This window comes from Nesoenas mayeri (genome assembly GCF_963082525.1).
Source record: "Nesoenas mayeri genome assembly, chromosome: 7".
NCBI lineage: Eukaryota > Metazoa > Chordata > Aves > Columbiformes > Columbidae > Nesoenas > Nesoenas mayeri.
The window spans coordinates 3,691,172-3,763,260 of record NC_137551.1 but is presented as its reverse complement, the minus strand read 5'-3'; positions in this window follow the sequence as shown (position 1 = coordinate 3,763,260).

Below are 72,089 nucleotides of genomic sequence, written 5' to 3'. Positions count from 1 at the left end.
CTTTGGCTTTGTTTTGCCTGTTTGTTTTGATTTGCTTTTTCCTATGGTAGTGTGATAATTAAACAATTTTTCATAGGTGTTTTTTTTTTTAATATGTACAATGCACAGAACGACTGCATTGTTCTCAAATGCACTGCTTCAATAGGTAAGAGGTGAGACAAGGTTTTTCCCATCCATTCTCAGGAGACAGATTGCTGTACTTTTCTATGCCAAAAATAGCTTCCTCTATGCAAAGCTTCATCCAGCATGGGAGAAAGTACTAGAGCACAAGGTCTAAAATACTCCTTGATACTTCCAGATGTCACAGGGCTGTCCCCTGCAGAATAAAAAAAGCCTTTGCCTTGGTTGTCCTTGCTGTAAATTCAGTGGAGTCTTGGTGTTGCATTTGTTACCAGCTCAGGAAGGCCTTTGTATCATCACAGCCACCACCGAATGCATCCTCCCCATGATCAGAACCCGCTTCTGCAGCACAGTCCCTCCGTCCCAGCACAGCATGCGGTCTGCTCACCCGGTTGGGGTGGAAATAGCCTTGTGTTTGTGTTGGGAGCTGTAAGCTGTCCGGTTTCTGTTCATTCTGGTCTGGAAGTCAGCGTAGCTCCCTTGGCAATCAGCTGAGAAGGACAGAGACTGACAGCCCCGTGATTGCCCACAGCCCAGGAGGCGACAAGGGCGGGAGCGGGCAAATCACTGCAGCTCTGGCAGAGTTTTCTGGAGGAAACTGCTAATTCGGGACTTCCAATACTTTTGCTATTGATTTTTGCCTTTGTTTTGTTTGTTTAAAATAAACCATCTTTTCACTTCTCATTAAAAAAGAAAAACCCTGAGCTTAAATTAGGCACACTTCCTTCTGTAAAAGTGCAATAATGATACTGTTAAAGCCAATCAAGAGAGAGGCTGTATTAAAATCAGAGCTATTCAAGTATGGTTGCCAGGTACTTACATGTGTTCTTTTGCAGATATTCCTATACTATTTGCTCTTGGCTGACAAGTAAGAGTTTGCTTATTGCTGCTTGCCTCTACTCCTTCCTGGTATTAGGAAGAGCAGCTTTGGAGTTACTCCTGACATATGTATCTCTCTTTGTTCAGTACTTATCCTACTTTACATGAGGTATGAGAGGCATGTGTTTAAGGACTGTGTTTTGCTCTGTAGCAGGGTAAGGTAGAACCAAATGGCAGGTTTGATATGAAGTGAGTTTGATTCCTGGCTTACTGTGGTTGTTGTGCCCTGGGTAGTAGGAGGGAAGGAGACCAGGCTGAGCCTAAGCCTTTACAGAAGGTGGAGCTGGACCTGGCCTTTTCTGCTGTGGGCTCCTGTCAAACTGCAAAGCAAGATTATTCTCTCTATTTTGCTTCTTTGAAAAGGAATTTGAAGATGTTTCTCTCCTTGTGTGAGCAATAAGGTGTGGAACAAGAAACAAAAGGGAGTTGACCAGCTTATTGTGCCTGTTCTTTCCAGTCTAGAGGGTATTGAAGATCAACTCAAATTTATACGTGAGACTTTCCTATATATATGTTTATGCATGCACTGTTTCAGTAATGAAGAAAGCCTCTGATAACTTTGATTTTAAAATGTATGATGATAACTTTTGAAATTAAATTGAAAGTAGCTATTGGAAGAAATTATTAATTTATAATCTTAATACCTAATCATTAAAGGGTTTCTTTGAACTGATCAGAGTCTTTTTGTCACCTTAATGCCATCAGTAGAGTTGAAATAGAAACAGTGAAACTTGACAAACTCACAAGAAATAAAACCAAGATCATAAGAATCTTACTTTTAATAATACTCAGCCCTACATGTAGTGCATCTATGGACCTCAAGCTAATGCTCACTTGGTTAGTAGCCTGATTTTTCAGGTATATATTTAAACACAGCAAAGATTCAGTCATCCTTGTAATTTGCCGCCTTTGGTGTTTAAGAGCTAGCAAAGAAGGGATTGTCATTATCATCAGCAAAACAGTAATTCTCTTATATGAAGGTTGTGAACTCTTTTTGAAGGTTGACTGTCTGCCATGTGCTTTAAAATACCTGTGCTCATGCAGATTGCTTCCCATTGAATGCGTCTTGTGCTGTGTTGAACAGTTAGTCAGTTTGGAGGGTCATTAGAAACAGGGGTTTTTCTTCCTTTTTATAGTCCAGTTGGAAAGGATACTAAGGAAGTTGTTTCTATTAAAGAAAGAACATCCTATCATTTTTCTCACTGTAAGGCTCCAGTGCTTCACCTCTATTCGGTCCTGTTGCTGTCTGCAAAAATGTGCTGTTGGCAAAGTGGGCATTAGATGAATGTTTGTTTTTCCTGTCGATGAATACGTAGCAAAAGGCTTTGCTGCAGAGAAGATCCCAGAGGTCTCGTGCTGCTCCAAACGAGGCTGGAAACTGTACAAATTTTCCTTGGAGAGTGAAACTCTCTTCTCTGCCTAAGCAGAGCTGACATAAGGAGCTTTGCTGGTGGGAATCTGGCATTGCCACTTCTGTTTTGGAATAGGAGGTTGTCATGGGCTTCATTCAAATAAAAGCTTTGTTTGTAAAACAAAGTTACCATGTTTATCCCAGATGTAAAAAGGAGGCATTCAGCTCAAGTTCTGCTGGAAAGATTGGGACAGTTTCTCTCCCGCTGTTCAGCAGTCCTGTGCGTGGCAGCATTGCCGAGGTGCCAGAAAAGCGATTATGAAACATAACCAACTCTGAGTGAGTTTGCCGTCAAAAACACAGGAAGAATTATCTCAGTCCCATGAGAGCTCCAGAAAACAGATTCTGTTCTATGGAGAACAGCTTCCTTTTTGTGTGACAGATTTCTGTTGCTTTTTTTCTGTAACAGCCTTACCCTGATTTCGTTCTCAGCATGTTCTCCTTCAGTAGATTAGTGTGTGTATGGTCACAAGATAAACGCCTCAAATCCCCTGCTGTTCTTAGGAAACAGAAGTTGCATCCTCCAATCTGATTATTTATTGAACTAGCCGTGCTGGAGCTGACGCTTTGCAAGAATTGTTTTCAGGCCTCTTTGGTTTTCCTGGCTGTTACCATGTTGAACGACAAACAGAATGTTTTCCATGGGAACCAACATTCTGCAGGTACCACTGGGTAACGCTTTTCCTCTTGTGACAGATGAATACTGGGTGCAGCCGCCTGGGACCTGCATCCGCGGCCTAAAAAGGACCAGACACGGCTCCTGTATTCCTGATGAATGCCTGTGAGTTTACAGAGAGAATCGTTTTGATTGAAGAGGTAAATATTTTATCAAGAAACAGTAGATACTCCAGCCGGTGAAGAAGGATAACGTTACCTCTGAAGCAGTCATCTCCTGCACCAAATTAACCCCAAGGAGAAGAGTTAAAATAGATGTATTGCTTCTGTAAAACAGAGAGCTGGGATTTACAGGTATTGGTGAAAATGTCCATAAATTTTAGAAACAACCGATCAAGCCAGAAGCACTCAGTGGCTAATAGTAAGAGAAGCCTTACAGCACAAAATCCTGTGCATCTGTGTACACAGCTGTTGGAAATGTGTAGGAACACATGGAACAAAGGGCAGTGCCCATGGGGTCACTGCAGGGGGCTGAACAGGCTGGCACCCACATTTCAGGAGTGCTTGGTTTACACTCAACACCCTACCCCTGTTTGTAGAATCTGTTTTAACAAATTAAAGATCCAGCACATATGTCAACAACAATACTGGAAGGCAGATATCCTGAACTGATCTGCCATCACACCAGACTGTCATAATTTGGAGGTTTATTAGGAAATAGGAGAAATGGAAGCATACTTGAGTAGATGAGAAGTTCTGAGCATCGCAGCATAAGGCAGCTCAGAGCCTGCTCAGTTTCTTGTTGTTGAAAAAAGCAAAAGCAAATAACATGCAGATACAATTTTTCATCATTTGTACAAGCACTAGACAGTCAGATCTGATTTCTTCTAGAAAAGACAAGAAAGAATGTCTCTTGTACCTATTCCACCTTCTTCAATAATTGAATTATAATCATCCACATTGCTCTGGTGGAGGAAAGCAGATGGCAAAATGTTACTGCAGAATGTTTTGGGGAACACAGAATTCTGCTCAAAGGTTACTCTTACTTCTACGTAAGTGCTCTATAGGATACTTAATGCTAATCTTGAAATAATAGGGAAGGGATTATATTGTCGCATTTGGATTGCAAATCGGTAAAAGAGGTTAAGGCCATTTAAGCTGTCACTGGCTTACTAAAAAGTTCTTTGGTTCACCTTTTCAGGGCAATGTAGCTCACAATGGAGTGCTTGTGAATTAAGGCTCGTCACAATAAGTGGATCTATTTTGTGGGAGATTTACTAAAAAGTTAATAGTGAGTTTAGTCTTCTCATAATCAAACTAGTAAATTTTAGCTTTTTTTTGAAAAAGATTTTTCCAGGTACACCAATGGAAAAATGCATGCTGAATAGAAAAATCTATGGAATGGTTGTTACTTGTTAGAGGAATATATTCAAAATGATAAAAGAGCTGGCGAAAGAGCAACTTGAAAGGTGATTTTACATTTTCGTGTTTATGCACAGAAAGCAGCGATAGTGCCCACATGGCTGACAAACACACAGAACGATTCAGTTGCTGAAATTGCAAATGAAGACAAATTCCGTGTTGAAGGAAGCAGTGATATGCTACAGTGAGGACGATGACAGACTGAATTTCCAGAGGTGGTGATCTTATTACCATTTGGGCCTTTAAAACAAGGTTAATTATCGTTATAAACCCCGTTTTTGTGCTCCAGATTTAAAGGCTTTCTGCAGTCCTGCTTTTGGGGGTGTCCCTGGGGTTCCAGCTGGGCCTGGAGCTTTGCAGGTAAAGCAGGTTCCAATTGTTTGCTGTGCTCTTATGGGATTCGCCACAGACTTTTTTCCTCTTTGTGCCTAATTACCAAAGTGCTTCTGGCTTAGGGAGATGTTTGTTTGGTTTTCTTAACTGACAGGTTTTGTATATTTTAATTTCATTGAAGCATTTTCTTGAGCTGGTAAAAAAACAGTATTTGGTGGACTGGGAAATGGAGGTGATCCAGAAAATCTTCAGTAGTTGGCAGAGAGGTACTGAAAAGAGCTACAATAATACTTTGAAAGTGTAGGGACAGTCTGAAGAAGCATAAAATAATCTGGTGAGTCTAGTTGTTAACAGGGCTCCTAGTAACAAGTAATAAATTGAGGGCTGAAGAGCAAAACAAAACTTTTGTTCTCACCTCTCACTCATAGAGTTTACATTTAATCTTACACGTTGACTGAGATTTCCACAAACTAAACATTAAAATATAGCAAGACTTTTTTTTTTTTTTTCTTGATTTTGTATCAAAACAGCAGAAATTTTGTTTCTGTCAAATTGGAGGATTTGAACAGAGATTGCCTCTGGCATAACACACTTGTAAGGAACCTTGTCTGTCTGAGTGGTGTATTCCCAAACAGGATAAGTAGCACTTGCCAGGTTTCACAATGCGATTTCACAGAATTCCATGGCTTTTCGAAGAAAAGTTGAAGAATTTGCTCTGTTGTTGGCTACAGGTGGCTGTGGTTCTTCCTCCCTGCTCTGCTAAATTAATGAACTAATGCCAGAGAAAATATATATCAGAATGTTCTCCCTGGCCTTTCTGTTCACAGCTCCGATATGAAAAGTCCTTCTGGGGCTCCCTGGGAGGCAGCGAACAATCGAGGATGCAGAATTCAGACACCTGAGCATCCCCTTTGGTTACTTACAGCCAAATAAGTTGTTTGCATGGGCCAGATTAAGGAAATTCTAAATTAGGTTTCCTGCATCTGATACTTCTTGTGAGGTGAAAGTGATATTAGGTTATCTAGAACATTCATTTGTCCTTAATAGCAGAAGAAATAATAAGTTATAGAAGGGAGTCCAAGTATCTAGAATAGTACTTGGGTTGATGCTTGTGTGCCTGAAAACAGGCACAATTTTGTACTTTCTGGATTATAAGGAAAAAAACCTATCCTTGAGTAATTTGCATTAATCCAGAACTTGTCATCTCTGGTTAGAGGGCAGATGGCTTTGAGAACACATTTAGAATTGTTCTCAGCATACAGAAATGCTATAACTTTCCTTTCTGGGTAATACTTTGGTGACTAATGACTGTAACTTATGCAAGATCTGGTTAATAAATTCAAAGTAATCATATTAATTAGTGCTTTGACAGTTTGCTCATGGTCAGTATCAATACGATTCTACAATACTAGAAAGGAAACAGTCTTTTAGGAACTAATCATTCATGCATTTTATTTCTACAAAATTGAGATTTGGAAGAACATTCATTAAGTGTGAGTCATGGCATCATGGAATCATGCCAGAGTCTGTGAAATCCCTAAAAAGTTATTGAGCAAAATTGCTAAAGTAACTAATGTGCAACTGCAAATTTGAGATGAATATAGTGTCAGCTGCTATTGAATCTATTTCCATAAATTAGATACCACTTCTTTTCACTTGTCTTTTAAAAAATATTTAAGTAAAAATATGGTTCTATACCACATAATATTTACCAAATGCTTGCCATTTCTATCTGTATAATTCACATGAGTAAATAGAATTTCCTTTTTCCATGGTTTTATAAAATATAGAATAGAAATAATTTACTTGGTAAATGCTATGCTTGAGCAGGAAAATAAGGGTGAAATTTTAAATTTGTATAGCCTATAAAAAATAGAGGGAATGTGTATTTTCAGCATGTCAAAAACCAAAACAAAAAACAAACCACAAAACACACACAAACCCAAACAACCTGAACAAACCAACAAAACCACCACCAAGTGCAAAGGAAGATTCAGTGCTGCTGCTTCAATTCAATCTAAAGATAGTGACATTGCAGCAAAAAAGCTACAGCAGGGTGAGAAGAACATTTATCATGCTACTGATGGATGGTGATGTGTAAAATGAAATTTGAGATGACAGAGGAATATCAGAAATCAAAGAAGGCTCTTAAAGTGGCCCAAACAATGCTTGGCAGTTAAAATAATGGTTATCTGGCTAAAGATGACAAGTTACGAAGCTACTAAGAAATGATCTGCCCAGTGGCTGGTCCCTGGTGTGCATGATGTTTTTGTGAACTTGAACAGAAAATGATACCACATTTGTAATAAAGGTAAAAGGAGGAGGTGGGGGAGAAGTATTGCAGAATAGTTTTCTCTGGAGTGGCACAAGTTTGATGAAGTTCTTGTTTATAAAGCCCAGTATCCCAGTTAAAGCATTATCTGCAGGAATTAAGGCATTCAAGGCCTGATCTGATGCCCTTTCAAGTCAACAGAGCTATGTTTAATGACTTCAGTGCACTCTGGAGGAGATTCCCACAACATTTGGCCTCACTTACATTGTCCTGCTGAGGTCAGGTTACCTCATTTTGCTAGAAACAGTCAGGGTTGTGAAGGATGAAGAGTGATGGATATTGGGAATCATTCACAAACACTCAGCTGGGGGATTGAGGCTTTGAGGTGCTGTGAAAGCCAGCTGCTGACAGAGACACAAAATGGTATTTGTTTCCCTAGCACATGCCAAACAAGTGCCAAAATGAGCGATTCACTGGCCTCAATTTTAAATTAGCAGAATCCAGGCATTTTGGAAAACAGCTTGTCAAGCCTACAGTTTTGTGACAGAAGATTCTACAGTGTCCTCCAGGCTTTTGGGATCTGGTAAATACTGATGATAAAACTAGAGAATTAAAAACATAACTATAAAACATAGATTTCTTCTTCTGTTCAAGGCTGGCTTTCCAGTTTTCAGTGCAGTGCAGTTGTCGGTGTGCAGGTGTGTGCCGCTGTCAGCCTCACAGCACATCTCAGCATTGGCACCTGTCCTGGCCATATCTCGTTGCTTTTCTAACAAAAAGGGTGTTTTTTTTTTGTTTTCCCTGCTCAATCTTGCAGAGCATCTATAGTTCTCAGGTTTTAATATTGATTATTCTTTTGGCTGGTCCACATGGGAGCTTTCTCCTGTTCCTGGGCGGGGTGTAACTGTGGCTTTGGAAGATCAGTTTGCCAATTTCTGCACTAGCCATTATGGGTACCAGAGAAATTGTACTTGAGCAAAACACCACTGGGTGTTTTTGGGAAGGAGAAAAAGGAAAAAAGCTCCTTTGGAAAGGAGTTTGGCTTGTCTGTTGCTTCATTTGCCTGCTCGGTACTAGTACACTAGTACAACTCCCTTGGTCCCTGTGGAGAGACCTTTGTGCTTCAACACTGAACTCTCAGCCTGGCTCTGCTCGTAACCCGCTGCATTTGTACAGGTCCTACCAAGCTCCAAAAAATTACTTCAAGCTTATGGTGGATGCTTCCATCTGCCCATCATCACCAAGTGTATTTTGAATAAGATGCCAGCTCAGTATTTCTCTTAGTATGAATCAGACCTCGGAAGAGGAATATCATTATTGTAGATGGGAACAAAGAATGTGATGGAAATCAGGGCTAAAAGATTCTGTTTGCTGTTTATCTTAAAATTTAAAAATTATCTTTGGACGTCTTTAAAGAACTGGAGCTGCTAGAGATCATGTCTAATACTAACCCTGCATTGTAGAAAAGACTAATTTTTAGTTGACAGTCCTTTAATTCTGTCTATGTCCGTAATTTCTTGTGGTTGATCTTGACAAAGCATTGCTAAGAAGAAAAGCAGCTTAGAAAGTTGTTTGGGTTAGTTTCTTACTAGCTTCTAAAGTGAAGCGTTTGGCAGTGTTTTAGGAAAGGACTGGATAACCCAGATGCTTTGGTGAGTGCTGTGTAACAGTTTTTACTAAAGACAGCTGAGCGGTGCTTTCCAAAGGTCTTGTAAAATGTTGGCTGGATCATCCTTCCACTCGTAACCAGAATACTTTTGGTAAAATACTGGTGCCAGTGGTGGGGGAAAAACAATCTTGTAGTGTAGAGCGAGATAAGGACCAAGCAAAACAAGTCGATTCAATGTGAATCACGCTAAGCCATTTATTACAGAAACAAGTCTCCTTATATACATAACTATATTCTAATCACGCGTCCACGCTCCAAGCATGGATTCGTTAAATGAGTATCGTGGGCTGTCCATGCTCTGGAGTCTCACTGATGATACGTCCGATGATTCACGCCACGCCAGGAGCCCGGTGATTGAGGAACGCCCCTCTTTCTCATAGCAGAGTCTGTTCTCAAAGTGGCCTTGAGATACCTTTGAGCCTGACTAATTCAGCAACAGATCTTTATCTATCAAGACCCATCCACATTGTAGTTGTAACAGACGCCTCCATCAATGCACATCTTTTGGCTGAGTGAGGATCAGTTCTTCATATTCCGGTTTGGGGAGGTGTTGTAAAAGAATAAATGATATAAAGAAAAAACTTGGAAAAAGTACATTTCATCTAGGGACTTTGTTCTTCAAGTCATTTCCCTGTGATAGAGTTTATATTCTACTTGGGGTTTGCCATATTATGTAAAGGAGCTTAGAAAACACGGGTCACGTTTTTGTCAATGTCATTTGCACACCGTTTTCTGAAGTGCTGAGAAATAGGTCACTTCCCCGGAATTCAGCAGTTAGTTTTCATGTGAAGTGGAGCTGAAGATTAGGAAAAATTTCAAAGCCTCTTTTGTTTTTCTTTTTTAAGCCATTATTCAACCTTGAAATGAAAACTCAGTCACTAAACTATGCTAAATAGCTCGTTTCCCTAGTTTGCTGATTGAGCTAAATGGCCTTTGGACATATTTATGAAAAAGACTTACCTTTCTCTTATATACAATAGTCATGCTTCCTCAGCCATGTAATGGAAAAAAGAAAAACTCAGGCCTAAGATTTTCGTTCTCTGAAATGGTTTAGCTATTTTTGAAATAAATGTAGAGTTTTAATCCGAGACCTGAATTTTAGACTGAATCTGAAGATACTGTTTTATCCTAAAAAATTTGAGCTGTAAAACCAAGATACATATTGGGGAAAGCTGGATTCCTCCAAACACGGATGTTTCAGCTGTATGACATTAGCCTGACCTCTGTCACTGTGGACATGTGGACAGGGCAGAGCAGCTTTTCATGGGGGGTCCACCGAGCCGGGCAAAGGTGATGTGGTCAAAGCCTCTGCACTTCCAAAAGGAACATTCAAACAAACTTCCCTATATGGGGAGACAACGGCTTTCTTCTACACACAGCAAAATCTGACAATTCCCATATTAAGGTCCGTACCCCTTCTAGAATTGGCTATGGCTGGAGAGGCTGGAAGTGAATGGGAAGGAACACTGAGCTGTGTTCTGCAGCAGAGGGAGCTCCTGCTCCGCCACTGGGACACCAGCTGATGGGACACGGGTCTGATGGGACATGGGCCTGGTAGGACAGTTGGGGGACAGAGCCAGACCAGCCAGCGCTCCTGGAACTGGGCTCTCTTCCTTAGGAGACAGGCCCCCTAACAAAGTTCAGTCCTACCTCTTGCTTTTCAAAATCCCTCTCTGAGGATCACATTAAAGACGCCTTCAAATGTGCAACAGGGAGCTGGGTGTTAGAAAGGAAACCCATCAAGGCTTCCCAAAGATGGGCTTTGTTCCTCACTGTGCTCATCTGCACGGGCTTCAACTCCATCCACAGCTTGGGCGGCTGTCACATTCACAGCTGTAAGACAGATGCATCACTTAGCGAAAGCTTAACATTTTGATACAATCCCTACAGAAAATAAGAGGGGGAAATGGCTTTTGCACATTACTGTCCTGCTTGGGTTTTGGTGTTGTGGGTTGGTTGGTTGGTTGGTTGGTTTGGCCAGGGAAGGGCAGGGGGGGGGTTGGTTTGTTTTTTCCTTTTTTTTTTTTTGGCTGCAGAAAATCACTTCCAGATTCTTCCTGTGTGCACAAATTTCCTTTCAGTCATGTAGAAAGCCTTAGGAAACCTTTCTTTAGTTTTGAGATAATGCATTAACCCATTTAATTTAATTGCCTAAAACCAGAAACATTTCTAATCCTGTCCAGAACTTGGACATATTTTATTCAAAGGTAAGATTCAGCAATAACACTATTTGCATTTTGTTTTATTTACAAATGCAAATATAGAATAAGTAAACATACTGAAGCCCATTTGAAAATTGAAGGTTTTCTAAGGCACTGCAAAATACGCGTTAAACTTTTATGTTCAAATACACAGAAAGCGACTTGCTGTTTTCAGAAGTCTCTTGGAAAATGGTTTGCAACCTGTTAGTCATAAAGAAAGTTTGCATCTGATATGTACATGATATGTATGTAATTATTTAAATTCTAATGTCTCTTCAGCTGTGGGAGAATACAAAATTATTTCACTGAAACCTATATGCGTCTTTCACAGAATCCCAGAATGTCAGGGGTTGGAAGGGACCTCAAAAGCTCATCCAGTGCAGTCCCCCCACTGGAGCAGGAACACCCAGATGAGGTTACACAGGAAGGTCTCCAGGCAGGTTGGAATGTCTGCAGAGAAGGAGATTCCACAACCTCCCTGGGCAGCCTGGGCCAGGCTCTGGCACCCTCACTGAGAAGAAGTTTCTTCTCATATTTAAGTGGAACCTCTTGTGTTCCAGTTTGAACCCATTACCCCCTGTTCTATCTTTGGTTGTCACTGAGAAGAGCCTGGCTCCATCCTCCTGACACTCACCCTTTCCATATTGATCACCATGAATGAGGTCACCCCTCAGTGTCCTCTTCCCCAGCTCCAGAGCCCCAGCTCCCTCAGCCTTTCCTCACACAGGAGATGCTCCACTTCCTTCAGCATCTTGGTGGCTGCGCTGGACTCTCTCCAGCAGTTCCCTGTCCTGCTGGAACTGAGGGGCCACAACTGGACACAATATTCCAGGTGTGGTCTCCCCAGGGCAGAGTAGAGGGACAGGAGAACCTCTCTGACCTACTGACCACCTCCTTCTAATCCACCCCAAGTACCATTGGCTTCCTGGCCACAATGGCCCAGTGCTGGCTCATGCTAATCCTGCTCTCCCCAGGACCCCCAGGTCCCTTTCTCCTACACTGCTCTCCAAGAGGTCATTCCCCAGATGCAAGACTCTACACTTTCCCTTGTTCTATTTCATTAAATTTTTCCCCTCCCAACTCTCCAGTCTGTCCAGGTCTCTGATGGCAGCACAGCTTCCAGTGTCAGCCACTCCTCCCAGTCTGGTGTCATCGGCAAACTTGCCAACAGTCACTCTATTCTCTCGTCCAAATAATTGATGAATATATTGAATAATTCTGGTCCCAGTACTGACCCTTGAGGCACTGCACTAGATACAGGCCTCCAACTTTCCTGCTGGTGTTAGTAGGCACTTGGTAAAGATGATGATAATCTTGTGGAAGTATAGGTCTCTTCATTATTCTCCTAAACCAGCTCCTCCCTATCTTTGTAGCGGTGTTAACAAGAGGGAAAAAAAAGTAAAAACACGTCTCAAGAAAACTAATAAAAAGTAGCCTTAAGCAGAAATTCAAAGGAGAACATCTTCATTGGAGGCGTCAAGTGAATTTGGCAAGAGCAGCTCTGTGTCGCAGATGGGGAAGGATCCAGGAGAACTCCCGTTGCAGTCCTCAGGAAACCAAATGAGCCTGACAAATGTCTGGCTGCACACTCAGAACAAAACTCATGAATGTTCTAGCAACATCTGCTGTTACTTATGTGAATGTGACAGGAGAAAATTGAACATAACATGTGCCAGTGAGCCAGCAAATGTGACTTTGATCTTTCTCCCTTATTCAGGACAAAAGGAGACAATGATGACAAGATGGAAAACAATTTCTAAAATACAATTTTAAAATCCATATGATGACTAAAAAGACATAAAGTGTTCTTTTCAAATCATGCTCCCAGTATGCAGCAGGTCATTTTTTCTGGGAGCTGCCGTTGTTCAGAACAGTTGGCCATTCAGTGAGGAACAGGAGCTGATCTTCTAAGCTGACATATTGCAATTAAAGAAAAGAGTGTACTCCAGATATCAGAGACTTTACAGTCATTTCAATGAACCAGAGAGAGACAAATCCTAACATCAAATGTAGTCATGAAAGCTACTTCTTAGCAAGAATAATAAATAATTAAAGGCACATTTTCATGATTTCAGGGGAAAAATATGCATCATATAAATTCTTCCTAATGACTTACTCTGATCGAGAAAGTACAGTCCTGCATCCTTTAAAGGAAAAAAAATGTGCTTTGAACCTGTAATGTTTGTTAAAGAATATCTTTGAGAATTCTTTACTTAGGTTAAGGCTACTGAGGCTGCCACGCCATCACATTTACACACGGCCTGGCAGATGGTCACGTCCTTATATTCATGTTTGACATAATTCTTTCCTACGTGTGGAATGATCATCGACTCCATATTTGAGAGCACTGTGCAGCCGCATCCTCATCCCGGCCGTGGATGTGCCAGCCCTTGCACACCAAGCTCCCTATTGTTTACAGTCTGTTTTATTCTCTGCTAATGGTACCAATTATGGGTAAAAGCATTTTAATCATGATGAAGTGGCAAGAGCAAGCATTTGGAATATTTATTCGAGCTCTCCTCTTAAGTTACTGTTAATTTAGGTTTTAAATATGTCCCAGAGGAACTGAAGGAACAGTTGGACTGCTGACCTGTTGGGCCCCATGAATTCCCACCCATGGATGCAGAACACACATGGGTGTAGCTACCAGGTACCACACTGAGGAACAGAATCCCATGCCCGTAATGCTATAAGCAATGCAGATGTACAGAAAGGTCTTGTCAGACAAGATTAACTTGATCCTCTGTGGTCTGGCTCTTTACAGAGCACTCACATCACTGTCTCACGTCCCTCCTCCCATACATGACCGTACAGCACTTCTCAGATCCTCCTGCTTTCTGAGGGGAGAAGAATTGGTGTGTGTGCAGTTCCCAGGTTTTCCCATGAAACTGATGGAAAGCACAGGGAATTCTGATGTTAAGTTCAAGAATCAAATAATCTCTTGTATGCCAATAATGACAGGTCAGTTTAAGAAGACTGAGTGAGAAAAGTATCATTTGTAGCCTCAGCTGTTCATATAGACTTCTGTAACGTTCTAGTTTGAGTTTGCCAAAGTCTGGACTATGCTTTGGGTATGAAGAGCAATGAAGAACAAGCCTCTTTACTCCCCTTCATACATCATTATAATTATCGACAGATGAGTTTTGAATCCAGTATCTTTAGTAAGATATTAAGGTGCTGATTGGTATTAGTTCCATTTCAGGGACTGGGTTGAGCTCGCTGTTTTCTAAGATGAACCATCTTGTTTTGATTTGCTCATTGAACAGGTCAGATACAGAAGTTTGAAAGAAAGATGGCTGTGAACAGGATAATGATGCGTTTCTGTGGAATAATGTCCTGGCCCATAGCCATACTAACATACAATGTTAGTATTTACAGTGTGGCTTCCCAGGATGACTGTCGCTGGGTGTATTGTTGCCTTGAGCATGCAGGTTTCTTTCCTGACAGGCTCTCCACCCCACAGTTTGGCAGATGGATCACTGAAGTGTTTGTGCTTTGCTGCTGAGTGTGGGTTAAGTCTGCACCATCTTCAGCTCTGCGATAGCCAGGAGGAGGCAGGGGCTCTGGATACGTCCTGATTGCCACCCATGCCCGCAGGAGGAGCGACACCACGCAATCAGAGACATTCTTCATTAAAATTTCTGGTGTTTTCTTCAGCCTTCTTTCCTCTGGTGGCTCCAGCATGATTTTTACATTTGGTGATGATCTTTGTGATACTCAAGCATTGCTCCATGCAGGGGTAGGTGCTGTGCTCTAAGGCTGAGTTGAGGAAAATGGTGGATTGGAGGATAGTCCTAGCATGACAGAGATTTCTGTGAAAGACCGGTTAATATGTTATTTCTGATATTAGAAAAAGTTAGGAAATAATAAAGTTACCTATAAATGTTTTTACTTTTTTAAAGACTTTTAGAAGGCAACTTACAACTTTATACTTGGGAAAATTGCCTCTTAAGGGAGAACATTTTTGCATAATTTCCAATACCCTCTTCCACATGGGCTGCAGTACACAAGGGCCAGAGTCTCCAAGGTAATTAGGTGTTTCAGTGCTGAGTGATGTCCAGCTGTGCCGCTGAATTAGGCAACACATGCATTGAAGGGAAGGGGATGTCTGTACCCAAAAGAAGGTAAAATGTCTTCAGAGCCCCAGACACAGACTGCAGGCTGTGTGTGCGGTGTGCTAGAAACAGAGTGGCAGAAAGTCTAGACGAGGCCAAATATAAAGTATTATATAAATGAAGAAAGCCAGAGGGATGTTAATAGACCTACGTAGATCTTTTGGAAGGCTTTAAGATACATTGGAAATACTCTGCTTTGTCAGCATGGTCTTTCACTTAAATAGGCCAAAAAGAAATATTAAAGGAAAAATGAAAGGAAGCGATCACAGCCAGTAGGTGGGAACTGACCACCAGGTAAAAGATAAGGGTGGCTGGTGTAACTGAAATGGGACTGGGGGTGTGTTGGTGTGAGGGCTGAGCTGTACAGCCCCCAGGCAGCTCTGGGCAGCTCGGGGATGCTGCTTGAAGGAGCTTGTGCTTGTGGGGGAAATAATGGAGTTTACTTTTTGAACATACTGACTCTGCATTTAAGCTCTATTTAAGAGTCGATCAAGCACAGAACCACCTGAAGATCTGAAAGGTTCTTACTGCAGAGAAATGACGGTGGAATGAATTTTCTAATTTGGTCCTGATCAGAAAGGCTTTTATTTCATGAGTATGAGGTTTTCTAGTGATAGAGAGATAATTATGAACTCATGGTCTTCTTTAATACATCTCTGTAGTGCTCTACCAACTGAATAACACAGTACTGATCTGTCTGTACACCCACTGTGGATGTATATACAGTACTCCTAACCCATACACTGGATTTGAATACCCATCTCAGCACCCACTGCCCTCCAGAATATTGTTTAAAAGAAAGCAAGCTGTGGAAATGTGGGTGAATAAAATCTTTTCTGGAAAATATAACAAAAGGAGGAAAAATCTAAATGACAGGCCTGGTATGTGCCTTTGTCAGACATTTCTATCTAGGTGAATCAAGGTTGGAGGGGGTTGTGGTTAGTTAGGGTTGTTGTTGTTGTTGTTGTGGGTGTCAGGGTTTTTTTTGTGGTGTTGTTTGTTTGTTTGTTTGTTACGGCTACCATTGAGGTTGGCTATTTTGCTTTTTTCCCAGCCAGCGGTGTTGTTCCTCAGAATTTGCTGCTGTTGTCTTGCTAGGCTCTTTAAGCCCTCTCAACTTGGAAATGTGTGATTTGGGCTGGCAGTCTGCAGAGTGCTAATATTCTCAGGAGGAGAGCATTGAGGGAAAACAGGTATTCATCTTGATATTGCCAGCTGAATAAAAATTACTAATAGAACAAATTGTTGAATCTGAAGATACGTCCCCTGACTGCAATTCATTCTTTCTTGCAGCTTCGCAGCGTCTTGGTTGTGGCCTCTTTTTCAGCTGAGAATTACTGTTTTTCTGAATGATATATGAACAAGTTATACAGTTAGCATGCATGAGAGAGCTTATCAATAGAAATGCTTTCTTGTTTCAAGATGAGCAAAATCCAACACCTTCTGCCTTTCCATTTGTTTCCAAGTTGGGCTTAGCTCTTGCTGGGCTCTCGGTGGAGAGAGGAGGAGCTCCATGAGGTGACCCATCCCAGCTGTTAATGCAAACCAAGACTCATTTGCTGGACGTCCTTGCCCTGCCTTGGGATTTTGGGTCATCTCTTCTTCTCCTCTGTCCAGCAGTGGGCTCTATAGAGACCCCAGGAGTGTTGGGCAGATTGTGGAATCAAACAGGGGTGTTAGAAATTTGTGATTTGTTTTCGTGTGGTTTCAAGGGATTTTAGTGATCTTACAGCTGGTGGGAGAAGTAACGCTAGCTATTAATATTCTCATTTAATGTAAGCATGTTGTTGCAGACTGATTGGCAAGGGAAAAAAGGCAGCAGTGAAATAATCAAACAGGAGCAGAAAAGTTTCCGTTTGACATAATATCACTAGTACTTGTTTATTTCAAAGAGGAAAATAGTAAATGCGGTATGTGGTAAGATTTTCCATCTCAATTTCTGGAGCTCCTTTTTTTTTTTTTTTTAACTGATGTTTCTGATGGGGCAGTTGAATTTCTTTGTATCAAAAGAAAACTAAGCACAGCAAGTGAAACCTGTGGACAATAGGTACAACTTTGTGTTGGTATATTTTCCCCATCAGTCCTTGATCTACCAGCTCTTACTGTTGCAATTATTGCTGTGCTGTCAGCATGATTACTGCTCTTATGTCACTTTAGCTCATGCACTTTCTCATGCCTTAGCAACAACTGTCTTAGCAGAACTGAGCCAAGGTTGTAATGTCCCTAACAAAATAAATTGACATGGGGAGGAGAAAAGCGGGCTTTTGGAAGACAAGAACTTCAAGCCTTATTGGCTTGAAACAAATATTGTGCACATGCAAGACATAAGAAAAAAGATTTCATTATAGTCAGGTTGTGCTGTGCACTATGGGTTTGTAAGGAAGGGCAGCGTTCAGTTAGTGAGGACACAGGGAGCAGGAGGCCCAGAGAGGTGAACATTACATATACCCAGCTGATCACCAACGCGTTTCGTCTTTGGAAAATACACGCAGGTAGCATTATTCCCTGAAAAATTGTTTTTGTGGGGAAAAGATGCAGATTTATGGCTTGTCAGCATTTAGTATTATTTTTTAGTTGTTGTATTTGCTGAATTGCTCATACCAGAAGAATAAGAGCCTGGAAACTATAATGCTACATTTTAATACGGTGAATTGAAATACCTTTTGAGCTATTTTTTCATTTAAAATGTTCTTAGCTTTCATTTTATGAAAGCATAAACAAAAAAAAAATTAAATGCTCAATATTCAGGTATTTTTTCAATTTCTGACTGCTGCCAGCAACTTGAAAGCCAAGCTCGTGCATGGGATCCCCGCCGCCTTCTGCACCACGCCTCCTCAGGAACGGAACTCGGAGCACACGCTGTTCCTTGCTGGAAGGAAGCCCTTGCCTCTCTGCACTATTGTGTGTATAGAAACAGCTTTTTTCTCTATATCCCAATACATGGACACACACAACTGGAAACCAGAATGCTTTCAATACATCTGTTCCAGTAGCATCACAAGGATTTTGCTGTTGTGGTTCACAGCACCAAGAAGGCTGTTTTTTTTCCTCTTTTCCAATATTTTCCATTGGGTTTGGAGATCTGTGGGGTTGTCCTTCTCTCCTCCTAATGAAAGCTCTGGGCAGCTGGATCATCAACAGATGTCCATAGAATTAGAGATGCTTTGATTGTTTATAGCTAGAGCTACTATCAAGCAACCAGTAAACCAGCAATATGAAATCAGCACATCTTGGCCTTTCCAAGTGAATGGTGGCATTTGCAGTGAATCTCTAAGATGTCAGTTCAGGAAGGGTTTGGATCAGAGCAAGAGCTAAGCTAGCAACTGAAGACAAATACTTCAGTAGTTTGATAGCAGATAAAGAAAAATATATGGAACAGCCTACCCTGAAAGTAAAAGTTTGAAAAATATCTGTAGTTCTTTTAAATTGTTTGGAGTGGTTCTGTAGGTGACTTTATGCTAAGGGGTATCTTGTAGCTAATAACAGCCTTTGTCAGCCTCCAGCCCAGGCGGAACATGGAGGAGTTCTGAGGAGAGTTCCAGACATTCCATATATCCTGGTCATTAATTTCTTTTGGAATTAAGCTCTCATTACTTTTTTTTTTTCTTTTTAATATATTATCATATGCATCATTGTACAATATATCAGGTGAATATCAAATACGCCTATCTTCTTAATTTTCTTTTAATTTAACAACTGGAATTTACTGAGACTATTCCATAGTTTCGTTACACTGGGAATAGTTTTGAGGCTTTTCTTTCTGTCTTCTTTACACTAGTTTAAAATGAATCATCCTGTGCCGCAATAGCGTATTACAGCTGTAAGGAATCACAGATCTTGCTCTAAGCCAGAATTTAGGGTTTTTTTAAAAAACAAACCAAATGAAAGCAACAGTGTTATTTCAAGAGCTTCTTTTCTTGTCCTTTCTTTTCTTGTTCTTTCTTTTCTGTACCCCTATAAATCTTCTGCCCTAACCTGGTTCTGCCAATTCTGCGCTTGACAAGGCTTATTTAAAATGGAGATATTTGGGCCTATAAACAGGAATTATTTGGGTTTAGTTGTGCGATTGTCACATAACTCTGTTGAAGTTGCTTCTGTACCCCAAGCTACGTGCAGACGTTAAGGTAAAATGCACAGACAACCCCATTTCATGTAGTGACACCCCAGCAGACACCGTGGAGAGGCTCGTGTTGCACAAAAAAATGTGTGTTAGCTGCAGAGGAGCTACAGAACTTCAGTATTAGATGATCAAGGTCATTGGAGAAGACAGATATCTGAGCTACTTTTTAAAGTGTCTCAGATATATATTCTGAAGTGTGTTTGCTATTATATACTATCACCTGTCCAAAATAAAACACAGAAGGTACATAGTATGGAGTAATTCTAAAGTTGAATTCTCCTGGCTTTTTACCTTTGTGTCTAAAAGCCTCACTTCTTAATATGTGGAAATGGTTGGTTGTAAATTCCCCAAATGCTATTCTGCTCACAGAAAGCCGAATCTTTGACCTTTGTTTACCTCAATTTGCAAGTTTCAAAAAATGTGATCCCTCTTGAGGGGTAGATGGAAAGAAGAAATAATTATAGATTCTTGAGGGATAGTGACTTGGAGAATTTTCACAAGAACTTCAAGCCCTATTGGCTTGAAACAAGTACTGTCCAACATGCAATTCTGTTAGCTCTACTTAGTATAAATTCGTAATTAGATAAGAGTATATGTCAAAAGCAATGAAAGAAATTTCTACTGAACAATAAAAGGGAAGGAATCATTAGTGCCCTTCACCATCGCACATGCATTTCAGGATTCTGGTGAATGCTCTTCGTCAGCCCAGCTGGTGTCACCAGCAATTACAGTTTTCAATGATTTGGGGAAAGAGAAAGCAATGTTTCCAGGGTTGTGGTTCCAGCATCGCACAGCACAGGGGTGGCTGTGCCTTTCAAACATGCCACAGCTCCTCCTGGTTACTCACCATCCCTGGAAGGTGGAGTCTGCTCTTTGGGGAGAACGTCCCTCCCGAGTGTCACCACTTCTTCGCCAGCTCTTCTTTGCAAAGCAGACTGAGAAAACATCCCAACCCAAGACAAAAATCCACATCTGTTTAAAAAAAGGCGTGTCTTCGGTACCCCAAAATATCAAGAATTGCTCCTAGTCAAAGGAAGTGCAGCTTCTGGGCATCAGGGTGGGAAACTTCTGTTGTTGCTGTTTCTACTTGTTTGACTGTTTGCTCTTCATCAGCACTTCAAAGAAGAAATTGATTTACAAAACAAATTCAGATGAGGTAATTAAACAAAAAGCAAAAATATGAATAAACAAAAAAAATGGCTCCTTTAAAGCACCAGCAGGATGAATGGAAAAATAAGAGAATACAGCTAACAAAAGTACTCATTAGAGAAATGTTTGACTCAGTTTAGGATTAAAGAATATCTGAGGGGGCTGCATTGAAGTTAAAATATATTGACCTGTTTCTGTGGGATTACTATACTAAGGCAAAACGGTTGAACAGTAATGTTCATGAGTGAAACTTAATTTCATTGTGTTCAAGCATTGATATATCTTTCTGTAATGATATGTATACTTCAGATACATGACACAAACTGATATTGTTACCTTCAAATGGGGTCAGGTCTTCAGCCACTTCTTTAATGGAGATGAAGTGATTCTGGAGTTTTTAGGAGGCACTTGAAACACTGTAAAATAGTTTAGGATGTTTTTTCCTGTAAAGGAAAAAAAAACTTTCTGTGAAATGTATTTTTATTCATGACATTGATCTATCAAAACTATAGGTGGCTGGGAAATTCAACAAGTCTTTAGTACTTTGTAAAATAATTCTTTGTAAAGATTACAAAAATGTTTTACAACTTATTAACTGATTAGAACTCATTCATGAAAATCAAAAAAAGTTATTTGAACTATTGACAAATGCTTAGTTGGTACTAATACAGCATATTTCTTCTTGGAGGTATAGTGCTGTTAACTTGCACATGAACATTTCAATGAGCCGGTAAACACATGTGCACTCACACAAATTGGCTGCTATGCTGAGCTTCGTAGTCTATATAGAGCAGGTACTAGATGGTTTATTTTTCAGTGTACATTTCCAGCTCCACCCCCTCCCCCCCAAAAAAAAAAAAGAAAAGTCTCTACTGTTCTCTACTTGCTTAAATCTGTAATTTTTTAAAGTATTCTTGTACTGGGTCAGATGAAATTTGTTCTTCAGAGCACCCACAGGGGAAAGGCAATGTCAGTGTTCTTGCTGAACCTCGAGCTGTTCTCTGAGGACTGTGCATGTTGGTGTCCATCTTAAAGACCCATTTCTGTCATGCTGCCTACAGTGAATTGAATTAACTTACATCCTGCTTCTGTTCTCCTTCCCTTCACCGACAGCTCATTCTCTAGTGCCTTCAGATTTTTGAGCATCTTGAAATAGGGACTGTCTTTGAGGTCTGTGGAAGGCGTATGGGACAGAGTCGTGTGCACAGGAATTAAATGAAGGAGCCTGTGTTTGACCAATTCCTAAGCAGATGTCAAGGTTATTTACTAAAGTGAGGAGCTCTGTTCAGTGTAACAAATACATTTCTCGCTGTCTCTTGAGGCACATAGTGTCTGTTCCTTCACTTCTACCATAGCGTGGGTTGTCACAAACAAGAAAGAAAACCATGGCAAGCACTCCTTATAATTCTTATCTGCTATATTATCTTTCATAGTTTAGTTCTGGTTTGGAGGGCATGAGGTTGGATTGGTTTTTGTGGTTTTTGTTTTTTCTAGCTGGATATAAGGAAAAACTTTATCCTGGTCAAATCTTTCAATCAGTGGCACAGGTTGCTAAGGGAGGCGGTGCAGCCTCCATCCTTGGGGGCCAGTGTTCAACTCCATGCAGCTGACCCTGCCATGAGGATGAGAGTGGGCTAGAAACCTCCCCACATCCTTTCTGAGCTGAGTTATCCTTTGCTTCTATGGCTCTTACTGAGCTTATCAGCTGAGAGGGATTTTTTTTCTTCCCTGTGATGATACAGGAAAAAAGACACACTCTCCCCAAATACATAGAAACGTGCTATTACAGTAGAATATATGTTCTGTTTACCAAATTCATGCTGTGTCTTCAGTGCAAGACAAATTTCAGTATATTCAACATCAAAGAGGGGCATTTGTAATGAAATTATTGCTGTGAAGTGCTTATGAAGAGAAAGCACAGAACTGGAGATGTTCACCTGTCCCTACAAGCTTCATCTCATGCTGGTTTAAATCTCTCTGTCCTTTGCCAGCATTATGTTTGAACTTCCTTCACCTTCCCACTGTGTATATTGAACACATTTGTATTTCTTTGCAGCTGGCATTTTGCTGGGCTAAACAAGAACTTCTTGCCATCTTTTTTATCTGTTCTTGGGGGAGAGCAGGGCAGCAGCATTGCAGCTGTGTTCTGGAGAAGGTCTCACCACTGTGCTCTGTTTGCTTGGAATTTCCAGCTGCTGAACTCCCAGCATTTCACGAGAGTTCCTGCCATTAGTCAATAAACACCTGACTTTGCATTTTATGCTATTCTCTCTTTTCCCCTTTTTCCTATTGGCCAGTTCCTTATGTGTTTTACAGATTTATCTAATCTCCTTATTATTGGGTTTAGGTGTTTTTTCACAGTGATATTGATGGAAGTCTACATTGATCAGGTCTGTTGTGTTTGCTTTGCCTTAGCTGCAAGCCAGAGTACTACAGAGTGGCTGTACCACAGCAAGCTGCCTGTTCGGTTTGGGGCAACCTGGCACGGGGAATCTTGCTGCTCTCTTGATCTCATTGTTCCTACAGAATGTGTTAAAGAGCCTGGAGCGCCATCAAGATAAAGCTAATGGGTCTGCTGTTGCCTGGCTCACCTTTTGCCCTCCCTCTGAAGTATAAGTAAGATTTCAGCTCCCATTTGCTCAGATAGTGCTTCCCCTCTATTAGATAGAGGCCGGTCCTGTTTCACTTGCACCTCATCTCTGTATGCTTTCATGTGTTCTGCAATTGATAGTATCTGGTCCTTCCACTGTAAACACATTAAATCCTTTGATCTGTGTTTCCTTTTTGACAGTTGCAACCTCCATTGCAGTATGTTATTCCCATTAGTGTGTTTTTTCATAGATGCATAGAATGGCTTTGGTTGGAGGGAACCTTAAAGATTGTCTAGTTCCACACCCTGCCATGGGCAGGGCCACCTTCCACAAGCCCCGGGTGCCCAGAGCCCCAGCCAGCCTGGCCTGGGACACTTGAGGAATGGAGCATCCACAGCTGCTCTGAGCAACTGTCCCAGGGCCTCACCTCCCTTGTGGGGAAGAATTTCTTCCTTAGATCTAATCTAATCTTTAATTTAATCTGGTTTGCAGTAAGACCTTACAGGGGCGATAGCTGCTCCTTCCCCTGAGCAATATGTCTGCAATGAGCTGTATAATCCACTTGGTAAAACAAGGGGCCCAGCACAGCAGCAGGGCATGGTTCTTTTGAGACTTTACACTGTTGGTTTTGGAATGTGTCTCCTGAGTAACACAGTGACCTCTGCCTATATCCGTGGGATTTATAGCAGGCTTCTAGGAGAGTGTCTCTTACCAGCCACTGGTGTTCTGTCTGGTTTTGTATTTATTTCTTCACAGTTTACCCATTTAAATGCTACACCCCATCACCACCTCTATTTTTACTCTTTCCTCCTTTTCTGTTCTTGCATCCCTGTCACAATAGCCATTAACTTTCTGTTATCTGTTTTCCATCCCATACATTATTTCTAGTTCCTTGTCCAATGCATTAACTAAATTTTGTCTACACCCTAGAGTAATCCCATTGTCCATCCCTCTTTTACTTAGATCTCTATTAATGCTTTCTCTCTCTTTTCCCTTTTCCTTTGGTGTTCATATTCTGTATATTCTTGCATCACCCGAGTTTCTTCTTCCTGTAAAAAGAATAAAATGAATCACTCATCAAATTTATGGATGAATGCTCTTCTTTTCCACTCCTCCAGCTTTGTTTCTGGTGCGAGAGTGGCTGTGGTGCCGCCTGCCGGCCAGAGTCCTCTTCCTGGCCCTGTCGATCTGTCATAGCTCCAGGCCAGGTTTGTCCCTCACGAGGAACCAGAATCATTTCACTGAAAACCATCCGAATCCTTTCTCTGTCCATGAGATCATATTTGCCTTCCACTATTTCTTAGTCAAAAGGTGTTTCTAATTCTTTAATTTCCTTCTATGTTCTTTTATATCTGTTGTATTTTGAATACATCTTTTGCCTCCAGCTGCATCCAAACTCCTCTGATCCTTTCTTCTGGGGGCATCATCAGGTCACATTTCTCACAGTAATATATATCCACCTCTCCTGAAATTTTATAAAAAGACAATGTGACTGAGCGATATTTATTAGCCTATGTATTTATTTCTACATTTATTTGTATTGTTCTATAAAATCCAGCATTTGTGAGACCGTTGAAGGAATGAGAAGCTGGAGAACACTCAAAAAAGAAATCAACCCTGCAGCAACAACTTGTAGCTGTAGTTTGGCTATTTATAAGTGTTGGGTTTTTATAGCTGGGAAGATGATACTTCAGCAAAGTGCTGAAGTCGGGTTTTACAGGAGAAGTGTTTCTGTACCCTCTGACTTAGTTTGCTTGTTTTATTAGGTTATTCCATTTTAGGTGGCAATTCAGCAAAATCTTTGATATTCTACCCTGAACTGTGTTTAAATACTTTGTTGGATTGAGTGCTTGAGGGAGAATTTTCTACTTAACCAAGGCCTCAAAACGTATTCCTGTAGAGGAAATTATCAGTATATTACTGTGGAGGAAATTATCAGTATTGAGCACATTTTGGCATCCCAACTAGAAACAGAAATGAAATTGGAAGATACAAACCATTGAAAGGACATTGTAGCAAGGAGGGTGCTGGTGGCTTCTCCCCAGTAGAATGAGAGGAAACGGCCTCAAGTTGCATCAGGAGAGGCTGAGGTTGGGTCTGGGGAACAATTTCTTCCCCAAAGGGCTGTGGGGCATTGGAACAGGCTGCCCAGGGCAGTGGTGGAGTCACCATCCCTGGAGGGTTGGACAGACGGAGATGGGACATGGGGTAGAGGTGAACTTGGCAGTGTTGGGTTAACAGTTGGACTTCATGACCTTAAGGGTGTTTTCCATCCACAATGATTCTATGATTCTGTGTCATTTCCTTTCCTCTGATTACAATAGCTAATGTACTTTTCTCATTACAAAAATGCTGTGTATGCAGGGACAGCGCCAAAGACAGAAATGGACCTGCAGGTGAGGCATTCCCAGGCCAGGACATTCCCCTGCGCTCAGTGCTCTCTGTTCTTCCCTACTCTGCATTCTGGCTGCACCGTACCTATTTCACACTGATTTCTTCCCTGCCATCGTGTCGCCTCCAGTTTGAGATAACAGAGGAACCACACAGTAGATCAGTTGGAGAGTTTATTTGAGAATTTTGCATGCAAGGATAACTGCGCAGCATCTTGTTTTCCCCACCGAGAACAGACTGTGTTATTCCATCTGAAGTTCGCATTAAAACACCCTTAATGCTCTGCAGCAGAGTTTCTTATACTGCCTCCCTTACTGCAGACTCATGTCCCTGCCAGTCCTGTATTAAGCAGCATGACAAACATCTATCACATCTTGGCTCTTTTATCTTCTCCGCAGGAGGAGTGTTTGCAAAGGAGCAGTTTATTTTGGATTTATCTCGATCTGTACCTACACATATCTGCACAGACACAGGCATGCGTGGCTTGCTAAGCATTTGTTGCAGGACATGGAATCAACTTAAAGGTGTCTGCTGTTTAGGCTGGAAGTGGTAATGTTTGATATGCTGTGTAGTTTCTGTGGCAGCTCACTGTGTAGTGTTACTTCACAAGGAAGTTATGGCAAGAATGAGCAAAAATGAAACAAACACCTTTATGCTCTGTCTGCTGGATGAGACAGTAGTCAAGCTCACTACTTTAACCTCTTAACAATTCTGTATTTTTGGTTTTTGGCCATTTCATCACTTTTTCATCAGTGCTGAGAATAGAAAAGTGAGAATAAGCAGGACTATTCAGTAAAAGTATAGAACATTGAAAAGGTCAAGGGAATATTGTTTACTGTTATCTTTCAGAGAATATATGAGGCTATAAAATTGCAATGCCTCATTCTTGTGACAAAGATTGTAACAAGGGCAGAAAGACCTGCATAAATCCAGTCTTGACAGTGACTAAGGAGTAGGAAATAGTAGAATTTAATCCATTGTTGTTACAACTTTGAGATTGTAATCAGGATTATAATCAGTTGGTTAACACCCAGGAAGTTTTAGATGACTTTTAGTTTCCTTCAAGTGACCCGATAGTTGTTTTGTGACTATGCTGAGGCAAGTTGCAAGTGAGAAAATGTAATGTTTTATTTATTTTACCCCTAGTCAGTAGTCCAGTGAATTTATTAAGTTGAAACCACAGGAGATCTGAACTTGCCCAGTTCAGTTATTTGCTCTTCACTCGCAGCAGGCGCATTTCCCATACTTCAGTTCCTATCCCACCCGCAGCAGTGACACAGCACAATTATTCCAGAGCCGTCAAGCTCAGGCAATTTGTTTTTATGGCCTTGTCCACAGCCGTCTCTGGATTCTTCACAGGCTGTGCCAGGAGAGCTTTTGGTTGTTGTTGGGGATGAGCTTTAGGCTGTGGGATTGGAAAAGGGGTATTTGGAGCAGCATTGCGTTCTGTCCCCAGCTGGGGAATGGACATTTGGTCTGACTGGTAAGGGTGCTCTTCAGTTTGTATGGGATCCACCTTTCTCCGTTTAACTTAACTGTCTGAAGTACCTTCTCTTCCATAGCTGTTTGGTTTCTTTTCCGGCTGATGAACACAAGCAGGCAGCTCCACAGGGGCACGGCTGGTCTGCTGGTTGGCCCTGGGACCATAAACGAGTCTTAAAAAGCAGATGCTTATCTTTTAGATGGCCACATTTAGCTGAGATGACCACTAATACAAAGGTTATAATTCATGTCCTACTTAACTTTGTAAGGACTTTGACTGAATATTGCTTGCTGTAAACTCCAAATTCAGTTTGGACTAAATCTGTTTTGTCTGATATCTTTAAGAATGAATTAGAGCACTCCCTTTCTTAGTAAATCTCATTGCCCAGAATGAGAAAAGTATCTTGGTATTGTAATCCTGAACTCTCCAAAATTTTGGTTTGATATACGACTGTAGACTGTGGTGTTCAGTAGTAGAAGTAGCACAATAGGAGCCAGAAGTCTGAGTCTGAGATGAAGATTCTGTTTTAAAAACACTGAATTAAAAGTTATTACCCCAGAGAGTTACGGAACATGTACAAACTGACAATCGGATACAGATTCTTGTAAATGGTAAAAATCATACATTTGGTCAGTATGTACAGATAGCAGCTGACAATTCTGAAAATAACCATATATATCTTTAGTATAATAAAGGATTTGCTTTAAAAATGAAATCCTAATAGCTGGCAATGTAATAAAAAGAACTATCCCATCTGCTAGCTGTATATAATTATATTAAAAACATCAGTCTGTACTTGATTCAACAGTTTTCAAGAGCTTGTTAACCTTTCAAATTAGATTTGTACTATCAATTATACTTAACAAGGAACTTTTTATCCATGGCTTTTATATTTCCTTAATTAGTTCCATAACTCATTTTAGGCATTTTTCTAATACAGTAATGTCATAGAGCCCCGGCAGGATTTTCAGGGATGTCTTGTTTCACCTTCCCCCTTTTCTCTCCCCACAACTGCTTCTCTTCTGCTGAATGCTGTCACCTCCAGCTCTGCTCCCATAGCCCACACTCACTTGAAATGTTTATATGAAATATGTAGAGGGCCAGACTTCCTGTCTCTGAGACCACTGGTGTGAATGGGCTCTGCAGTTACCCAGCTTCAGACCATCATCTTGAAAAAAACATGCATTTCATAATTCCCTCTTGGAGTGTCCCTGCTGTTTTTTAAAAGGTGTGAGAAAGGCTTTTTTGCCTCTGAAACTGCCCAAGAATTCTCTTCAGCCAGTTGTTCACCCCGTAACTCTTGAGAGGCAGATGTGAGCACACGGTGTGTGGTACCAGCCCTGCCTTTCAATGGTGTGGGGGCAGCGGGGAAAGCGGGCAGGGGTGAACTGGGCACGGAAATCTGCATTCTACCAATCTCTTCAATTAAGGAAGTGGAAGGCTCCTACAGTTTTTGTATAGACAACAAATGCTGTGTAGAACATTGCAGCCTGTTCAACAGAAGAGGGGGATTAATTTTCACCCCAAATAAAGCATTAGTCTTAAGAATGACGTTTTTAGTTTTTATGAGTGACGTAAAAGCTCCTCTTAAGATGCTGTTATGATTTGGAAAAACAGAAGGATGACCTAGCATTAGAAAATGTTGTAAATATCAAAGTGTCAATCTCTCAAAACAGAAAACATAAATAAGATGTAGTTCATCTGGATCCAAATACTTGGATATTACAATTCTTTTTCACATTCTTACTCTCTAGAAACAATCTTTATGTAGCCTCTCAGATTTTTAAACTCATTTTAACTTCTTATCGTGATATTTTTCATTATAATTTCCAAAATAGGTTTTAGAAAATACACATTATTTGTTAGAGTGGGTGTGCTGTAACTCATTTTGTCCTCACAGAGGCTGTGAGTGTATTCTTTTCTCATTGCTCTTTATTGTCCTCGGGTATCTCTAGTGCATGACAATTTTGACCAAAGAATCAAAACAAAACAAAACACAAACAAACAAAAAAACACATAAAAAACCAACAAACAAACAAATTTAAAAAGTCTTTAAATACTATGGCATTCAAAATGCTGTGACGTATTAGGAGTGCCTTATATTAGTTATGCCTTATACTGAGCATAAAAATATTTAAATGTAATAGCAAAATGTAAAAAATCTAGTAATTTTTAGTAACTTAACATTAATTGCTCTGTGATAAAGTTAATACTTCTGCTATAGATACGTGTTTCTGAAACAAAGCAGTAAGGCGCACATTTTTGACCAGTGTTGACAGGCCAGTGTTACAGCTCATTGAAAACAAACCCGTTCCACCCAGCTCCAGTGTGGTACTCTTAAACTGGGTATCTTAACCCATTTCAGTGAGTAACTGCACAAATAAACTGTTACTCATTGTGAAGGAGGCTGAGCTGTAATAATACCTTTGAAACACTCAGTTTAAATGCAATCTGCTATTTATGATAAAGCTTCCCAAGTGTTAGACTCAACTCCTTCCCAAATTGATTATGTTCTCTTTGGAGCAGCAGTCAGTTTCTTTAGAAAGTCTCACTTGCAAATGGAATAGATATTTCTTTTTCTTCAGCGATACAGGTTCTCTGTGAGTAGATCCAAGCTTGCTTAGCATCTGTGTTGGTGGTGACAGGCATTCATTTTGAGAACAAACTCTTGCATCTATCAGAAATGAGACAGAAGTACCATTAAAAGGAGAAGTGACAAATTATTCATAGGGACATTTTAAGATCCTTAAGGATAACTAAATCTTTTTTTTTTTTTTTTTTCTTTTTTTTTTTAAGATTTACAGATATATTACAGGTAGTCTACAGGCAAAAAGCAGTTACTGTATCCTGGGAATGTGTAGTGTGAATCATATTACTTTCATGTTTTGTTTTTAATCTGTGATAAACAACTAGAGATTATGGTTATTAATCTTGTTGGGAACACATCCAACTAATTGTTTAGAAAATGCTTCAATCTTAAGCTTTAAGAAGTGTCATTGTTCTTGCATGACCCTGGAAGAGTGAACAGGAGTTAACCAAGTAACTTCAAATCACACAATTGTTCGGTGTTACAATTGAATCTATTGATGAAGTCTGTCATTAAATTGGTATAAATTGGGGTTTGCAATGAACTTTCCAAACACAACAGCCAAAGAAGAAATGCTGTTTCCAGATTCCTAAGTGATGTAACTCTGTATTTTTCACAGCTAAAATTGGACATCTCAGTTGGCATTTAAATCCTTTACTGTCAGGAGCTATGAACCAATTTCATTGTGGCTGAGCAACAAAATACAAAGACATTCTTTCGATGAGCAATCACCCTTATTGTTAACCTTTTCATTGATAGAATTTATCAAAAGAAAAATGAACTCGTCAACATTAAGTTGCTCCTATTTTGTTCCAGGATGCCCCAAGTCCTAATGTGATTAGTCTTTGCCCAGAGAAATTGGAAAGATGACCTTTTAATTTTGGTTCAAGTACAGAATGCTAAGAAAAATTAATAAAACCTCTGTAGGCTTCAGGTGTAAAATGGGCCTGGATAACAGTCTGAGTCTGGCACTGCTGCTCCCAAGACTTGAAACATCATTTTGTGATGCTGCCCAACCAGGTGTAGCATCAAAGTAATTATGTTGTAATTAAGGCAGAGCTGGCACATCAACTTTAAACATAGATTTTTGATTGCTGATACCATTCCTCCAAAAGTTTCCTTTGGGTTTAAAATTTCTCACGTTGTTCTGCCATTTTTAAGTGTGAATAAAAACAACCCATTTCTGACCCATCAGGAATTTGCAATTATATTTGATTGTGATTTAGATCACAATTAAGTCCTTATTGGGGTGGGTGGGAGACTTAAAAACTCTGAGAGAAACAGAAACTGAGAAAGAATTCAACACATTTAACTTCTTGTTAACAATCTTGTGTCATATTTTCGTGAATGACTGTGATGGGGAATAAGATTGTGCTGCTAACCTTTTCTGAGAAGAAAATTAATAAAATGGAATGACTAGAATAATTGAAATAGGAAGTAGTTCAGCTGTATGCAATTCAAGGTCATTAATTTAGGAAAAAAAAAGAATTTCAGGTGGAATTCAGAAGTGATGGAGGAGGAGGGGCAGAATTCAAATGAACAAGTCCTATTGCATGATGACTGTGAGTCACTAGTGAGTTACAAACTAAAAAATTGTAAATGAATCCTAGGAGCCCTGTAAAACGTGACCAAAGATGTGATAATGTGCGGTTAGACCTCATTAGCTTGAAAAGCGATAGGATTGCAGGGTGAGAAAAGAGCCTTTGAAAGTGAAAGCTAGTGCTGGTGAAAGTACAAAAGGTTTCCAAGGAGTGTTGAACCATCAGGGCTGGATGTCCAGTCAGCATTGTGGCCATTTTTGTACCCTGGAGCACTGGGATCCCCATCAGAAGAGTCACTACAGTGGGTGGAGTAGCTCAGTCTGTAGAAGCAACTAAGCGTGGTGTGTTGTTGCAATTAGGAAGCCTAACGAGCCAGGGAGAATTCCTGCTCAGTGCCAGATCCCTCATTTCTGGGGAGCTGGGTTCATACTGGAGAATCCCCTGATGTCCTTTGATTGCCCTGAGCACCTGCTGGCTGGCTGTGCTGCAGGGACCCTGTGACTCTTTGTCCCTTTGGTGGCTAGTCCCACTGCGGCTCTTTGTCCCTTTGGTGGCCAGTCCCTCTGTGGCTCCTTGTCCCTTTGTTGGCTAGTCCCACTGTGGCTCTTTGGCCCTTCGGTGGCCAGTCCCTCTGTGGCTCCTTGTCCCTTTGGTGGCTAGACCCACTGTGGTTCTTTGTCCCTTTTGTGGCCAGTTCCTCTGTGGCTCCTTGGCCCTTTGGTTGCCATTCCCACTGTGGCTCCTTGTCCTTTGGTGGCCATTCCCACTGTGACTCCTTGTCCCTTTGGAGACCAGTCCCTCTGTGGCTCCTTTTCCCTTTGGTGGCCAGTCCCCGTGTGGCTCCTTGTCCCTTTGGTTGCCATTCCCTCTGTGGCTCCTTGTCCCTTTGGTGGCCAGTACCCATGTGGCTCCTTGTCCCTTCGGTGGCCAGTCCCCCCCAGGGCCTCAGCCTTCCAGAGTTCCTCAGAAAGTTGCCTTGGAGCATGCAAATGGTTATGCCCATAACCCAGAGAACTCTGTAATTATGTGTAGTAATTTCTATGCTTTCCATATTTAAGAAACCTTGCTGTGCTGAAGTTGTTTTTTTTTTAAAAAATTATTATTTTTAGGAAGGGATTTTTTTTAAAGGACTTCAACAATTAAGAATTCTTGTATTGATAAAAATTTGGCCTGGGTAACTTTGGTTTTACAAATATCTAATTAAGAAAAAAAATAGACCTGAAGACAGTTTGACTTTATTGCTGCACTCACTGATGGCAGATGTGCCTTTTCAATGGCATCACATCCATTTGCTTGTGGAAGCTGAAAAATATTAGCATTCCACAACAAAAATGTAGAGAAGCATGTAATCCTTATATTTGGCAGTAAAACAGCAGTGTTGAACATCTTCAAAAATGTCCATTTTCATTCCCAGCCAAGACCTGTTGCTGATGATGCAAAGTGCTTCGTGGTGTTTGAAGCAACAAAGTTATCCCACCCTTCACCCTCAAACCCAGAAAGAGAAAACAGACCTCTAATCCAGCAGGAGATTTTAATGTCATCACGGAATTGTGTCATCTACTCTAGCCTTTCATTTAATAAAGGAATAATGGTACTGAAAACAAAACAAACTGTAAGCTGCTGCATGTTCCAATAAGGTGCTCTGGGTGCGGTAATCAGCTCAGTCACCCCGGGGAGGATTCAGATTTGCAGAAAGGCAAATTTAGACTTAATATTGCTTGATACCAGCATTATGGGTTAGGAGATGCTCATGAGGGTTGTGGTTACCCCAGAAGGTCAGGCTGACCTTGTTTGCTGATTAAAAGGTCAGACTAAAGACAAGGTAATTTTGCTGAACTGGAACATTGGTGTTAATGATATGCTTGGATAATTTGTAATTATTAGCTAACCATAGTGATGCAGAATGGAAAGTAGTGTCATTGTAGCCAGTGAGGTTAGGAAAGGGTTATAAACTGAATATGCAAAGTATGTGGAATAACTAGTGAAAAGGACATTTGAAGAGGTTGCTATTTAGAACTTGACTTACGGTGATGTTTTGGGAGATTGTGGCACATTGCTCTTTTCTTGGTGGTGTTTTTTGTTGGAAACAAAGAACTCTGCTTCTTTATTTCTCTTTTTATATAAGCTAGAAATGTAATAACTTTAGAATGATTGTTTGGTGTGAAGTGGATAAAAGAAACGGAAGGGCTATCTGTGCAAAAACTGATTTGACACATACCATGTCAGAAGCTGTGAAATAGAATTTTCCATGACTCTTTCTATCTGAGGCCTTTGGAGGAAACGTGTGCTATTTAAAAGCAATTAAAAACTGATTGTTTTTCCAGTGAGTTTTAAACCCAGGTGATTTTTTGTATTTATAAAATTCATCTGGAAGAATCAGTTTAGAAAACATATGAGACCTTTCCAGAATTGACCACAAACCCCAATTTCATTTGAACTAAGTTAACAAAACATTAAACTGAATATAAGTTGTCTATATCACTAATACTGTTTGTGACATTTTCTTAATGAACCCTGAGATGTGTGTTATCATCTCTTCAAACTCGAATTAACTTTTGAATGCATTCTGTGAAGTGAGTTTAAAAGTCTGGATTCACTTGAAATAAAAACTCTTTTAGATTCTTGGGAGTTACTATTTCTTTCATGTTAAGAACAGAGCCAGTAGGTTTCCATGGGTGTCTGTGGAGAAGCACAGGTCTGTAATACAAAGCTGGGGATGTTGCCCAGTTAAATCACTCTTTAAAAAATAAAATCCTAGAATAACATGTCATTACTATTTCTTTTCAGTAAAACCCTTTATCAGGTGACAAGATTCATATACATTGTACTAATTGCATCATCTTGTTTTTTTAAGATGTTTTTTTCCTCTAGATTTATTTTTTCACCTCTAAGCAAAATACACAACACTTATATATAATGCATGGTTATTTAAGCAGAAAATTGTCTTAGAACAGTTAATTATTTAATTATTGCATACACTATATCCTTTGTAACACAGTCTAGGGAAAAAAAAAAAAAAAGAGTTATCCAAGCAGAAGCTTTTTTCCTTGAATCCTGGTCTTAAATAGCATTTCCTACTGTTCTCATCAATTTAGGACAGATGAAAATCCATTCAAAGAAAGATAAAATTTGCATACTAGAACCTGGTATTTGGTTAACTTAGTTATGCATAATACATGTAAATAAAAGTCTAGAATTGTGGAAAGAGGTACCTTGTGAAAAGATCTGCTCCTGTCTGCAGTGAGTCAAGATCAGGTAGAGATGTTCATTTAACTCTGTCTAGTCTGTTCCTTCTGTGGAAGGGAGCTCCATAACCTCCCTTGTAACCTCTTCTAGCACTCCATTGTTCTTATACTAATGTTGTTACGTGATTTATTTTCCTTCAAGTGAAGCTAATGTCATCACTCCAGCAAGCACTGCTGTCACCTGTGTGACCCAGAGTGCAGGTCAGACACCTCAGGGACAGGCTGGGCCTCCCTGTTCTCCCTCCTCCTTACCACCCTTCTGACCTCTCTCAGGCCACAACAATGGCCAAGTCTCCTACACCACAGCTTCACCTTTTCTGGACTAAACCAGCTTGTTTCACCCTTTTCTCTGAGCATCAGAGTGGTCACAGTGACAAGCTTCTGCTGGCTGTGTCGATCCTGCCTGCTCTCTCCTCGTCCGTATGGGGCAGTCAACATGGCTTCATCAAGGGGAAGTCGTGCTTGAGCAACCTCATCGCTGTTTATGAGGACATAACGAGGTGGATAGATGATGGCAGAGTGGTGGATGTGGTCTGCCTTGACTTCAGTAAGGCATTTGACACAGTCTCCCACAGCATCCTTGGGTAGTAAGGCAGACTGTGAACTGGCTGAAGGGAAGAAGCCAGAGAGTTGTGGTCAATGGGGCAGAGTCCAGTTGGAGGCCTGTATCTAGTGCAGTGCCTCAGGGGGCAGTACTGGGGCTCATATTATTCAATACATTCATCAGCAATTTGGACGAGGGAATAGAATGACTGTCAGCAAGTTTGCTGATGACACCAAGCTGGGAGGAGTGGCTGACACTGGAAGCTGTGCTGCCATCAGAGACCTGGGCAGGCTGGAGAGTTGGGAGGGGAAAAATTTAATGAAATAGAACAAGGGAAAGTATAGAGTCTTGTATCTGGGCAGGAACAACCCCAGGTTCCAGTATAAGCTGGGGAATGACTTATTAGAGACCAGTGTAGGGGAAAGGGACCTGGGGGTCCTGGGGACAGCAGGATGAGCATGAGCCAGCACTGGGCCCTTGTTGCCAGGAAGCCAATGGTACCTGGGGTGGTTTAGAAGGGGATGGTCAGTAGGTCAGAGGGGTTCTCCTGCCCCTCTGCTCTGCCCTGGGGAGACCACACCTGGAATCTTGTGTCCAGTTGTGGCCCCTCAGTTCCAGCAGGACAGGGAACTGCTGCAGAGAGTCCAGCGCAGGGCAACAAAGATGCTGAAGGGAGTGGAGCATCTCCCGTGTGAGGAAAGGCTGAGGGAGCTGGGGCTCTGGAGCTGGAGGAGACTGAGAGGTGACCTCATTCATGATGATCAATATGGAAAGGGTGAGTGTCAGGAGGATGGAGCCAGGCTCTTCTTGGTGACAACCAAAAGTAAGACAAGGAGTAATGGGTTCAAGCTGGAACACAAGAGGTTTGACTCAAATTTGAGAAGAAAATTTTTCTCAGTGAGGGTGGCAGAGCCTGGCCCAGGCTGCCCAGGGAGGTTGTGGAGTCTCCTTCTCTGCAGACATTCAAACCCACCTGGACACCTTCCTGTGTAACCTCATCTGGGTGTTCCTGCTCCATGCGGGGATTGCACTGGATGAGCTTTCGAGGTCTCTTCCAATCCCTGACATTTTGTGATTCTGTGAGCAGAGAGCACCAGCCCTGGGACAGGGGTCGTGCCTTGGCCCTGTTGTCATTCCAGAAGGTGATGTTGTTTTCTTCCCCCAGTACCTGATTTTCTCAGTGCCTTTAATATAAGCAGAAAAACAAGCAGCAGAACAGCTCAGTGCCAAGCGTACCACTGGCAAGAAGAGATGAGCAGCACCTGACTAATCGCTAGTGAGATGTGATGCTCCTCAGTGAGGAGTTTCTCCCATGGGAGGTGCACTTCAGCACCTTGCATGGGTGTTGCTAACAATCTACCAAGTCAATTTTATGTAGTCGACACATACACACTCAACATCCTGACTGTATGTTTTTTCCTGTGTGTCTTTGACATGTTTGGATCTATTCTAGCTTATAAATAGTGTTTGAAGTAAGTTTAAGATAAAGCTATCTGCAAATTCAGCTGAACAATATTGGCATCACCCAGTACCACTCAGCTCTGTAGAGGGGAGATTCCCTAGCAAACTTCATTTCTGTGTAGTGTTACTCTGAGTTTTCTCTGCTTTTGAAGAGACAAAATTGTTTTAGTTCATACCCTAATGAAACATGGCACTGGAGTTAACAACGTCCTGGTGGTATGTTGGGGATCTTGCTTGAAGGTTTAAAGTTCAGTTCATGTCAAAGCTTTTGGCAGTTCAGGATCACATCCAAACCAGCGTACATTCCAGTATTACCCCCAAAGTGTCTTCTTGTGGGTCTACTCCTGGAGATGGGAGGCTTTTAGCTTTTGCTGGACAAAAGATGAATGCTAAACTTTGTCTTATGTTCAGTTACTTGTAAAGTAGAGGGTGTTGTGTATGGTCACACTGGAATGGAACCAGTACCCAGTGACACTACTTAAAAAACTGCTTCAGAACGTGGACAACAGCTAATTTCTTCCAAAGGAGTGTACATGTGCTTCGTTTCAGATCTAATGTATTGGAGTTAAGCAAGTGCTTTCATTGATTGAATTGAGACCTGCACACATTTGCAGTGCACATCGGCAGTGGTAAATCTGGGGATTAAATTTGATCTGATGTAAGAAAGAAATCAATAACTGTCATAATCACTGGCAGTTAATTACAGGTTAAAATCTGTGGGCGTTTTAAAGTGTGCAAATATTAGGTTGAGTAGGAGGGGAAAATGCGTTCAAAATTTATGACAGCATTTTCCCTCTCCCTGTCAAGGCTCTTTGCCTGGTGCTCTTTGCTGCATGGAGAGAAGCTGCCCTAGTTGCAAATGGGCAGAAGATAATTAAAGTTAACTGGGAATAGAAGTGGCTGCCACCAGCTAAGCTTGGAACACTGATTTTTCCCTACCACCTGGGACTCTTTGTTTGTCCTTGGGATTTCTGTGCATTATCATTATCTGTTCCCTGGTGCCACCTCGGAGATTTCGGCATGTGAGGGTGCTGGGTGCAGGGCTTTGAAAGGGCCCCCACCGCCTGTGCTGCCTTTGGGTGGCCATTTGGTGGCTTTACAATTTGTCCTGCTATTACATAGTAATTACCTGGAATGGATTATAATCCAACAAGTAACATTAAAATTACTAGTGATGGAAAATAGCAAGTCTTGAATTGTTTTTTTTTTAAAGGCAAATACAGACATAAGCTCTTATGGTTAGTGGCACCTGGGAAATAAAGAATGAGGAAATATATAAGGCTATACAAAAAGCAGCAAGTTGTTTTTGTTTTGTTGACAAAAGCGTTCTGGTCAGAAGCAAAAAACTCTTAAAATGTATCTATGGGGTGTGGTTACTATGATTTTTTCAAGTACAGTCTGGCCTTTCTCTGAGTGCTCCTGGTAATGGCGTTGACCATGGCAAAGGCACACGACAGTGCCATAGCTTTCCCCAGCAGCATAGCTAACGCCTTTCCTATACGAATCATGGATTGTCCTTTGGTACTGTGAGCACACGAGCGGCGATAAACAGCCGTGTGTTTGCATTTGTTGCCTCATTCTGAGGGAGAACTGAACAACATTCGCTGTCAGGACCTCGGTCCTGTACGGGAGTCGGGGGAGTTGCCAAGTGCTTCATAACATCAAACGCCTCCTATTTAAATTTCCTCTCTATCTCGTATTTTAAATGCTTCTTAGCACTGTGTATAAACGTATACAGAACTCGTAAGAATGCCTTTTAAAATGCTGTTGTTGTACAGGGCTGAGGGGTGTCTGTGAGGAGAGGCCTGGGTGGGCATGGCTGGTTCCAGCCGCCCTGTGGCCCATCCCTCAGCACTGGTCCTGGGGCCTCTGGTGACAAGGATTTATGAACGAGGAAGGTGCCATAAAGGATTGAAACGAGGAGAAAAAGCTTGAGGAGCAGGTCTGTGAACACCAAGGAGGAGGAGATCATGCTCTGGGTGCTGGGGCAGAGGTTCCCCTGTGGGCTGCGGAGAGGAAGGGGCGGGAGAGCGGGGTGGAGTGTGCTGAGTAACCCCCATTCCCCATCCCCATAACCCCATTCCCCACCCCCATAACCCCATTCCTCGTTCCATGACCCCCATTCCCCATCCCCATAACCCCATTCTCCATCCCGTGAGCCCCATTGCCCCTCACAGGGACAGGAGTTCAGAATGAGGGACTGCAGTTTAGCCTGGGGAAGGTGAGGGAATGGGGGGAGTAAGCTGGGTTTGTTTCTTACCATTGAATTCTATCAATCGGAAATAAATGAATTTTCACCAAGTCAAGTCAGTTTTACCAGTGATTGGTAAGTGGTTGTTGGGTCTCCATGGCTTTATCTCCACCCACAAGCTGATGATGTCCCCCCTCCTGTTGAAAGCGGTCCACAGTTGCACAGCACTTGGGGAGCACATCCCGCTCAAAGAACATGTGCTGTTTAGAAAAGAAAGCCAAAACCAACCCACAGCTTTCTAGAAGCAGGACAGATATCATTAGTGCCTTTTAGCAATGCTTTCAAACCACCACTGACTACTGATGTTTATGAAGGGAGGGTATATGGTTTGTTATCTAGTGCTGTGAAATAACCAGAGGTTTGAGTGATAAAAATACATCTATGTTGGATGAAAGTGCTTGAATGTGATTCTCATCTTGGTTGTGCATACTGAAATCGAAGGTGGTTGGAGAGAATTATGTCACATGAAGAACATTAATTCAGAGAGAGAACAGTCTGAAGAACTGTGAAATAAATGTCAATAGAGCTGTGTTCCTTTGCTACAGTGCCCTGCAGGTCAGGAGTCAAAAGATTTGACAGATTATGGGCTAGACTAAATGACCCAAGATTTCAGATATTCTCAATCTAAAACTGGAGACTCAAAATTGTCATAATATAGCTGAGGAATTACATACGAATGCAAATATGTACGGAAATCAATTAGTGACAGTAGTAAAATTGTTTCTTCAATTCCAGTGAGAGTGGATGATGCAGGCAAAGCAGGAGCTGGAAGCAGATACAACACTAGATGAAGAAGGAAAAAAGAATTCACTTGCCCAAGGTAGGGAAGATGTCCCAGAAAATGTTTAGAAATGAGAGTGATTTTCCTGTGCTTGATCAAATGTAGAAAGTGATGTTAAAAAAATGACTGTCATTTAAAAATCTTTTTGATGTGAATTTGCAACTGTGTTTTGATAGCTTTTCCTTCACTGGCAAGATGCAGATTGCTATTTCTTAGGAAACTGAATGCAATTAGCAACTTTCTACAGCTGAAGACAGTAGTCCTCAGTAACTTTGAGGCTTTTCTGATCTTAGCTGCATCTGAAACAATATTCTAATATGTAGTAGTCTTGCTGGTACAAAATTCCCCCTAGGTCTGTCTCCACAAAGTAACTGTTTTTTGCACTCACTGCTCTGTTTCTCTCACATCATCTTTGGCAAGGACCACTTGGGGTTTTTCCTTGCTCTACAGTCTGGGGAATGTTCTGTTTCCCAGAAGCATCTGGAAATTTCATCTGAAAAACTCTTGTTGTGTAAGGGCCTTGGGACCTGACAATGCCTGTGATCTCTCCTGGTCTCCCAACAGGGATTTGGAGAGCATTTTTTTACCCGTTATATGTAGGTTAGAGGCACATTCTGCAATCCTTTCGAGACTATCTATTAAATGGTGTTAAGAGGATCTTACATCTATTTGCAGTCATAACTATTCAGTTTATGTTGAGCTGTACTAATACATCACCCTGATGTGATCTATATAAATCAAGTAAATATTGATTTATAAATTTTTTAGGGTTGTTCCTTGTATGGAAAAGCCATTATGCAGCTAACATGTTCTAAAAGTGATAATTTGGCTTTGTAATTTGGAGATTGCTTTTTGCCTCAGCTGTATGCTCAGCTCAGAGCAATGTAAGGCTCTACTACCCATCCGCTTTTTGTTTTCTCTACACATCTCACCAGTGTGGTTCACAGTTCAGGGCTCAGAGGTGTTCCTGGCTTGTCTGAAATCTATAATTTCTTTCTATATTGTGTGGCTGATTCACAATGTTATACAATGAGAGACAGAATGATTTGTTTTGACTGACTCTCAGATCGCTACCATAGTGTATTTAGGTTAGACTTCACCATCCACGAGTTTGTGCAGTAGATGGCATCTACTCCCATGAATTTAGTTAATCTTTTTCTGATTTACAGCACATGCCTATAATAAATTAGCACAGTTGGAGTGCACTGAACTGCAGATTAAGAGCTGGAATGAGCGGGGAGAGCAGGGACTTCGTAAACCGGATTTGTGGAATCAAAACTCTCTTTTTGGTTTTGATTGTATAACAGAAGCTAACAAAAAGTTATATTATTTGCTAACTTTATAGCATACTTCAGCAAATTCTTTTCCAACTCCACTGATTTCATGTACTTAATCTAATCTGTGTTCTGTATTTTAAATAAATATCCTGCAGCTATAGAGACTGCTGGTCTATCAACTATTAAGAAGCAGTTAGGTCAAAGACTGTTTCGTTGTGCATTGCATTGATGTGTTTAATATTTTCATTAATGTTAATGTTTGCTTCACTGAGAGCTGTGTAAAATGCGAGTTTTATTTTGATGTAAATCCTCAGCCCTTGGCGTGAGGATATATGGTGAAGTTTTGTTCTTCAGTGGGTGTTTGTTTAGTACTTAATCTGGATTAATTGATGGATGACAGGAAGCATAGCCTGACTACATTCAACAAAGATCAATTGGAGACAAAAATATATAGACAAAACCCCCCTCTTTAGAGCAAGAGACCTTTGGAATAACAAAAGAATTGACTTGAGTCAAATAAGGATGATGGGACAAGAGACTATTCATGCTCCATTTTATCTCATAGGTTTCAGTTCAGCAATTTGGCAATTTCCTATAGTGATACATCTCTCTTGCTAATTCTTACCAGAAATTATTACCAGAAATACTTCCAGTTCTAGGTTTATAAAGGTGCTGGGGTGATTTCAGGGTGCTCAAACTTTGCTGATTCTACAGTACTTTTTTGTATTCAACCCTCAGAGTTGAATTCATGGCAGCTGTTGGATTCTGGAAAGCATTCATTATAAGTGAGTCAGAAAAAAACTTGGTTTTCTCAGGTACACTTTATGTAAAAGAAATTTAATTTTAGTAAATTTAATACAGTTTCTTCACAGAAAAGCAAAAGGATTGACAGATTATCTAAACTGTTACAATTGTGTAAAAGGTTATAAATTATAGTACTTAGAGACACACCATTCTATTAGTCTAGAAAGCTTTCATCTACGTTACCCAAATATATTGTATGTAACTAGTGAAACCGAAAAGCTGCATTTACCAATTTTTAGACGTTGCTCAGTGATTTGGACTGAGCACAGTGCAGGATAAGACTTCATGTGCTGTGTTGGAAGGACAGCAGCTGCTGTAAGGATTTCTAGTAGTTCCTGGTTAAGGGAAGCTATTTTAATAGCCTTTGCAGGATGTTTTTTTCCTCTGTCACATTTAACCACATCTAAGAGAACTAGGAAAAGTCCAGGCAGACTGTACAGTTATGTGCAATGTCTCATTGAAGGCAGTGATTGTTATTTAATCCACATCATCATATCCATCCTCATGGTCAATAAAGAACCAATATAAATCGTGTTTCTCCTGTCTGGAATTCTCTTTTTCTAGTGACTTGCCATTGCAGCACTTAGATAAATATACCTGTAGCTTGAAAAACAGACTAACAGAATGAGTTTTTATGGTCTTTCACCCTTAAGATGGCAAACATTTATCATGGACAGGACCCAGAGAGGTAAGATAGGATAGCCTTAGAAAAAATTTCATATGTTAGTAGGGTACAGCAGGAATACTGCTTTGTTTCCTATAGAAACACGATGGCAAGCTGCTAAATGCTCCCTTAGGTTTAACAACTGGCCAGTTGTTTTTTCCTTCATTAAGAAAATAGTAAACACTTGTGTTCCTTTTATCATGTCCTAGTAGTGGTGTACAACATGAAACATTTTGGCCTTGTTCTTGGAAACCTGCAACTCCAGCCAAATGGGTTTGTAGCTTCCTTGTTTGTAATACTGTAGAAGTTCTGAAATGGTTATATATCAATGGAAGCAGCATGGAAGCTGCTGGTTTGGTGACAACTTTTAAGTGAAATGCTAGAGATTAATAACTAATTACAATTTTTTTAAAAAAACAGCCTAGGAGAGAAAATAAACTTTTGAAGGTTCTTTATTTAATTCATAAAATAAATATTTGCTTTGAAATAAAAACTGTCTTGTTTACAGCAAAAGGAGTCCGTATTCAAGATGTCTTCATCTATTCTTCTTTGAAATATTTACCAAAAAGCTTTCTCAGATAAATAGAAGGCTATGGGGATTTCACTGACAAATGTTTCACGTTTGGTATTCGCTCAGGGATCGGCAGCTTTCAGAAGAATTGCTCTTGTAATGCAAGAAAAAAAGAATGTAGCTTTAACAAATTAAAAATATAGAACAGAGTGATACAATAAAAAGGAAACAGCACCGAGAGCTTGTCAAATATTCTGTTTTGGTACCCAGAGTCCCAAATGGAAAAGCGAACACAAGAAAGAGCCAGCCAGTGGTTAGCAATACACATAGTAAAGATTACAGCCAGTTGGGATTTAGCTAAATTTGATTCCATTCCAGTTTCCCCTCGCTACTTTATTGAATTCCTATGCTTGACTATAAATTAATATTATTAGTATTTTTGCTAAAAGTTTCAGTACCTAGTTCAAATATTTCTTACTGTGTATGTGTTGATGTGTTACTTTATGTTTCATTTTATTTTAAAAAAGAAAACAAAAAAAGCTTTGCTTGACTCAAATGACTAATTTATCCTGTAAACAGTATTTTCCAATTAAAAACTAGTAAAAAAACCCCATCATTTTGAAACCAACACTGTGACTACAATATTAAAGGACTAAATGGAAACTATAAACATACATATGAACTGTTAATACCCAATATGGCATATAATGTGAAAAATTAAAAAGTAACTACAAAGAAGTAATAGTATTATTATAATTAGAGCTGTGAAATCTGGCTACGTTCTTTCTGTGCTTCGGGGTTGTAGATGTTTGCCTAGATCTGTAACATATGCTTGTCGGGGGTTTTAACAAAGTGTCTCAGTCCTCCTGGGGCGTCAGCTCCATAATCTTTCAATGAAGTGAGTTTTCCTTTATTAGTAATTGTCTATACAGGACAAAAGGACTTCTGTTTTCGGTGAAAATACTGTAAGTTCTGCACTGTGGCCTGAGTCACAGCAAAATGTTACGTTTCACTTCATTATTTCCAGCTGTATAGTTGATTTTCATGCAACTTGATGGCTTATATTGAATGTTCTATAATTATAAAGTGAGTTTGGGCAATTCTTGCAACAATATCCACTTTCACTGATTTGTGTCAAACTTCTGTAGCCCCCTCTGGTCATTGAATTAACTACAGAATTCTGTGCAGGATTCTTAGCAATATTTTCCAGGTTCTCATACAAAGATTGACCTTTTTTCATACTTCAATTTAATCAGTGTTTTAAAACTAGTTTTATTAAATTGTTTCTCCTTGGCAGTTCTAATTAACAAAGAGAACGGGGTTTCCTAAAGTAAAGGAGCTAATTTATTTTTGCCTCTTGACCATGTAGCTATGAGGAGTGAAAGAAATACAATTTTGAGCACTTTTCTGTAAGAAAAACAGCGGAATGTAGCAGCATGACAGCAATGCTAATTACAGATGGAGTAGAGAAAAGGTATCATGTCAAATTAGTCTCAGTTGCATGGATTTGAAGTTTTCATTCGTTTAGAATAGTGCAATAGTGGAAGAAGTATCCTGCAAGAAGAGTTCTTTCAATCTGCTGCTTGGAAAAAGCTGAAACTCTTCAGGAGTGCTTGGGTTAGGGGTTTCTATCTGGGATAACCACATTATTGTGAGATGCTTTTATGTGTGATTAGCAGATCGGAGTGTTAAAATGTTGATAGTATATTATTATTACTGTGGTAATATTATGGATTTAATTCTATCATTATTGAGACAGCAGCAACATAACATTAGATGTCTTAAGCATCTGTAATTAACTTTCAGGCTTGTTGGAGTTTTTAATGTTCTCCCGTATCTAATTGGTGAGGGCCATAGGTTACTTTGATGCTCTGGAGATGCTGTGATCAGTGCAGGTGGAGCTGGTGGAGCCTCGGGAGATCAGGTAGATCAGCCACTGCCCCAGAAGGAGCAATTACACCTAAAGCATGCCTGAGAGTTAATTAGCTGGTCTGTTCATAAAACTCTCCCGTGACTGAGATGCCACTCTCCCTTGGCAATGGATTTCAGTGCTGAACTATCTTGACATCTAGAAACATTTCCCTAATGTCGAAACTACATTTCCACTGCTGCAGTTTACCCTTCTTGTGCTATCCTGTGAAGAATAGTTTTGCCCCTTTCCCTTGAGAGGAACCTTTTGCATAATTGAAAAGCTGACATGCCCGCTTACCAACTTCCTTAGAACACTTTGAAATCTGTAGAAGAAATGTTCTTTGAGAGGTGGTGCAATTTTTCTCTTACAAAACCATGGGTCTGTAATTTACATCACTTGATGTGACAAGTACAAATCAATTCACATACCATATATTTTTAAAATGTTCTGGGTTTATTATTTTATATAGTTAGGGCATATTTTAAAGACATGTATTGGGACAAAATGTCAGTGGTTAGAAAGTGCCAGCCACGGTCTTTGTTTCACCACATGAAAAGCAGTGGCAGGTCAAGGCCCTTGGTCTGGTGAGGCTGCTTGGGTTACCAGCACCCTTTGGGTTTGTGGCTTTTCCTCCTGGGCTCTACACTGTGCCTTAAGGACCTTTCTGTCACTGTTTGCAGAGCTGAGGTTTCACAATGGGCTGCTGCAAATCCACTGAGGATGGTCACAATGAGCGTCAGTGATGCTTTTGAGCCCCATCTATCGCTACTTCACTAAATCAGCTTTGGCCCATTACTTTCATTTGGAATTGAACTTCCCTTGCACTGAGCAGGAACAGAAGCAAATGACTAACCTTGATAATCCTTTTCTGATGTTTTTAGCAATTTCTTAAAATGAAGAAGTAGATTAAAACCGTCTCAAAGACCAAAGGGAGAACTGTCTTCATTGCAGGATTTGTTTACAACACACGTTTTCCCAGCTTCGCTAACTATTATGCTAAAGGAGAAGAAATGCAGCCTGTGAGCCCAAATTCCTGAGGAGCTGTTCTCCAAAGCTTGCTGTAAGCACAGCTGTGAGCTGCTTGTCTCAGCAAGCAGGCCCAGGGAAGGCACAATTTTGATGAAGGATGTAGGTTGCTAATGGCTGTGGTGTTTGCATTTTCCAGAGTGATGCAGTTTTTCAAACAGGTCAGTCAGCATCTGAAGAGTCAGTGTCCACTAAAGTTCCCCTCAACCGTGCTGGCAGTCACATACTTGTGGATGTACTTTTCTTAGGGAAATGAATAAAGGGTAAGCAGGGAAGTGGAGAACAAAGGGAAAATAAGAACAAAAAGCCAACTCCGTGAAACTGTGGGGTTAAGCATTGTCTCACTGTACATGCAATTTAAATATTACAGAAGAAAAGTTGTATGTTTTTCATTATAAATAGGTCACAGGTTATCATGCTTTATTCATGCATTTGACACATAATAATAACAAGCATATTAATAATATCTTTTTTGACCTCCGGGCTTCCCACTCCTTGCATATCTACATTTTTCAACACCTCAGCATAATTAAGCACCCCAACTGCATAATGTGTTGTGTTGTGTGAGTGTGAGAGGACATATGGTACATTTCTCCAGGAACTGAGCTCTCCATTGCTTTTATTGTTCCGTGTCACAATCTTAATGCTTTTTTAATGGAGTTTCAGAGGGTGAGCACCATCAGCCCATCGTCTGCTATGCTCAGCACAGGGGGATAAGAAGTATTGCCTTATGGAAGCAGGGCAGAAAAATAAAGAAGGATATCATTAAAGTATGGGAGGAAGTTTGTTGATGAAAATATGATGGTTTCTGTTCTCAGGCATGACTTCTGCTGTTTTAGCAGTGATTTAGACTGAAATTGTTTTTCGTAGTGTTCATACCAGTTAGGTGGCCTGCAGTAAGGACTTGGAACAGAGTCGATCCAGAGAAAACAGTGAAGTAGTTTATAAATAACTTAAATCACTACATAACTCGTTAATCAGTGTATGATCCCTCTCATTTCACTGCATATTTTCTCACTTGCTTTTTTCACTGATAGGAAAATCAATGCTGACTTCTAAGGACTCGTATGATCCAGAATATTTCACAGGAAGGTCTTATGGAACAAATCTGGTTTGAAATTACATAATACACCTGCTTTATTTAGTTCCCTGTCCAGCACATCACTTAAGCTCTTCACTTCTTTTTGGCAACTCCCATATTTATAAAGTTCTGCTCAGAGATCTTTGTTACATGACTGGTTCCTTTGTGTTGTGCCTTTTTCCTTGCTGTTCTCTCTTTTCTTTTTTGTACAACGAGTCTTGTTCCCATTTTAGGTTTTGTTTGTTTGTTTGTTTCCTGAATAATGCCTCAGCCCCTATGTTTATTATGGGGTCTAACAAAACTAAAAGCATTTTACATGGCTCATATGTTAGATACAGGCATGTGGAAGATGAGTTTACAGTGACAGGTAAGGGGCAGAATTTCAGTGCACAACTCTCTGACAAAAAGCAGAAAGTGATTATATTTGGTACAAAGTGAGCACGAGGTGAGAGCAAAATGGATTGCTTTTAATGGCGCCGTGTTATATTTCTAGATTGCACTTCAGGAAAATTCACTGCTCAAGCCAGCCTTCATAGCTGAAAATCACAGGTTAATTAATCAAGCCCAACACGCATACATACAGACATAGCCATAATTCTTACATAGACCTTGACTGGAGAATATAGGAAAACAGCAGTTCACTTGTTTGGGCAATTGTTTGTAACTGCCATAACTTAAAAACTGCTTGAAGCTTTGGAAATGCTAATGCATAAATGTTCGTTGAGTAGTTGCACATGTCCGTGACTGAAACATGTCACAAATTCCTTGTTTACTGATCTTGAATCCAGTATTATTTCTTCTTCCTTAGCTTTTCTCCAAATAAAACCATAAATTGCAGATTTTAAGTGCAGATTCTGAAAAATGGCACAGCAATGTGGAAGGCCCTGCAAAAGTTTTTCAAAGATATCCTCTAGTCATGTGTTTGTGCATACACATTCATGGTTCCTCCCCAATTAGTCTCGGTTTCTGTGTCTTTTGAAGATGTAGGCATGCCTTTCCTTTGACGTTGCTTCTGCTTCTCTGCAAGGAAAAGGAAAATATGGAAGTTATTTCAGCAAGAAGAAATCTCCATGTGAGATATCTGTGTCGATACCTCCTACATCCCTGAAAACGCTATGGGACCAATTCCTAAACTAGACAAGTCTCCACTTTGTTTTCTGTAATTGTTTCTTCAGTCTCACCTAACCTAATTATCACCTAACAGCTGGCCTTGGCAAGTACTCTGGGCTCACTCAATAATCAATAGAAAAGAATAGGCACTTTCAGAGGATGGCTTATATCATCCTAAGGTAATTATCTACAATTGGTGGGCTGAATCACCTCTGGTGGTATTTATCTCTTTCCATCAATTATAGCAAGAGTCCAGGTGACTGGCTTAAACTGGGTGATTAAAGAGATGAATCCTGCTCTCAGGTAATGTTACAAGAGGTCTGCTTCCTGCAGCGTCTCATTTCTCAGCATTGTGGAAAATCACCTTTCCCGTAGCACAGCAATGCTTACAGTGGCCTCTTGTGTGAGCGTGGTTCGGCCGCAGCCCTGCAGACCCAGCTCCAGCACTGCAGCCCTGCCAGCAGCTCCCCACACCTCCAGCGAGGGGAAAAGGGACGATGCAGCATGCCAGTTCCAGTCCTGAGATATTGAGATAGGGAGGGAAAATAAGCAACACCGCAAAGCTCCACTCTTGCATCTGACTCCCCTTTACTAGTCTCAAAAGGTACAACAGGCATTTCTTTTGCATGGCAACAAGTTACAGTGTGACTTCGCAACTCCACTCAGCCACTCCTCTCCTGCTTCTGGGAATGGGATTTGCTTCTCTCTTCCTCCCCCTGGGCTCCTCATCTCTTACCTTCCCATGGATTGTGTTCACAAGCTACTAATGCAGCTTTTGGATCACACTAACCCTAACACTCTTCCCTAATACTGTAGGTGAATTCATCCCACTTAGCTGTAGCCATTTAAAAATGAGATGCTTGTTCTAAACCAGCAGTCTGCATTCCCTGAGGGTCAGCAGAAGAGTTGTCAGCAGGGGACATTCAGCTGTCCAGGTCACGGTCTGACTTGCCGAGCACGTCAGCCTGTCACCTGTAGAGCAGCCGGGTGGTTTGGCTGAACACCAATTACATGGCTGTTGAGTGTTGTGCCCTATCTGCTGATCCATCAGGATGGAACAGGCCACACAGCACCCTTTGTCATCTCTCTCCAAGGACGTGTTAACTGCAGAACGGAGGGCTGAGGAAAACATTTTGTTACCTTTTCTGTCCTACTCACAGAGACCCCACAATGTCCCTGAGGAAGCTGGTTGGAGCAGCCACGGGTGTTCAGTACCTGACAGCCTGAACTGTACTGGGGGCCAGCAAGAAAGAGGGATGAAAAGGACTTTTGTTCCCTGGATCTTACTGACATTTTCTGTTCTCCTTCTCTTTGATGCAGTTCCCAAAAGATTTGTGAAAGAGACCAGCTTTCATGTTTCACTGTTCATGAGAGTTATTGTGGAAGGGTATTTTTTCTGCCTGCAGTAGGTTGTCCAGTAGAACATTGTTAATTGTTTTCCGTGACCTACTGTAAAAGCAGTGACCTAAAGCAGTATTGCCAAAGGTAAACGGCAGTTGTGTTTCTGCTGGCCCATGTTTCAAAGGTTTGTTCAGATAATTCGTTTTCAAACTCATAGGAGGTACAAAATTCTCTCAAATGAGTTTTTGCTCACTCTGGGTTTTCTTGCAGATATTAAAAACTAGGCATGTACATGAAAGTCAGCCAAAAGAAGTTACACAGTCCCCATAGCAGATCTTTGTCATCTCATATTGCCACGTGCCACAGCAATCCGTTCTCACTGGTGTGTCTTGCTGCTTCTGAATTTACCTTGACTGAAATCATAAAATCAGATTTCTAAATGCATTTTGTTTCCATGTGCATTACATTATAAATCAGTTTCATTTTGTTCATTTTGTTATCCTGCTGCAAAACACAGAGAAAACACTCAATAAATGAAATTGCATCTGTCCAGTTCCAAAAATCTGAGTAATACTAACAGTCTTCAGTTGGAATATATCTATTTCTGCTAGAAAGGTTTTTCAGACCTTCTTTCCCAAAAAATTCTGACTGTTACATTAGCACAGATAAGATAATACTCTCAAAATATGATTGCAAGAAAATCCATAAGACTAGTATGACAAACTTTGTGTACTTGAAATGATTTTTTCCAGCAAACCCAAATACCCAAACGGCAAGAGGAAGGAATCGTGTTTCATGAAGTAAAATCTCCCATCAGCAAGCTCATGTGTTTCTTAGTGGCATCATTGGGCTTTGTGAATTTGGACTTGGGGATCATAAAAATCCCATCTGCGTACAGCAAAGTTTGTAATGTTTAAGTGACTTGGTAAGAAATAAGAGGAGGATTAGCTACTAAACCTGTCAGAAATACATTCCAAGTAAATACCAGGAGGAAGGCGGTTGGGGTGGGGGGAAAGAATACCAAATTTGTTGGTTTTCCACAGCAACTGCACAGTGGTTTCTATCAGATTTACAACTTTCTTTTCTAATGTGGAAGCAAACCCCTTAATCTTAGGAAGGGAACTTGCACACAGGTGCATTTTGTGAGCAGCTGGCACTTGGGGTGCACGCTCAGTGACATACGGCACTGTTCTCTTGCCTTTTCATTAAGATTTTGTTTGAAATCCATTTATATTTATTTCATGTGTCTTCTCATAGTGTATATATGCATGTATTTAAGACTGTAGTAAATTGAGAGTTCTTCAATAATAAAGTCTAAAAATGCTTTCCTCTGGCATAATCCTCAATGTCTTGGTTGTTTGAAACTAGTAGTATTTTTTCAAGGAAAAAAATAATAATATTTCCATAATTTCTCCAACAAAATTTGTCCAAAATCCTGCTTTTAAAATGTAAATTTTCTTGTATAATTTTGTCTGAGTTTAGGAAGAAAGAGGTCATCGTCATATAATTTCCTCAAATGTCATCTAGCTAAGTCTGAGAACTGATGCCATTGCTGTGGGAGGCTAAATATGAAAGTAAAAAAGCAAAAGGGCATAACACTTGTTTGCATATTCCACATTTCAATAGAAATGATATTTCATTTTGGCTAGAATCCAAGGTCTGTGTTGTTTTGTTTTTTCACTTACCAACTCTCTGAGCAGAACGAGTCTGTGCCGGGTTGAGTAGATTAGCCATGTAACTGTCCTCAGCTGGAGATTAGAAAGGCAAAAGAAGTTCCTGTTATAATCCTGTTAAATCTTCTATATAACTAGGCTGTGGAGCTCAGGCCGAACGATAATTGATGGCAGGCAAAATTCATTACTTGTTGAGTCTGTTTCCTGAGAAATTCTGGGTGGTCAGAGGTAGAAGAATGTGCCTGGCTTCCTCTTAAATAATCTGCATCTTTTGGCCATCAGTGTCAGTCGTGGGCTATGAAGATCACTTCATTGATAAAATTCTAAATGAACAATTACTGAAATTTTGAGGAGCATTGATAGGAGAATTAGCTGTAAAAATAGATTAATGTCAAGTAGACAAGAGGATAACAGAGAAATATGAGACAATGTTCAATCAGTTTTGCTTGAAGTTTACTGATAAAGCATACAATAAGCCTAACAGTGATACCCTTCTCAAAACTCCTATTCCATCTCTTGCTCAGCTGGACCACAAATGCCTGGTTGTGTTTTGAATAGTATATTGTGATTGTTAGGGCATTTCTAAAAAGTATTGCTTTCAAAATTGCTTGGTTTTCTTCCCTGCTCTTTATTTATGGATTCCTTGGACTGAAAGCCTCCTGTGAACTTCATTGTGATTTCAATAGGTTTGGTACTTTAGATCTCCTGCCTTTTGGGTGTTTGGGTTAAGATTCACATACACAGAGAAGTAAAAACTACAAGCAATAGTAACGTGTCTTACAAAGCCATAAAGAAAATAAAGACTTCAAATGCTTTGTCATTTGAGTAGATACAGGGAGACTCCAGCATGGCCCTGAGTAATTCTAGTCAAAGTACCCATTGTGCCAATTCCTGCCAATATAGTAACTACTCACTCTCCAAACAGGTTTCCTTATTGACTGTTTTTGGGAACTGGGAAAGTCATTGGGTAAGTTAGATTCAAACTAGATGGCTCATATAAGCGTACTTCTAAAATTGAATCTTTGCTTTAAGGGAGGAATCAAAAACCACACCTTGGTCTGTTCTCGTGATCTCTGGCTGTTCCAGGATGAACTAGGTGCAGTGTGTGTGTATATATATATATATATATTTATTATTTTTGTTAAGATTACGAACAGACCAGCATCCAGCCTGTAAGCTGCATTTGGTAGCTGTTCTTTACAAACCTTGATTTATACATACTCCTCATTTCTGACAAAGTTGCTGAAATAGCTTTTCCAGCATTCAGTGGAAGTGCTGCACTGACAGAAAGTCACAAAATTCGCATGGACAAAGGACAGAGAGGATCTGGAAAAAAAATTCTTATTGAAAGATTATAAGAAAGTTATTCCTGCACAAGAGAACCAAGTGAAAATGAGGCTTTTAGCTCTCAAAAACATCCTCAGATTTTCCTATGAGTTCCATTTTTCAATTTAATAGCTATGTGACATGTACTTGACACATCACTCCTGTAATATAAGATGATCTCCCATCTTTTATTTTCTGGGAAATATGTCTCTCTGGTGGAGTTACATTTAAGAGAGATGCAGCGGAATCTGGATTTGTAGAATTTAGCACAAAGAAGGGTTGAAAAAAGCTGCCTAAAATTCCTCCTGTTAAACATCACTGGGTGTGCATTGTTCTCTTTAAGCATAAAACAAGTTTCTTTTTTCAAAAGGTGGAATTTGTCGCAGTCTCTCATGCAGGGAGCGTATTGTCGTCTTTGGAGGAGGCTCAGAAGTGCTGTCTGAGCACAGTTTGAAGATGAGGTCTTGACACAGGTTTGCTGAATTTGGCTGTTTGTTTCCATGTTGTATTTCTAGATGTCAGTGTTACGTTTGGCCGAATCACCTTCTGTCTGCTGCCTGGGAATGGACTTGTTTCCCCTGCGATTCTCTCTTCAACTGGAGTGAAAAGGCAAAGCCCAGAGATAAATCTCTGAATATATTTGAAGAAATAGCAAGTGTATTTTTTCTTCATTCTCATTTGCAGTTTTGTAGTACTAAACTTAATATTGCCAACACAGTAATGCTTTCTCACAGTAGAAAATGGTATTGAATAATACAGACTAATTGGCGAATCGCTGAGCAATAGCAAAAGCAGTTGTGGCTATGGGGACTTGGGGCAGAAGTGGGGCCAGTTGTGTGGAAGCAGATCTCGTGTGTTGTTAGACCACCTTGGGAGGGATGCACGGGTGTCAGAGGGCCTAGAGACTGGAAATCCTTTGCGGAAAATTCTGTATTTATTGCTTAAGCTTAGCAAGCTGAGGTCTAATTGAATCTATCTTTTCTTCTTCAGGCGCTATGATCTCTATTGCAAGTGGTGCTTTACAATATCTACCGGGTTAGATTACTTTCCTTATAGCTGTGGCAGTCAATGTAAAATTCCTCATCACAAACCAGATTCAGTAGAATCAGTGGTATTGTCTGAGACAAAACAGTTTCTGATGGGAGTTGAGATAACACCACCTGTTATAGAACATCCTTTATGAAATGGTTGTTAGCAAGTGTTTATCGGCTATGTATAGAATCTACTCTGTGTTTGCTACTTTTTTAAAAAAAGGTTCTTGAGATCTTTTATTTGTAGCCTGGGAAAGAAAGAGATTGCTGGGGTTTTTTGGGGGTTTTTAAAAAAAGTTAAATAAACAACATATGTAATTATTCTGGTGGGAGATACTGCTTAATTAAAACACAAAATCATTCTATTAGCATGCACACCTGCTCCTCATGCGGTTCATTTCTTCCAGAAATAACCAAATTACTGAGTAGCGATTGTTCTATAGTTCAGCTACCTAGACTCTGTGCTTCAGCATTTTGTCTTGTCCTCCTGCTGGTGATTCATTGTTGGCTTAAAAATAGTCACAGTACATGCAGATAGAGATCTGCTGGGACTTGGTTACCAGCTGTGGAAAAATACAGTTTATCTTGACTGTTTAAGGAAAAAAAAAATCCCCCAAAGCCGATTTATTTTTCAGAGCTGTTATCAGTGGGTGAAACTTGCACTTCAGATTGGACACAAAAGAGTATCTTCTTTCCCCGTGCACTTTGCCATCATCCAAAAAGTGTGGGAAATGCAGGCTGCGGAAAAAGCTTGAAAATGCTTGGAAAAGTTGTGGCTGCTGTATAGGACTAAGGTTCTTTATTACTTAGGGGCCTTGCAGTGTATTTTGATTAACATACTTATATGTCAGACAAAATACTCTTGGAAAATTAGAATATGTGCCAGGAGTGTCTTGTGTATGTGTGTGCACTATAGCATTGATTTGAGAGGGAATTAGACTTGTTCTTGTAATACGATGGGATTTCATTTAATATTTATTTATTTATTTCAATTTTGAAGTGAATGGAATACACCTGGAAGGGAGCAGACCAACAGGGATGAAGTGTTCATTTCCTCCAGGCTATACAGAGCTGGGTGTATTTGCTTTAACTGAGGCTCTATCTCTTCTGAAGAGCCTTAAATAAAGAGTATAAGAGGTAGGGCAAGTATTAATTGATCCTTTCCTGAGACTTCTTTCCTGTTTCTGGTCCTGCAGGGGTGTCTGGAGCGGGCAGCTGCGCTAAGAGCAGCGGGAGCAATAGCGGTCAGTGGACCTTCCTGCTTCCTTTAGGTGCACAGACTTGTACAAGTGCTCTCGCTCCTTATTTATCACTTTATCTTCTTTGCATACTGAGGTGCATTAAGTATTGTAAAGACTTTGACTTAGCTGTTTCCTACAGATTTATACAAGAAAACAGAGACAAAACCCAGCATGTGTAAGGTTCAAGGTTTTTGGTAAATACTGTTCATATGCCTCTAGGGTTGTGAAAATATCAGCATTCCAATGTCACCCTGAAAATTTACATTATCAAAGTTTGTATTCTTTCTATCACAGCCTCTATTTACTAAATGGATCTCTATCTAGTTATGATTGCAGTAGCGCGACAGCCAGCTATGAAGAGTAAATTGTTCATCTACTGAATGCAGTTTAATATAAGTATGTTGCAAACCTCATTGGGAAATCTAGTCTAAGTACAATATATAAAAGTGCCTCCCATCCCAGACAGCCACCCCAGAACTAGATTAATAGTTTAATCCTGGGCCAGAGTGAAGGCCGCAGAACATACTTGTTTCCTAATCACTTCAGGATATCATTTAACATGTCCTTGTTTTTTAAAGCTCTACATAGCTTTGCTGTGGATACTTCAAATATTCACCCTTTCCTAGTGTCCTGTTAAAAAAAACTGAAATCAGCTGATATGTTCAAAATTTCCTTTTAATGCAGGAAATAGGGACTGAGGCATTTCTGAGGAGGATACGTGTCTGTAGGATTCAGCTTCCAGCACAGCTCAGGCAGAAGCATTGACCTGAGCATTTCAAGAGTGTTCCAAATACTGGGGTTTTTTCCCCTTAACTTGGTGTTTCAGAGTATGCAGAGGAAAAAAAAGAGGAACACTGACATTGCAGTCGTTTCTTTGTGAAGCATGAGCCTTGTCATTTGGGTTTAAGAAAATGCCAAGGTGTCTGGAGATATTTGTAACTTGTGCAGTGCAGATAGAGATAAAAAAGTCAATCTAAGAGTTTGTGAATTGTGTATTTAAATCAATTGATGTCAAGATGTTGCTTTAGCTCTCTGAAAAGCTGTTTGAGGTTAGATGGTCTTCATGAGCAGCACACTAATTTCACTCAGCTACACGGTATTTGCTTTAGCTGATAAAAATTCAATCTGTAAGAGAGGAGGGAACATTAAAAATGTCCTTTTATGGAAGACTTTAAATTAAAGACTTAATTTTCCAGTGCATATATTTAATACAGGCTCATGTATTATAATTACCAAACAAAGTATTGTTGACTGTTACAAAAGCAAGATTAAATGACTTGAGTCACACTTTACATGACTCCACACCACAGAAAGCATAAACACAATCTTCCTTTTGATTTCTCATTGGAGATTTGCATAACCCTCCTCATCTATTTTTAAGAGCCCTTTCTTCTCTGCTCTTTGTTTTTCTAAGAGAGAAAGCAATCAGAACAGCAGCATGAACTTTGGGAAGCGCTCGGTCCATGACAGCTTCACTTTTCTCCAGTTAGTTAATGACGCATTTAAACCCTTCACATGTCAGGTTAGCACTGAGCTCCACCATGCTAGTGAAGATGAGCATATCTCTGGTCCTTCCTCGTCCCTTCCCCTTCAGTACCTCAGTTATGTTGCAGTGACAAAGGCAAAACTTTAGGAAAGGTTCTCTGAAGAGCAGGAAAAGGCAATAGAAAGGTGTTGCAGATAATGAGATGTGATAGGGGGAAAACTTTTCTTATTCAGAATACTTACTGCTAGAAAGTGTTTCAAATCCACCGCATTACTTTTAGACGCATGTATAAGATGGACAAATAAATAGACAAATACTTTGTTTCACAAAGGTCTTCTGGCCTGCCCTTTTTCTGGTTAAATGATGTGACAGTAATGAAGCCTATGGTTACTGGAAAAATGTATTTAACAAAAGTGTCTGTCTCTCACACAGAAGAGTCTTTAAGTTCAAGCTTTTAGGTGCACGATTGTGCTAAATTTTATGAGTCGTACAGAATGCTTTAAATTCACTTCCTAAAGGGTGAGGCATGTCATTGAGTCATCGTTATGTGGTATTAATAAGGGCAGGGAAGTTTCTGGAAGAAGAGTAGGAGGGAGATTAAACTTCTTATGTAAATTTGCAGTGTTGTAACACTGAAAATAAGTATAACGAACGAAAATAATTGAGGGAGACAAGAGGGACAGGAAGGAATCTAATAGGAAGAAAATAACTAGTAAACTTTTTAATAGTGGTCTTTACCCATTGACAAAGTCCAGCTGAGGACAGTGCTGTACTTCTGAAGTGGGAGGTGTCAGGAAAAGCCCCAACTTGTGATTAAATACCTATGCATGAGCTTTTCTCTGCCTTGCATTGTGTTGTACTGGATCTGGTGCCAAATCTGGTGGCCCTGATTAAAGTTTAGAAATTCAGAACAGGTTTGTGTTGTGCTCTCCGGTTATTCATGAGTTCCGTCATGATTTCGGATGCTTCCTGTTGTTCAGCAGGATTGATGAGCAGATGTACATGGTGTTTCCCTCCCCAGCTAACATCTCATTGTTGAAGCTGTCACCCATAGATAACATCAACATGGAGATCCTGGCATCCTGCCTGCTGCTGACACACCACAGAATAGCTGACATCTGCATGTGTGCTCACTAGCCAAGTCATCCATTTATCCAGTGGAAAAAGAGGAATTCTTTAACATTGCAAGTCATGCTGCACCTTACAATTTTATTTCTTGTCCACAATTTTTCATCATAAGTGCTCTAATGGAAAATTTCATAGGCTGGATTGTGGTCAGCAGAGGCCCCCTCCCTCTGAGGCTCCCTGCATATGACTGAATGCTTTCCTGGAGGAAGGAGGAATGATCATATGCTTCAGACATGGAAAAGTCTGCTCAGGTGTCCTGGAATAGGTGGGGATTGTAGTCTAAGTATGCAGAAGTAAGGCACGAAGCCTAAACTTGAATTTAGACCTCCTGAGACTGATTGACCTCCAGCAGGTGGTTCATCCTGCCTCTTTTAGGCCTTTTGAAAAATAACCAAGTAACCTTTGTAAGTGCATTCCCTTTGTTAGCTCTTAAGGGAGCTTTAGTGATTGGCTTGGGGTAGATGCCTGGCTCTTATGTGATGCTGTTCAGTGACATTCAATCCACTCTGATCTTGGTAACAGATCTATGTCCGTAAGATAAAGACTGTACTTCAGAGAGTATTCATTAATTTTTTCTGAGGGTCTCAGGTGTTATGATCATGGCAGCATATAGAAATATTGTCTTTCAGGTCAGGTAACTTGAAAAATGCCTTGTGAGATTGTTGCTTGTGATGGATCCCCTAGCAAGAAAATACACTGAGAAATACATTTATTGTGTTCTGAAAGAGCATGACAACAGAATTGGTTAAAGGATCATAACTCATTTTGTGTGGTTATCATAAATCGCCAAATAGATCCATGCATCGTTGTACAGGTTAAGTTCTTCTAAATGTGCATACGTTGATCTTGTAGATGCCACTAAAGCTGTCTTGTTCTGCTAATATTACTTGCTAATATTACTATGACTACCCTAGAAATGGCTGTGTCACAGATACTAAACTGACAAAAACTGAGGGCATAGATCATTGTTAGAAGGTGGTGCCAGAGGGAAGCAGGAGACATTTGCTGTGCAGACACCCAGCATTCGCACACAGGACAAAACTCTGCGCGTGCCTTTGGCCCTGGGAGCGGGTGCTGTGGCTCAGGGCGAGGTGCCAATGCCAGGCTGCAAACCTGCCTTGTCAAGAGAATTGTTCTGCTTTGTGTCATCTCTGTGTCCTCTAAACACACCTTTTCCTCCTGCAGAAGGAGCAGGCTGTCCCCAGCCTGGAATCTTACCCAAGAATTAATCCCCCAAACAAATGCTAGGTATTTTGAATGTGTTCAGCATTTATTTTGTATTGTGAGGACTGTCTGGGGCAATTCAGTCTTTGGATCCTCTGCAGACTTGACTTTTCTAAGGTCTTCTGATGCATTTGTTTTTACTCTTTGTCATAATGAAATTATAGCATAAGTCTGAAATATCTAGGGTGGCATATTTATTCATGCATTAAAGACCACATTTCTTAATGTGTTCCCCCCCTAATTCTTACCTGTGACTTTAGAGAGAACTCATTTTGGGGGTACAGACCAATTCTGCACAGCCTTTTTGACCTACCAGGTACCTGAACAATGTGAAAATTGGTTCTTTTTCTCCTGCCCCTGTTTATTGTTTCATTTCAGTGGCTATAAAAGCCAGTAGTAGATCAGCTTTTTTCTCTCCTCACCTAAGCAGGCTGCCCAAGGCAATGTTCTAGTGCTGAAACTGGCCCAACTCTGATATACAGCTTTAATGCTTTATAATTTTTGCAAGAATAAAATTTATCATCATGCTCCAAATTACTTTGAGTTGGATCTGTAGAACGGTGAAACGTTTGGGGTTTTATTTTGTTATTCCTCTTAGTGGCATGCTCTGTAAGTTGCTGTAGAAGGAAAGTTACCTTTAGTACCTGTGTTCGCCATGGCAGTGCCTTTCTTTCCAAAATAGAGATTGGATGGTTTGTCCTGGTGTTTCTGTCACATATCCTCTTGTGTGCATGTCTCAGGTTTGGTGGTAGAGGTGATGTGCTGAACTGAAAAATGGGAGACAGGCTTCAGAACACCAGAGAGAAACTTGACTATTAATTTTTCTTTCCAAACTACATGTCTGTATTAGTCTGGCACATGGGGAGCCGGTGGTATTTTGTAGTCATACACTGAATTTTCACATGCTGAAGACTGCATGGAAATGGTTTATGGATTTTGCTGTTAAATTGTGTTGAACAGAAGGCTACTGCTGCTATTTGGGAAAGCTTTGTACTCCAACCCATGGTGCAGGTTTCCCTGTGGCTTTTTCAGTCTCTCATCCAAAAATGGGAGTCCAGGGCACCTCTCACCGGTGTCACAAGAAGTGAAGCGTAACATACAGCAGGGGTACGAGTGGCACAAAATTATTCCTGGAGCAGAGATCCAAGCTCACCTGTGGTAATTAGTTTAAGTTTCTTCCAGTTATTTCAACACAGGAAGATGTTGCAGAGAAACATGTGTTCCTCAGCATGCAGAGAACTTCAAAAGCTGTGACAAGGTCAGCCATTACATCTAACTTCATCTAATTCAACCCACCTTCTCACCTTTTACTCAAACATGAGTATTTTCTAGACATCTGTCAATATTGGGTGACTCTGTGTGGCATATGATGTCCAATTTTACCTTACTGTAGATATTCAAGGATCACTGACACACTTGAAATTATTTGGAGTCAACAGATGTGTGATTCACCCATTGAGTCTGTATTTCTCAAGTTAATTAATAGAAAAAATATTCTTCCTCTTTGGAAAGGGAAAACTCCAGTAGTGATTTATAGCACGTTGACTTACCAGTTGTGTAGTTGCAGTATTATCCTTTATGGAGGTAAATGTTGGATTAGAGATACATTTCTTCTTAGAGATGGGAATTACTGATTTGTTTTATGGTGTGGTGTAGTTGCAGACAAAGCAGTCTCGAAAGGTTACATGCTCTGTGTAGCGATGCTGTGAAACTGCTTCCCACACCTTCCTTTGGCTCCTCTGCCTTGCTGAATGTGAGAGGAAGGTGATTTGTTTAAAGGCTGTGCTATGAAATACAAATGACAGGAGATAAACCACCTATCAGCCCATGTGTCACTTCCAGCACAAAGATAATTAGTTAGCCAGAACCCGTTTCATGTCTGCTACTGTGTTGCAATGGAGTTTTGCAGGATCCAGGGGTTTCCCAGCTATCGGCTGATGAAATCCTGTCCAGTAGCACTCAGGGTCCCCAGATACACACTGCCTGGTTTTGCAGCAAGTCTCAAACCTTGTCAAAGGTTTGGGGAAGTTGATCAGATTTTTGCTCCGACTCATCAAGCATCACCCCACCTGTTTGGCAAATGCAGTGTTGGGGATACATGTTGCTGCGGTTGCCTGCACCCCTGCTGCTGCTTCTTCACTTCGCTTCCTGAAAAAATCCTGCAGTAAATAACCTATTTGTGAGCATTCCTGAGACAATTAACCTCTGATAGGTGATCAATAAGAGGCAGCATAGCTTTGTCAAAAGCAAATTAAATCACAGTAATCTGATTTCTTTCAATGATAATGCAGAAGGCCTTCCTAGAGGAAAGGCAAACGATGCCCTGTGCTTACATTCCAGCACAGGTGAAGCTTTTGGCTGTGTTGCATATGGCATTTCATAAGGAAAATAAAATAACACAGAATAATTAATATACAATGGATGCCATGTCCATACCTGGAGCAGCTGTCTGTGGTTCTCTCCAGAAATGCAAGGCCTCTCTTAAGCATGATTCCTCCAAAGTCTATTCTCAGATCATTTTCATGACTGTCGGGTATGCTGGAATAGATCGCACACTCAGGCAGTTGCAGATAGTGCTGGTTTAAAGAGGCTACAGGATTAGAATTCAGAAGCAACTTGACAAGCTTGAAAAACTGTCTGGCCTTAAATGAGAATAGGATTCAGTGAGAAGCGTAAGATATCACACTTGGGCAGGAGTAATCATCTGCTCACATTCAGGCGAGGGGAAAAACAGTGAGCTGCAAATACACAGGAAATAATGTGGAGGATATAATGAATCATAAACTCAGCAATATCAGCCTTTACTGGAGAGGCAAACAGTGCCAAGGGATGATCAGACAGGACAGCACAATCTGCAAGACAAGATGTGATCTTTTCCCGGTGTTGGTGAGACATCAGCTGGAGTACGGCACTCTGTTTTGGGCTCTGCACGCCAGGGAACATGGGCAAACAACGGAGGAGAATGAGAATGGTAACAGGCTTGGAAGAGTAGTTGGTTTTGTCAGGAGAGAGCTGACAAAAGCCATTATAAGCCATCAAGTATGTAAAAGCTTACTCGAAATAATCTGTTTGCAGTGTCCAGAGTACGTCAGGTTAGTAACCAAGGTCTCGAGATGCAGCAAATATAATACAAGTTTGACATTAGGGAAAAGTTTTGAGTGTAATGTAATTTTGTGTAATGTAATTCTGGAGTAGGCTTGCAAAGGAGCTGGCGAGATCTTCATTACTTCTTCACTGAGAAGAGTCTTCATCACGATTTTTAAGAACAGGATCAACAAACATTCGCCAGGAGTCATTGTGATCATGGTCTGTCCAGTCTCCAAGCAGGGGAGGAGGCCAAGTGGCTTTTCAGTCATCTCCTGTTTCCATCCATTTCAGTTGCAGAGAGACACTCATTTTGAAATACATTATATATACACTGAAATAGCTTATTCTGAAATCCATGTGATTGCGTCCTCTCATCTCTCTTTTGTAAAAGTATAAATTTGGCTGTTAGAATGAATATTTTTGTTTCACTTTTTATGGTAGTGCTAGATGAGTTGTTCTTTTTTTCTCTTTTATGCTCTTTGAAATGTATTTTGCCAGTTTCTTTTATGCTATATTAAAATTGCTAAGTGTTTCTAGAAACTGTGGGGTTTTTTAATCATTTTTCTCTGGTAGCTTTATCTGTGCAGGGCTTTTTTACTTCTTTTTTTTTTCCCTCTGTCAACGTTTCTGCACTTGCAGTGGTCATGCATGCTGTTTGCAGCTCCACTGGCTTTCGGAAGAGGGAGGGAGGGGAGGAAAGACGATGCATGATGTACTACAGCCATTTGCCCTGTCCCTTTGTGACTTTCTTTTAATGGTTTCTCTTCTTCACCTTCCTTCCCCCCATGTACTGCTTTGATATGTCTCAAGATGTTTTTTAAAAACCGGTGATGACCATCGCTAACAAAAGATCTTGGCACTCTGAAATGCAATGGGATATCTGTTGGGAAGAACCAGCGTTGCAGAAGTTGCCGGTGTGGCTGAGAACAGTAAATGCACCAGATCCGTAAGGCCAGCTGTGCTGCAGCTGCATCAGTCTTCATGCCACATCAGCCCTGAAAGAACCAGGCCTTTGTAAACGAAACCCGTGGAAGCGGGCGTTCAGATACAATACCAGGTGGGTACAAAGTGCTGATCACACACATACACTCTGAAATACTGTAAATATTAGCCTACGAGAAAATTATGACAAATTAACATTTGTACAGACTCATGCTGCTACTGTAATGCTTTAATAACAAAATATCTCGGTACCCACAGTTTTCTTCCTGCTGGAAATGGAATAGACTGCAGCGTATGCTTTCACTGAGAGAAACTAAAAGTAGTCTGACATTAATATTTAACATTTAAATCTCATTTTAAACATTAAATGCAAGAAAATTCATATTATTTCCCTGTGAAAGCTAACTGCTTTCAGGGCTGAATGACAATAAAATGAGCCCTTGGTGCTGCTCACCTTTCAGGCTCCTGGCCCTCCCAGGGCCCCAGGGGTCTCAATAGCTGCCTGCAGCGGCACCAAATGGGCTTCCGGGCAAGCCAAACATCTTTATGTCACCTCAGACATTCCAGTAATGATTACGCAAAGGATACAAAATGTTCTCCTGTTCAGAAAAGACAGGATTTCAAATGGTCCTGTGGGATCCATATTTTTGGTGGGGGTGTGTCTGAGTGTGCTCTGTGGGTCTGCATATGCCCCGTCACACCAGGGAGAGGCTGCTGAGTACAGGGCTGCAGGAGGGGGAGCGCAGACAGAATTGAACTCGAAGACAAGTATTTTGCTTAGTTTAACTTTTGTGTGTGTGTGTAGTGAAACAATACAGCCGGAACCCTTGCTGTTCCCTTCTAGATAAATAGAATGCAATAGTTCAGGTACTGTGGAGGAACGCCTGATGATTCCCTGTATGGTTAAAAGTCATTAGGGCAAATATTTGGAATTTTAGACCACTAAAATCAGAGATATTAGATGAGCAGGATGCTAGCTGTTGTGTCACTATCCCAAAAATCATTATGGGATTAATTAAGATATGCCACTCACAACTTGAAAAGCAATCAGTCAAAAAAAAAAAAAGGAAAAAAAATCTTGGTGTTGCAGTTACCACAGGGATGTGGTAACATTCATTTAGACATGTGTGAGGATCTGTGAAAAGTGGTTCCCGTTTCCAACAAAGCTTCCTTTTGATTTTTTGAGATAAGTATGAACTGTAGCAGTAAAAGAAAATGAATCTATTGGAATTGCTTTCAGGGCAAGCATTCAGTATTCAAATATTTTGTATTTACCGTAACAAGTCATTCACTTATGCATTCATTCATTCATTTGTGAAAGGGCTTTGCTATTCTGTATTTATGATGAGCTTCCTTGGCTCACTTTCCAGTTTTCTAAAGGACTCTCAGGAGAGGTTTCAGTGACAGCAAATACCACAGACTGCAAGGGAGCCGTTCTTGGGTTGCCCTCATGCAGACAAAAGCCCTTTGTGACAGATAAGGACGGAAGCAGGTAAAGCTTTACTCACATTGCACAAAACACTAAAAAAAATGTTTTCCACAGACTCAGCAAATGCTAATGGAGTTGTCTTTACATTCCATTTTTTTTTTATAAAGAAACAAATTGGAGTGTTTATTGAGTTGTCAATATCAGCACCTAATTTGTCGTATTTTTTCTCTATACTCAGCTAAAACAGTGTTGAGCTTTCTTATTTTAAAAGAGTATTGGGTCTTACAGCCCAGAGTTACATCAAATGTTTCTATATGTGGCTGCCTACAACCCATATCCTTCAAAGTGAATTTTCCTTAACCATAGCCACTGGTATGGCCTGCAGCATTATGGAAATATTTCTCCTTTTTTGGATATGAAGGGATCTTTCAGAGCCAGCATTGCTCCCATGGGGTCTGTGCCTGTGCCTCGTTAGAGAGAATGTTTCTTGGACTGATCTGGAGGTCTCCTCCCACCTTAATTGTATTGTGGAACCAAGAGAAATGTTACCTCTGGTGCTTCCTGTCAGAGAACTGATGAGATTGGATCGCAGTGGTCAGAGGTATCACTGGCCTGTCAGCATTGCTGGAAGTGCAGGCAGCTGGCTCAGCCAGTTCTTGGAGCACAGCAGTTTTCTCCACTTCAGCACTGTGTTCTCTGAAGGCTTCTCTCCATTCTTAACGGGTACTGAGGGCAGCAAGTGTCAAACTGCATCTCCAACTTCACGCTGATTAACGAAGTGTATATCAGGTATGTGTTACCACTGCACTACAAATCAGCTACGCTGCAGCATGTCAAAGACCCTTAAGAAAATCACCCTTAATGAGTTCACGGTGTTTGGCATTGCTTTTGTGTTTGGTGTACGGAATAAAGCCCTGAATGCATCAGTGATCAGTACTATTTTCTTTAATTTCATTAGACATACCGAACTGAACTATAAATACTCAGTGAAATTCCCCTAGTATCATTATCTTATTTCTTTGTTTACCAATTGTCTGTAAATGGTTAGTCAGTGGAACAGGGCCTGTAATCAAGATATCACTCTTCCTAATTGGGTCTGCTGACTGTCATACAGAGCAGGCATTACTACACCTATTTATCACAGAATCACAGAATGTGAGGGATTGAAAGGGACCTCGAAAGATCATCCAATTCAATCCCCCCACCAGAGCAGGAACACCCAGATGAGGTTACACAGGAAGGTGTCCAGGTGGGTTTGAATGCCTGCAGAGAAGGAGACTCCACAACCTCCCTGGGCAGCCTGGGCCAGGCTCTGCCACCCTCACTGAGAGGAAGTTTTTTCTCAAATTTAAGTGGAACCTCTTGTGTTCCAGCTTGATCCCATTACCCCTTGTCTTACTGTTGGTTGTCACCAAGAAGAGCCTGGCTCCATCCTCCTGACACTCACCCTTTATATATTTGTAAACATTGATAAGGTCACCCCTCAGTCTCCTCCAAACTCCAGAGCCCCAGATCCCTCAGTCTTTCCTCACACGGGAGATGCTCCACTCCCTTCAGCATCTTTGTTGCCCTGCGCTGGACTCTCTGCAGCAGTTCCCTGTCCTGCTGGAACTGAGGGGCCACAACTGGACACAAGATTCCAGGTGTGGTCTCCCCAGGGCAGAGTAGAGGGGCAGGAGAACCTCTCTGACCTACTGACCACCCCGCTTCTAATCCACCCCAGGTACCATTGGCCTTCCTGGCCACAAGGGCCCAGTGCTGACTCATGCTCATCCTGCTGTCTACCAGGACCCCCAGGTCCCTTTCCCCTACACTGCTCTCTAATAGGTCATTCTCCAACTTATACTGGAACCTGGGGTTGTTCCTGCCCAGATTCAAGACTCTACACTTGCCCTTGTTCTATTTCATTAAATTTTTCCCTGCCCAGCTCTCCAGCCTGTCCAGGTCTCTGATGGCAGCACAGCTTCCAGTGTCAGCCACTCCTCCCAGCTTGGTGTCATCAGCAAACTTGCTGACAGTCACTCAATTCCCTCGTCCAAATTGTTGATGAATATATTGAATAATATGAGCCCTAGTACTGACCCCTGAGGCACTGCACTAGATTCAGGCCTCCAACTGGACTCTGCCCCATTGACCACAACTCTCTGGCTTCTTCCCTTCAGCCAGTTCGCAGTCCACCTCACTACCCGCTCATCTAGACCATACTTTCTCAGTTTAGCTGTGAGGATGCTGTGGGAGACTGTGTCAAATGCCTTACTCAAGTCAAGGTAGACCACATCCACTGCTCTGCCATCATCCATCTACCTCGTTATGTCCTCATAAAAGTCAATGAGGTTGATCAAGCATGACTTCCCCTTGGTGAAGCCATGTTGACTGCCCCCAATGACCCTCTTATCCCTGACATGCCTTGACATAGCACCAAGGAGAAGTTGTTTCATTGGTTTCCCAGGGGTGGAGGTGAGGCTAACTCGTCTATAGTTACCCAGGTCCTCCTTCTTGCCCTTTTGAAGGCTGGAGTGACACTTGCTTTCCTCCAGTCCTCAGGCACCTCTCCCATTTCCCAAGTCTTGGCAAAGATGATGGAGAGCAGTCCAGCAATGACCTCAGCCAACTCCCTCAGCACCCACACGAGCATCCCATCCAGACCCATGGATTTATGGATGTCCAGATTGCCTAATTGCTCCCTAACACAGTCCTCCTCCATTGTCCTGCCTTCCTCTGGGGCTTCAGGGATATGGGGCTCCTCAGGACAGCTTCCAGCAAAGTAGACGGAGACAAAGAAGCATTCAGTAACTCTGCCTTCTTTGTATCTTCTGTCACCAGAGCACCAACCTCATTTATCAGTGGGCCTACATTGCCTCTAGTGTTAGTTTTATCTGCCACATATTGGAAAAAGCTCTTTCTGTTGTCCTTGACCTGTCTCACCAGGCTTAATTCTAAGGAGGCCTCAGCTTTCCTAGTTGCCTCCCTACAGCCTCTGACAACAGCCTTATGTTCTCCCCAAGTGGCCAGCCCCTCCTTCCATGATCTATAAACTCTCCTTGTCCACTTGAGCTTACCCAGCAGTTTTCTGTTTAACCACGCAGGTCTCCTAGCTTAATTTTGGAGAACTTTGCCAAGACAAATCAAGAGTCTTACTCCAGCGCGACCCATAGCCGGGGAGTTCAGGCACTCGTCTGGGAAGCAGAAAAGCAGTGTTGAAATCCTTGCTCTACAGCCCGGAGAGGGCATTTGAACCAGGGCTTTGTTCCTGACCTAGGTGTCATTAGCCTTATGGACAGTGTTGAATGTTCCATTTTCATCGCTCCTTTTCTTTCCAATTTTTTTTGCTGTTATTAAAATGCCTGGACTTGAAGAAAAACATGACTTGGAGTGGGAGGGGAGAGGATTGAGAAACCTGCTCTTTCTAATGTAGCTTTTTTATGTTGTACTGGAATATTCTTAATTACAGATAGACTTGAAAAATTATTTATTCTTATAGTTGTGGTTCAAAGGGATTCAAAGAGGCCAGTTTTGCATTGCTTAAAGGGAAATATTCTATTGGTCCACGTTACTGACAATTTGCTTCAGGTTCATCTGAAAAGTTCCTGAACCTTTAGCTACTTCATCAACAAACTTGCCTTGCTTTTCCACCATCTCACACCATTTGACACCAGCAGACTTTTGTATGTATTTGGAACAGATAAAAAAGTTTCCCCTGGTGTACTAATTGTTTTAATTAACTTACTCTGTAAACAAAGATGCTTGTAGGTGATCTCTACATAGGCCAGTAGAGAATATTAATTAAGTGAAAAAACGATAACCTAAACTGTGTGTGTGTTTTGAAGGCTTAAACACATATTTGCATAAAAAACCTATGTAAATCCTACCCCGCAGAGTGTTATTCTGACATTATTCAAATTACAAATTCACTGTTATGTTTATTTAAGAAATTATCTCTATCATCAAAAGCAACAGAGATGCAAATAACCAGGTGAAGCAAAGTCTTGTGGAGAGGTGTCGAGAGGGGCTGAGGAGCAGGGAGAGGTCTTGGGAGCAGCAATGGACGGCAAACAGCACAACCTGGTGCACCCACTGCCAACCCTTCTGAACTCACCTTCAGAATCCAAATCGGGCAGAAAAACAGGCACATCTAGAGGAAAATACCAGTAAAGTCAATGCTGAACACCACCACAGTTTTCTGATGTGAACTGTAAACAGCATTACAAGAAACTAATGAAAGAAAAAGAATTAGAAATCCATAATTTATGAGAGAAAGCCATAACTGTGGCTGTCTTTTATTCAGGTTTTATGTCAGATTATAAACAACTGATTGCAAGGCTTCTTTTTAGATAAAATTACCTTCTTTGCATGCATAATGTAGCAAAAGTTGACACTTTCACTGCAGCCCTTCATCATTCCTTATATTTTGTAGTCCTCAATTGCTTGTGAAGCTGGACCGCGCAAGGAGGATTTTCTCAGGCAAGAAGGCGAATGCCATTGCTGGAGTTAATGCTGGAGAGTGAGCAGTTTAACCTGCACGCTTTGGGGAATGGGTTGGAGAAAATCATCCTGATTCTTCATCTACAACTGTCAACGCTTGACTTCCGTGGTTTTGAATCACTTAAATATTTTTAATTCTTCCTATCTAGAAACTGTAACACTCCAGTTTAGAAGAGAACAGCAACTTTCCTGTATATAAAAGACATAATTGACTATAAATAACAGGCTTTTACTTTGGTTTAAGAAAACACCTATATCTCTAAAATGTATTGAGAGAAAAACTCAACATTTTTATAAATGTCAAAATACATTCTCTTGAGTCACTGCCAAATTCTAGTTTGTCTTAAAGGAGTTTCTGAAGCAATTATCTGGATTATTTCTTTAATATAGAATTTTTTTTTTTTTCAAAGATGGTTTTATCAAATAGCAGGCTTTTTTTAACTTAAAAAAAAAAAAAATTCCTGTGCAGATGCCAACTGCGGCAAATTTGAAGAAATGAGAGGCCGATTCCTGGCCCAGGGGTGTTGGCCGTGAGCTGGTTTGGGTCTGTGCTGTGCCGGGGACGGAGCCTCTTGAGCGAAATGTCCGCATCCACACTGAACGGAATTCTTCTCTGGCTCTCCCTGTTTGGTTCTGTCCTGGTTTTGTTAAAAAACAAGTTTCTCTTTTAGTGAATGTGCCTGTCAGCTAAAGCTTCATATCAGCTGCATTTTCCTGGAGAACCAGATACATGTTTTGGTGAACACAGCAATGGAATGCGAGGTTATTGATAAGCATGGATGGACATCTCTCCAGAGGGGCAACGAGAAACAGGTGACCAAGGATCTGACCAACTGTGTATAACATCCCATTCACATGAATACTTCTTATAAAGGTGAGAGATCACGAGGATCTTGTCCCTTTTTTTTCCTTTTTGCTTATGGCCGACATTAGGAGAGGACCTTGCTAGTTGTCCCTGCGAACTGAGGCCTAGAGAGACTGAATCCAGTTCCGGTTGGCTGCAGAGTCCAGTCCAGGACTTCGGGTGCCAGCTCTGCAGTCGCTGGGACTTTCAGGATTGGTTTTGTATATTTTGTATTATTTTCTCTATTCTTATTAGTAGCATTAGTAAAACATTTTTAATTTTCCCAGCTCTCTTCTCTCTGTCCTTCTTTCCCTCTCGATCGCCTGTGCTGAGTGGGAAGGGAGGAGAGGGAGGGGCTGCAGGGGGAAGCGGGGGAGGAGAGGAGGTTAACAACACATCTGCCAGGGTTTGATTGTCACCCCACAATCTAAACCCTCGACAGGTTCCCAGGTAATAGTTATTATTTTGTGTTTTGGCTCAGTGTCTGTAACACTGCAAGATGTATATTGCAGTTTGCCAGGGTGTTCCTATGGCACAATGCCAGGAGCGCCTGCTGCCTGCGCTGTCGTGCCGGAGTTTTAGGGCTTGCAGATCAGATTGGATAGCTGTGCAGGGCAGAGGGCCTTAAACCTCACGCAGTCGTGCCCATGCCGTCTTTTGGAAGTGATCCATAAGTAAACTAACACCTGGATTTCTCCAGGCATTTTGGAAAGGTGGTGGAATGGGCCAGAGTAGTGGCAGGACAAATCAGTCAGCTGCACAGGAGCTGTGGTGTGTTCACTCCTCATTGAGCTCTGGGGATGTATCCGTTAAGACTGAGAAACCACAAGCTTTCCAAAAGAGTTCCTTCAAACAGAAGAAGCAATGCAACCTGATAATGTCAATGAAAAAGCTTCTTTAATGTTGTCATGTCTTCCTGAACTACATGGGATGTTTCTGCTCTGGAGAGTGCTGCCATGTTTGGAGTGGATTATCTATCACTTGCCAGTGGTTCAGCTCCGTGGCTCGAGTAAAGCTGCATGGCTTCACATGGTGGTCACACACAACGGGAGCTGTGTACTTTGAAATAAAATGGTTGGTATCTATAGATGCTCTTTGCATGTGCTCAGACAGAAAAGAAATCCAGATGTATTTTTCAACAGTTTGGCCCATAAACTTTTCAGCTGGTGAAAACCACAGGGGTTTGTGAGAGACTCTAGATTATTTTTAAAACTTGGCATATGAGATTCTGCTTGCATAAATTTAAAGGTAATGTGCACTTGCAATAACAATCCAAACCTCTCATGCAGCCGAGCTCTAAACTTCCCTATTCCTCTGAGAAAAAGAAATTCTCATTGTCACTGGTAAACTAGCAAAGTAAAAATCTCTATGGGATGTGTCAACAGCAGGAAAAGCAAAAATTAGATATTCCATTCATTAGAGAAATGGAAAACAGTGCAAAGAAGGTTAAGATTTTATTGCCACTGACAGTCGTGAGCCTTTGTTTGGCATGTGAATTCCACGTTGGAAAAATGCAGAAATAATTCTGCAGAGATCCAGAGACAGCAAGGCTGATGTTATGTGTCGAATTGCTCGTGAGCACATCTTAAAAGTCTTGTCTTAAACCAAATGAAAGGAAAAAAACCACTGTATTAGAAGAATCAGTCACAATTCTGTCTAATTGATGGCAGGAAAAGCAAGATAAATTGAAGAACTGTTTCTTTAGAGTAGATATAGTCAACTTGTGAAATTCGCAGCCAGATAGGGTGAGAGCTGAACCTTATAGCTGAATATTATTGCTGTTCTTAGGGTAAGACTAGTTGAATATTTATGGCCAGCGATAATATTCATAGCCGTGTCTATTAAGAAATATGAAGAATCAGATTGAATGTAGTAGACTATAAGTTGCTTGCCACAAGTATCAGCAAATGCTTTTTTTCCATCTATGTAGGAAACATAGCTTATTACCACTGAACTCTTTCCATCTTTTTTCTTGTCTTCACCATTCATTCCACATCTCTATACTCTCCATAAGGAGGTTGTTTCTCAAAGACGCTGCAGGTTTTTCCCGTGTCAGATGATTGCAGGCATTTAGTCCTATCGGAAATGCGGCTGTCCCTCCAGCTGTGAGGTGTCTATTCAGCCAGACAATTCAGGACAGTTTTGTTCATGTGGCAGAAGGATTCCCTGTCATTAGGTGAAACTGCCTAAATCTCCTGGGACACAGGAGGCATCCTAGTGACAAACTAGATGCACTTCATTATATGACAAGGGAGTGCTTGTGTTGTCTTACCAGATGCGCTTTCTTGACCACGCAGAAGAGCAGAGATTCAGGGCGCTTGAGAAAGGATCCAAAAGTGTCTGTTGAGCCTGTTCTTCATTTCTGCCTGAGCCACCATGATAAAAAGGGCAGCGAGGAACAAGTTGCAGGCCAGATGACCTGGTCTGCTGCATGGGACCCAGCCAAGATAGCCCACTTGGTTTCATCTGGCTGCTGTGACGAATGCTCCGACCTGTGCTATATGCTGCCATACTGCCACATTGTCTTGAGCTGTGAGGGAGCAATGATAAGTTCATGTTCATATAGGAGTTTTATTTTGTTTCACATTAAAAATATCTACAGGCAAAAAGCAAAATCGTCTTCCTGAATGTGTTTATGGAGGTTGGCCTTTTGCTCCAGTAAGAATTAGCTGCCCGTTGGATTTTACCATTGCCGTTCTCATAAGCATTATAACTTACTGGAGTATATATTAACTTTCGCACATTCTTAAGGAATACTTTGTTTAGCAGTGAAAGTGTGTGTTCAATTATTAAACTTTATAGTTCAAAACTGCTGAACTTTGGGCTTACAGATGTTTGACATGGGTGAAGATGGAGTGGTTTCCAGAAATCAGCCCTTCCTACCCCACTGTGTGTGAGGACCTGCAGCACTGGACCTTGCTCTTGTTTGCTGTTCCGCACGCGGTGTGAGCCCCACAGGGGCTTGCTCAGAGATGCAGGGGCTGTACCTGGTTTTAGTGCTCTGTTAACTTCTAAATAATCCCTGCTGTATGAAATGAAGAAACAATAGTATTAGCTTCCATTCAACATGGCCAGATGTAGGAATAGTTCATATGGGGGGACAGTTTCTCTCTACTTCAGCTTGCTTTGTATTTCCAGAACAATTAGGAATAATGAGCAATGAATTCATTAGCAAACTTCACATTGACTCAGGTTTACATCGCAATAATAGACCCTAACACTGGGGTGAAACCTGAGTGGCTGATCTAGGTGAATAGTAGACTTGGTTGCTCTTTCAGTCAATAAATAA